Source organism: Bos mutus, chromosome 5 (genome assembly GCF_027580195.1).
Source record: "Bos mutus isolate GX-2022 chromosome 5, NWIPB_WYAK_1.1, whole genome shotgun sequence".
In the NCBI taxonomy this organism is placed as follows: Eukaryota; Metazoa; Chordata; class Mammalia; order Artiodactyla; family Bovidae; genus Bos; species Bos mutus.
Genome location: NC_091621.1, coordinates 104,536,320 through 104,606,440, shown reverse-complemented (window position 1 = coordinate 104,606,440; position 70,121 = coordinate 104,536,320). Strand labels below are relative to the sequence as shown.

The 70,121-nt window shown below is 53.2% G+C and overlaps 2 protein-coding genes across 2 annotated transcripts in view; one reads left to right on the top strand and one right to left on the bottom strand.

The window, feature by feature from the left end:
• NUP50 (nucleoporin 50) overlaps positions 1-13,364 on the top strand; it is a 21,881-nt gene extending 8,517 nt beyond the window's left edge. Inside the window, exons 4-8 of the mRNA XM_070371457.1 lie at positions 3,169-3,355; positions 4,621-5,274; positions 7,487-7,568; positions 8,990-9,108; positions 9,938-13,364. Coding sequence (XP_070227558.1) covers positions 3,169-3,355; positions 4,621-5,274; positions 7,487-7,568; positions 8,990-9,108; positions 9,938-10,140 — 1,245 coding nt within the window. The 3' untranslated portion in view covers positions 10,141-13,364. The remainder of the gene's footprint in view (positions 1-3,168; positions 3,356-4,620; positions 5,275-7,486; positions 7,569-8,989; positions 9,109-9,937) is intronic.
• Positions 13,365-16,379: 3,015 nt separating this feature from the next.
• KIAA0930 (KIAA0930 ortholog) lies at positions 16,380-58,590 on the bottom strand. The gene is made up of 10 exons (XM_070371456.1): positions 58,185-58,590; positions 30,494-30,645; positions 27,834-27,959; positions 27,655-27,732; positions 27,286-27,387; positions 25,903-26,043; positions 25,177-25,371; positions 22,349-22,511; positions 21,221-21,379; positions 16,380-20,805 (listed from the first exon to the last, which is right to left on the bottom strand). Exons 1-10 carry the CDS (start codon positions 58,396-58,398, stop codon positions 20,765-20,767), a joined length of 1,371 nt encoding a protein of 456 aa, XP_070227557.1. The 5' UTR covers positions 58,399-58,590; the 3' UTR covers positions 16,380-20,764.
• Between the last annotated feature and the right edge of the window lie 11,531 nt (positions 58,591-70,121).

The window sequence follows — 70,121 nt, the reverse complement described above, 5'->3', positions numbered from 1 at the left end:
TATTCTTGCCACCTCTTCTTAATATCTTCTGCTTCTGTTAGGTCCATACCATTTCTGTCCTTTATCGAGCCCATCTTTGCATGAAATGTTCCCTTGGTATCTCTAGTTGTCTTGAAGAGATCCCTAGTCTTTCCCATTCTGTTGTTTTCCTCTATTTCTTTGCATTGATCGCTGAAGAAGGCTTTCTTATCTCTCCTTGCTATTCTTTGGAACTCTGCATTCAGATGTTTATATCTTTCCTTTTCTCCTTTGCTTTTCGCTTCTCTTCTTTTCACAGCTATTTGTAAGGCCTCCCCAGACAGCCATTTTGCTTTTTTGCATGTCTTTTCCATGGGGATGGTCTTGATCCCTGTCTCCTGTACAATGTCACGAACCTCATTCCATAGTTCATCAGGCACTTTATCTATCAGATCTAGGCCCTTAAATCTATTTCTCACTTCCACTGTATAATCATAAGGGATTTGATTTAGGTCATACCTGAATGGTCTAGTGGTTTTCCCTACTTTCTTCAATTTAAGTCTGAATTTGGCAATAAGGAGTTCATGATCTGAGCCACAGTCAGCTCCTGGTCTTGTTTTTGCTGACTGTATAGAGCTTCTCCATCTTTGGCTGCAAAGAATATAATCAATCTGATTTTGGTGTTGACCATCTGGTGATGTCCATGTATAGAGTCTTCTCTTGTGTTGTTGGAAGAGGGTGTTTGTTATGACCAGTGCATTTTCTTGGCAAAACTCTATTAGTCTTTGCCCTGCTTCATTCCGTATTCCAAGGCCAAATTTGCCTGTTACTCCAGGTGTTTCTTGACTTCCTACTTTTGCATTCCAGTCCCCTATAATGAAAAGGACATCTGTTTTGGGTGTTAGTTCTAAAAGGTCTTGTAGGTCTTCATAGAACCGTTCAACTTCAGCTTTTTCAGCGTTACTGGTTGGGACATAGACTTGGATTACCGTGATATTGAATCATTCTAGGAATCAGCGAACTGAAATGGGCTGGAATGGGTGAATTTAACTCAGATGACCATTATATCTACTACTGCAGGCAGGAATCCCTCAGAAGAAATGGAGTAGCCATCATGGTCAACAAGAGAGTCCAAAATGCAGTACTTGGATGCAATCTTAAAAACGACAGAATGATCTCTGTTCATTTCCAAAGCAAACCATTCAATATCACAGTAATGGGAGATACAAAAGATAATAAATGACATCTGTATGTTAAAGGGAGCTTATCCAGTTGGGGGAATAAGAGATAGATGTAGACAAATTCAAGTTGTGTTATAGCATGAAGTGGAAAAATGAATATAGTAATTGGAAAGCAAGGGAAGTGGGTGTTGGGAATCAGACAGGAAAATGTAAGCTATTCTCAGTCTTATCTGCCTCCCAGGACTGAGGTGTGGGTGGGGTAACACCTTTGAGAATAACAGAAGCGCTTCCCATTCTGGTGTCCTTCTAGTGTGTGCTGTTGTTGGGTTGCTCAGTGGCGTCCGACTCTGTGACCCCATGGACTGCAGCACACCAGGCTTCCCTCTCCTTCCGCATCTTTCACAGCTTGCTCAAACTCATGTCCATTAAGTCGATGATGCCATCCAATCATCTCGTGTCATCCCCTTCTCCTCCTGCCTTCAGTCTTTCCCAGCATCAGGGTCTTCGCATCAGGTGGACAGAGTATTGGAGCTTCAACTTCAGCATCAGTCTTTCTAATGAATATTCAGGATTGATTTCCTTTACAGTTGACTGGTTTTATCTCTTTGCAGTTCAAGGGACTGTCAAGAGTCTTCTCTAACACCACAGTTCAGAAGCATCAATTCTTTGGCTTTCAGCTTTCTTTATGGTCCAACTCTCACATCTGTACATGATTACTGGAAAAACCATACCTTTGACTAGATGGACCTTTGTTGGCAAAGTAATGTCTCTGCTTTTTAATATGCTGTCTAGGTTTGCTATAGCTGTTTCCCAGCAAAATGTTTCATTCTTGTGTTCAAAAAGATAAAATATGAGTTATAATTCATGAACTGAAATCATGTCTCCATATTCAGCAATCACTCCATGTTTAACAGCTCTTCATCCCTCAAATACATCCCAGACCCGTGAGTGCTGTCTTGGTGATCTGGACGTCTCTTGTCAGTCAAGAGAGGCTTGTTTGAACAGCCTGGGTGGCATCCTTGGAATAAACCTGCTCAGCTGCATTTCTGTGGTGGCTTTGTTCAATTTTTCTTTCTTCTGAGTTATTTTCTGGCCTAATGTCATTCTTAAGACTGGTGACTGGTTGGATGTAGGTCTTGAGCCAAGTAGTATTTGATAGCTCTTTCATGGAAAAGATATAGGGGGGAAGGGACTTCATGAGGAAGTTACTGATTTTGTTTTAGGAAAGTATTTCAGGGCCTGTGGTACCTCCACATGGAGTTCTCTAGGAGACTGCTAGGTATACTGGTTGGTCACTCAACAGGAATTGGGAGATGCAGCTCTGGTAAGTTTCCCTTGGGGGCTGCTGGGAAGAGGCCTGAGAGCGGGAACTTGTGGCGAGGACAAGCTGCCTGGGAAGATAGGCTCGGGGAGGGGCGGGCCGGCTGTTGCTGCGAGTGACAGTGAAGAGGTAGAGACAGTGCAGACCGCAGTGCCGAGAGCAGCTTTCAGGTGTCATGAAGCGGGCCAGGCACCCCCAAAGCACCAGCGTTCTGTACGTTGAACACAGTTTGAAAGCTCCAGAAGTTCGTAGGAAATTGTAAGTAGTGGGTAAAATGCTTCTAGTGAACCTAACTTGATGTTTCTATAACTTCTTTAGGCACTTGGTCTTTGAATAGTGTATGAAAAGTCTTTCATTTGGAGTTTAGTTGTGTTGAGAATGTGTTGTATTTATAGTTCTGTAGCTGGTGGTAAGTCCATAAATTTATTTGAATTAGTCTTTTTAACCTTTTATATCATACATAGATCTTAAAAAATGATTTCACTCTAGATTCCATCTGTCCTTCCTGTTACATGAAGGCAGTTTCAGCTGGCAAAGCTACCATTATGAGTAAAATCTGTGTTCTGTCTCTGCTTGTGCTGGCAGTTTCCTTAAATGCTGGTTGCACAAGGGTTGTGGGTACTATTTAGCCAAGAGAATACTGCCTTTTGCTTGCTTGCTTGGAAACAAAAAGAGTTACCTAATGTGTGCTCTTTCTTTATTTTTCAGTCTGATGGTGGAGGGGCCTTTAAAGGTTTTAAAGGTTTGGTTGCATCTTCTGGAGGAGGAGGGTTTTCTGGATTTGGTAATGGTGCTGGAGGGAAGCCTCTGGAAGGACTGTCAAACGGAAACAGCGTAACGAGTGCCCCTCCCTTCTCCAGCACGAGGGCAGCAACTGAGACCAAGGCCACCTTCGGTGAGTAGGCTCTTGTTCCCCCGTCTTAACCTGTGTAAGGATAATCTATAAAAACTGATTTTGCAAAGGTTTTTTTTTTTTTTCTCTGGGTTCTGCAGCTGTAGGAGCAAGAACACGGTAATGATGAAAGGGACAAAAATTAGGGAGCTTCTGGCTAATTACAGAGTAAGTAGAGTACAGGCCAAAATAGTCTGGGTTCTGTTCTGTTCTGCCAGTTACCAGCTCTGTGTGACCTTGGTAAAGTTCCTTAACCTTTGAGCTTCCAAATCTTCTTCAACTATGAAATGAATATGACCTCAGAATTGACCTAAGGATCAAAAGAGAAACAGAAGCTCTTAGTGGCCCCTAGGTGAAGGCCTCCCATCCCTCCACCTCATTGATTATAATGTACCAAGGATTTCCTCTGTGCCACACACCTACATTCCCAGGCTTGGTTTATTTTGCTCAGGATATGTTGATTGCCTCATCCTGTTTTGAGGAAATTACTCAAGAATCTTGGAATTAGCGACAGAGAATGGGCTTGTGGGTTAAAATCTTTGATTCTTGGAAGTGATCCTGATTCATTGGATCATACTTAGCAAATTATTCTAAGAGTGTATACTGTTTCATTTAAATTAGGCAGAGTGTTTAGTGTATTAAAATAAGCACTTCCTGTTAAGATTTTAACTACATTAATAGATGTTCCTGCAACCTTGGGGGTTAAGTTTTGTACTATTTTGACAGTTTTAGGTGAAGTGGGCATCCTTTTGAAGGAAAAGATTATTTTAAAATGACAGGTTTAATGCAAGCATGTGAAAAATACATATATATATATATATACACATTCATACATATATGTAAAATGTTTGATTTGATTTTTGTAATTACTCTTGCCTGGAAAATCCCATGGACGGAGGAGCCTGGTGGGCTGCAGTCCATGGGGTCGCTAAGGGTTGGGGTCGCTAAGGGTCGGACACGACTGAGCGTCTTCACTTTCACTTTTCACTTTCATGCATTGGAGAAGGCAGTGGCAACCCACTCCAGTGTTCCTGCCTGGAAAATCCCAGGGACGAGGGAGCCTGGCGGGCTGCCGTCTATGGGGTCACACAGAGTCAAGACACGACTGAAGTGACTTAGCAGTTTTTGAATACTATATATACGCATCTTGAACTGTAACAAAAATGGGATACGATAAAAGAAAATGTGAAGGCAGAGCGGTATGAAAATGTGAATGGCTTAATTAAATCAGCTTCTGAATAAATTCTTAAACATGTAATTTCCTATAGGATCTACTGCTATAAATGGCCCTACCTCCTTGGTCGATAAAAAGATTTCAACTCCTAAAACTAACGGTGACAGTCAGCAGCCTTCCTCCTCTGGTGCTGCTTGCCACGGGAACGCCTATCACAAACAGCTGGCAGCTTTAAACTGCTCCGTCCGGGACTGGATCGTGAAGCACGTGAACACAAACCCGCTCTGCGACCTCACACCTATCTTTAAAGACTATGAGAAATACTTAGCAAGCATCGAACAGCAACACGGGAACAGTGGCAGCAGTAATTCTGAAAGTGAAGCCAACAAAATATCAGTTGAAGCACAGCCTCCTTCTCTATTTGGTTCAACAAAATTACAACCAGAGTCACCATTTTTGTTTCATGTCAACAAAACGGAGGATACGTCTGAAAAGAAGGTGGAAGCTGTGTCTGAAAAGAGCAAGGACCCATCACTAGGAGCCACAAGTGCCTCGTTTAACTTTGGCAAGAAAATTGAGAGTTCTGTTATGGGCTCCTTAAATTCGGGCCCCTTGACTGGATTTTCATTTTCTTCTGGAAACTCCAGTTTATTTGGCAAAGATACTACCCAGAGTAAACCAGTTTCTTCACCATTTTCCACTAAAACATTGGAGAGCCAAGCAGAAAGTGGCAGCAACGAATGCAAAGGTAAACACAGCTCAGCGCTCGAGGCCTGTTTAGGTTCATGGGAGGCCTGTGCTTAGTGGGAAAAGCATTGTCTTGTGAGTGAGATGGGTCTGGATTCACGTCCAGACTCCATCAGCGCCTAGACATGTGTGTGATCCTGGGCAGAGCTGGTTAACTTCTCTGATTCCTTATTCATAAAATAGAGTAAGACCTATTTTATAGGATTATTTTAAAGATTACGAATATAAAAATAATATAGAAACATCTGGCATGGGAACTTTGAAAACCCATCAAACACATGCCTTTCCATTAAGAAAAAAAAACTAAACATTTTTTGAAAATTTATTTTATTGAAAACTCATCATAGATGTTCACTGAAATGTTTTAAGAGATTTGCTTATAAATTCACATAGCTTATGACTGCAGTCGTCATCTACAGTGATTTTGGAGCCCAAGAAAATAAAATCTGTCACTCTTTCCACTGTTTCCCCATCTATTTCCCATGAAGTGATGGGACCGGATGCCATGATGTTCGTTTTCTGAATGTTGAGCTTTAAGCCAACTTTTTCACTCTCCTCTTTCACTTTCATCAAGAGGTTCTTTAGTTCTTCTTCACTTTCTGCCATAAGGATGGTGTCATCTGCATATCTGAGGTTATCGATATTTCTCCCGGCAATCCTGATTCCAGCTTGTGTTTCCTCCAGCCCAGCATTTCTCATGATGTACTCTGCATAGAAGTTAGATAAGCAGGGTGACAATATACAGCCTTGACATACTCCTTTCCCAGTTTGGGACCAGTCTTTTCTTCCGTGTCCAGTTCTAACTCTGGCTTCTTGACCTGCATGCAGATTTCTCAGGAGGTAAGGTCAAGTGGTCTAGTATTCCCATCTCTTTAAGAATGTTTCACAGTTTGTTGTGATCCACATGGTCAAAGGATTTGGCATAGTCAATGGAGCAGAAGTTGATGTTTTTCTGGAACTCTCTTGCTTTTTCAGTGATCCAACTGATTTTGGCAATTTGATCTCTGGTTCCTTTGCCTTTTCTAAATCCAGCTTGAACATCTCCAAATACGGGTTGTGTCATTATCCCTCTTCACCCCGTGGTGGTCATAAAACAAGTAGTGTATGTATAGAGACTTAAAAGCAGTTAAAAGTGCATTCCTCGGGTATTAGCATATTGATCTTTGAGAAAGAAAACTGCAGCTGCCAGTGGGCCATAAATACTATGTTTTTCTTCCTGGAGGGAATCTTCCTTCTGTTACTTTGCCCTGCCTTCAGCTATCCTCAGGCAAGAGCCCTCCAGGGCAAAGCAGAGAATAAAGAGCTTCCCTTTGTCTGTCTTAAATAAGACAACAGAGAGTGTGTCCCAGTCACAGGGACTTTGCTGTTTGTAGAAGGGATGCTGAATTGGAATAGTCTCCCCTCTCAGCAGGGCACCCCTATAAAGCACTTATTCCTCACCCTGTGGTTATCATGTGCATGGAAGGACTTGGAGAACTTGTTAGAATAACAAAATGCCCTAACTCCGGAGCACCTGCTTAAAATTTAAATCTTGTGATCTGAATTGTTGGAGCAGCAGAATTCTTTTTCTTAGTTACTCATCACTGAGTTTTATGCAGTTGCTTTCTCTTTAAGGGGATCATAATTTGTGTCCACCAGGGACTTACTCTCCCCTATGATTGGGGCACTGGGGTCAAGGATAGTGCTTTGGGCTCAGACCGAGAGAACGCCCACCGTACCAGCATGTCCAGAGGTGTGGCAATGCAGACACAGCTTCAGTTACTTACACTTGGCTTGGGACTCATTTCTCTGACAAACATGCCCTGTAAAATGCTTGTTTTCTCCATCTTTGGCCATTGTGCTCCTTGGTTCTTCTTTGGCATGATGCAGAAATGATGACAGGAATATTTGGGGGTGAAATTTCTTGTGCTAGAAGCCTGTCTGAGGTTTTTCTTCTTGTGGGCATCCTGAGTGTAAGTCAGTGTTGGCTTTTTCTGTGTAACTTTGCCTGCACTCTGCATACAAGCACGGACACTTTTGTTCTAAGACTTTCTACAAAAATCCAGCAAGTACCTCCTCACCTTGACTCCCCCACACACAGTTAGATGGTGCTTTCAGTTTCTGTATCCGCTTACATGTAATTTTTAGGTTCAGGTGAGGGGTGGGGGGCAAACTTCTTTTATCATATTTTCAGGCTCTTGATCAGAATCGTATTGGTGGTGTTTTTACAAAAGGTGGAGATGAAGAAGAGAATGACGAGCCACCGAAAGTAGTAGTTACTGAAGTAAAAGAAGACGATGCTTTTTACTCCAAAAAGTAAGTAGTAGTCACGGCAACCCACTTGATGAATTTATTTTCAGAGACGTGGAAACAGGCTTCTGGCTGGAGCGCATGGGCAACATCATCCCTGCAGAGTTTACCAGGTACCCCTCCTGGGGTCAGGCTGTGCCTGCTCCCAGAATTGGGACAAGGAAGAATTCTGGGCCTGTTTATTTAAAAATAATATGATCTTTAAATTTCCTGCTGGGCGAAGCCTGCTCTTTCATGTTAGTTTAGCTCTTTCTGCTTTTCAGGTGCTTTAGAAACTCCTTTCTTGTCCTCATCTCTTACCTCATTGTTCTCTCCCTTTTTCTCCTTCCTTTCTTCCCCTCCTTTCCCTGCAAAGATAGTCACCTAAGTCAGTGATTCTAGGTTTGGCTTTCCTTTACTCTGTCTTCCCCCAGCGGTGCAAGCTGGTTTGGCGTTTGGGGGGATTTTGTTTAATGAGAGTTGCTGCTTTCAGAAAAAGGCTGAAGGGAAATTTTTAGTTATCTCTCAGTGAAATGAAATTAGTGCTTTTTAACAAAGATTTTACTGAAAAACATTTGTGCCCTTAAAGCTTCCCTTGGATATGTTTTTCTAATACAAAAATTTCAGACGTAGTAAGTCAGCAGTTTTCATAGTATAAATCACCAAATCCTGTTCGATTTCAAATGTTTATTTTTGAGAACTTTAAAAAAGAGACCAATTCCTTTTGCCTGTTTTAAAATGTAATTACACAGATGGTGTAAGGGAATGACCCTGACTTAGGGCATTTTTTGCTTGTTTTGAATGAGGTTTCTTTGGGTTTTGTTTTGCCACTCCTCAAGGCTTGTGGGATCTTAATTTCCTGACCAGGGATTGCACTCTGGCCCCAGCAGTGAAAGTGCGAGTCCTAACCACTGGACCAGAGACTCTAACCCAAGATTTTTTTCTAATCATAGTGAATCAAAGGAACAGGCAGTGGTTCTGACTTGTTTAATAATGACCAACGGAGATGAAAGAGTCCTGAAGAAAATTCAAAAATAAGAAATAGGAAAAAGGTGAGGTTGAGGGGCAGAGCGTTTGTCCTGTATGTTCCTGTTCTTTAAGCACCAGGGGCAGCTCTTGAGCTCAGGACCAGTACATCCGGGAACTGTAAGGTGCTTGGTGGGGATTTTTGACTGACCTGAGAAAGGATGGTTTCAGAAACCACTGTGAAGAATTGTGTCAGGCCTGCTGTGTAATGGTTAGAAAAAGGAGGGACTGTAGCCTGTCTCAGCGGATTCTCTTACCTGCCTTGTGTGCAGACCTGATTTGCGTCAACAAAAGACTCTTCTAAGCTCCCTCTGCCGTATTTACTAACTGGCTTCCACGTAAGCATGAGCAGGGGCTGTTGGAGAATCGTGTGGCTTTCGTGACGTGTCACTGAGTGATCGTATCATTGTTTTTCTCCTTAGGTGTAAACTATTTTACAAGAAAGAAAATGAATTTAAGGAGAAGGGTGTGGGCACTCTGCATTTAAAACCTACAGCGAATCAGAAGACGCAGCTGTTAGTGCGGGCAGACACCAATTTAGGTGAGTGAGTACCTTTTTCTTCAGGTGGCACAAAATAATCATAATTACATGGTACATAGAAGCTCTGTACTTTGCTGATTTTAGTCTTCAAGGTTTTCAAGGATGTTGATGTGGTTTTTGGAATAGAAGAGATTGTTCAGGACAAATTCATCCTATACTGACTCATTACTTACCGATTTATTTGAATGATGGGGTAATAGTGCAGAAGAAAAACTCAATGTATTAAAAAGCTGCTGCCAGCAAGTGACAACGTGTTTTCATTTTCCTTTGTGCGAGAAATACGACTAAGAAACTGTAGGTAAATTGGACGGTTTAGTTAACTCTCAAGGAGAATTAACCTTGTAAAGGATCCTTTTTATGTAGCAAAGAATCATTAACTCGTTGTTGTCCACCCTCCAGCTTTACCATTAACAGTCCTCTGAAAGGAGGGGGTAGTGCCTGGGTCGGGGGTCTGAGGGGAGGGAAGTGGTCGGGGTGTCCCTGAAACAGACTCCCGTGAAGCTCTTTCTTTCACGTGGGCTCGGCTGACCCGTGGTGCAGTCACAGCGTGCTCACTCTTGCCCGTGAGCGTGCTGGCCCCTGTGACGGCCGTTTCCCAGCTGACCGCTCTTGGGGGAGAAGGCCTCCTCGGTGGGGCCTAGGCCACGTCCTGCCAGAGGCCCCACGGTCCTCTCTCGGGGACCCCATCCTGTCAGGGGGTCTGTCGGGGAACCAGGCCCTTTTTGTGACGTTCCTGTGGCTCCGTGTTGCATAATTGTTTAATGTTTAGCCTATTCAAGGTGTAGTTTCATGGGAAATATTTTGATGCATTTCCCTTTGTTCGATGCAGGCAACATACTGCTCAACATCCTGATTGTGCCCAGCATGCCCTGCACCCGCATGGGGAAGAACAATGTGCTCATCGTCTGCGTCCCCAACCCGCCCGTCGATGAGAAGAACGCCGCCACCCCCGTGACCATGTTGATTCGGGTGAAAACCAGCGAGGACGCGGACGAGCTGCACAAAATTCTGCTGGAGAAGAAGGATGCCTGAGCATGCCCGCTGCAGAGTTGTTGCCAAGCTGCTGCTTCCCCTGGCGCCCCTGAGCTTAGTCAGTTTTCTTCTCTTCTTACTTTGACGTTCTAGGACTTAGAGATAACTTAAAACTTTTGTGGGGAAGATTAATATTAAAAGGCCAATAAAACCTTCGATGTTAAGTGTTAAGAAACTGCATTCTCCCTTCTTAAGAACTGTCTAATGTGTAAAATACATTTGAAAGAAAAATTTTGGAAGATTTTTAACATTCATTTATTAAACTAACCACAAGTGATTTCTTAATGGACTGAAATCAGGGTATCGAGTAGATTTCCCAAAGGCTTTTCTGATCCAGGGCTTGGGGTCTGCTGCCAGCATCTGCACGGCTTCACGGCGTGCATCCTCTGGTGGGCGTGGCTGGCTGGTGTGGGGTGGACCTGCCGCCGCGCTGTGGCCGAGGGGCTCCCCGTGCTTTGTCACGTCGCTTTACAGCTGGGATGTTTGCCTTCAGCAAAGGAGTCCTCAGCTGCTTTCGTGTGGACGCTGGCCTTTAACCCCACAGGCTGCTTTACTAGGATTCCAGAGCTGCTTTTTCGTTTTAAGAGGAAATGAGTAGCTTGTTCTTTGGTTTTGTAGGTTCCTTCATGAGGTGCTCTTACTTCTCTATCCCCCTAGAGACAAAAGGGATGGGGGGCTTGCCAGGAAAGAGGTTTAAAAGCACAAATTTGGTAGTTTGTAGACCACAGACAGTGGTCACAACCCTTAGAGACTAAAGGGTTAAACCGTACAACAAAAGGGAAAGAATATGCTCTTAGTTAATTGTACCGTGATGAACTCTGGATCTAAACCCTAAACTTAAGTCATAGGAGCTTTTATTACACATGAGCCATGTGAACTCAGCAGGAAACACGCAATAAGGTGATGGAAGAGGAAGTTGTGTGTGTAAACGTTGCCTTTAACTTTTAGACGCCAGTGTATTCTGCATTTGATACTGAAATTTCCATTTACTTTTTAACGGTAAGACGTTCCGTATGTCCATGTGGAATGGAGCCGTGGCTGCACCCGAGGTAGCCACGTCACTTCTCCATAGCTTTTGGGTAACTAGCACTAGCGTTCTTTGAAGACTCTGGTCACGCAAACTAGATATCAGGTTTAATGTTCTAAATGTCCACTCATTCCTCACGAGTCATTTAATGCTGGTACCAGATAGGCTCAGGGTCTGTGCCTGAGGGCTCACACTTGTATATTCTGCTCTTCAGAACATAATGTCTTCTGACTTTAAAAAAAATAGTCAAAATTACTGTAGATAGTACAGTTGCTTTTATTAAAAAAAATACAATTTTTAGATGTAAAGGGAGCAGGGAAACCATTTTATGATACGTTGCTCTTTAATACTTGAGATAAAGTAGTTGGGCCAACAATGATCATGAAATTCTTATACTACTGCATTCTCGCCTCTGATTCCGTGGGAGACTTTGGCCCCATGTGTGACTTTGGGTAGATAACGTGCACTACTAGGGAATGGGATCGAATTTGGCTGTATCATGAGGCCTGGGGAGGAAGTGGCAATTGTTTCTTTTACTTTTTAGAAATGAGAAGTTCATGAGTGTTCGTTGTAGATGAGTTTTAGTTAACAAGTGGCTGATTACTTAATACTGGCCCTTCCCTGTTCACACTAGGTTTATCCGGCTGTTACAGGGACGAGGAAATTAGGGAACAAACCTCATCAGCATGTCCTAGCTTAGCCGCACATGCTCCTTGTCCCACCAGAAGGTCAGGCTCGCAGACTTCTGTATCTCTAGGAACTCTGGTGCATTATTTGTTTGCCTTTGCATGTGATGTGGAATGTTCACCAAAAATGGCATGAAAGTCCTGATTGGATTCACTCTTCCCCACCACCATCCTAAAAAGTTTGTCTTTTTAAATTACTGGGTGTGTGTGGCTTTCTTTTTTTCTAACATTCCCAACAAATTCTTGCTAAGACTGTACTGTTAGAGTGGAAATTACAGGGGGGACAGTGGTATGTATACCATAAATCAAAATGTGGTATTGTCTTAAAATCACTCTTGTCCTTTAGGAACTCGCCGGTCTCCACTTTAATTATGTCTGAGTGTAAAAGAGCCTAATAAGTGTATGTGGATTTCTCTGTAAAATCTTAAGTCCATGTGTGTTACTGGGGGAGGGGCGCCTTGGCCCCTGGAGGGCTGGGGGCTGGCCTTTTTGTCCCCACTGTTTAACAGCTCAATTCTACCCCTTGGGTTTAGATTTATTTTTTAACAAGTTATTAGAAATTAGGCTTTAAAATGTTGAATGTGGATGAAGTTTTTATCTTTGGTTTGAGAATCTACAAAGAGAGTGTCGTAAATGTGTCCTAAAGGGTGTATATATCTTTAAATCAGATTGTGTTGTATCTTGACAAATACCGAATATCCCAGTGGCCTTTTTTTTAACTGCTGTGTGTTCATCTCTTCCTTTTGAGCATTCCCATTAAGCAAAAAATAGAGTATGATGCTGTTTTCATTATTAGAATTACAGGCTGAAAATGTGTGTCCAGTTTTTAAACTTTAGATTGTGTTTTTCATGAAAGAACAGGTTTATGGACTGGTTTTCTTTTAAAAGGATTATTGTTTTACAGTTTGAATTCTAAATCATATTTTTGATATGCTGCATGCCAAAAAATATCTACCTGTTCTGGGGTAGAGGGAAAAAAACTAATATTCTACCTTAGAGTTTAGAGAAGGCTTTTTTGGTTTAAAGGTCAGCGAATTACCTGTTTCTGAGCATTTGTCAGTTATTCTGTTTCAGAACAGTTCAGAACAATCCAAATGCAAGTGCAGTGCATTTTTACAAACTGAGCGACTCACTCCCAAACCCCTGGTAGTCATCCTTATTCTGGAAGTGAAGTCTCTGAGTACAAACTGCTTTGTCCTGTAGCACCAGTAGGCGACAGGGAGGGACCTGTCACAACTTCCTTCCCGTGTGGTGCTCTGAGCACAGGCCTGTGTGTGTGTGTGTGTGTGTGGCTGGTGTGGCAGACCCAGTTGTAGCAGAGACGGGAAACTTGGTAGCATATATCAAATGGATCAATTGTTTGCTTTCTATTTTACATAGGAAACTGTTTTCTAAAGCTAAAATACTTGAATTGTCAGACAATGTAATCTCGGTGTGTATTAGTTTTTGAATGATCCCGTTGAGCAAGTGTATCAATCCATGAAATGTGAATAAATGGAAAGTAAACAGAATCAGTGTCTGACACTTTATGTTCCTCTGCTGCACCTGGTGTTGGTGCAAGTCAAGCCCGCCGGAGGGGGAGGAGCCGTGTGCAAGTGTGCCCGGAAGCCCTGGCAGCAGGAGGGTCGGCTGGGAGGTGAGAGACCCAGACCCCCAGTAACGGGATCCCTAGGTGCCTTGGGCCCTTGTGCCGGATGAGACCCACTCCAGGCCATTCAGGACTTTCTGGTGGGTCCTTGTTTTACAGGGAATAACGGACTGGTTATAACTGGGAATAACGGTTATAGACTGGGAATAGCGGACCTTTCATTGGCTATTGTGAGAAGCATTGTGCCAGCAGCTTTTCATATGTTCTCTTGTTTAATGCTTGCAGCAAACCTTCCAGACATGGGCTCCTGGGTGCACTTTCCAAAGAAACGGGTTTGGGCAGGCGAGGTTTCTTCCAGCAAGTAAGTAGAGTTGGGACTCTGTGTCCAGGAGGACATTGTGAAACTTAAGGATCAAAATGATCGAGGATAAAAATGTATTTTGCGTCTGTGTAACCTTGTTTTCAGTGATTTAGGAAATCACTGCTAAGGCATTAACACAGTAAACTGTAATTTAGAGTAAGGTTCATATTTTTAAAACGTTCCTGAGTTACTCACTTAGCTTATTTATAAGAGGTGTCTGGTAAAGAAAACTATTACAGAGACTAAGTTATCCATCAAAATATTTTTCCTGAGCTGGCACCGTCTCGTGGAGACTACTGAAGACGCCGAGTGTGCAGGTGCTGCCTAGAGGGAGAGCGCTGCAGCCGCGCGGGCCCTGCTTGAGGCGCTCAGCCGGACGGCTGGGCTGGAGCAGTGGTTCTGCAGGCTGGTCCCAAGAGCAGCGAGCAACACCCAGGGCCCGACAGAATCACACTCGGGGCCCACCCTGCGCCTGCCGAAGCAGAGGCAGACGTCGCTCACGTACTATAGAATTCTCCTTTTTAACGTGTACAGCCCAGCTGTTTCTAGTCTGTGCACTGAGCTGCACACCCATGACCACTGTTAGCAGTAATTCCAGAATATTTTATCACCAGCCATCTGGATTTTAACCGCTGTTTTGGACTCACGTCAAATTTGAGGACCAGTGGGCTACATCTGTTTTCCCTTATGACTCTTGTTTCAAGATAACCTATAAAATGCCCCTTTGGCACAATGATCATCATAATTTCCTGGAACTACACCAGCCTTTGTACACGTCTCAGTCCTGCTTCACCACGCCTGGGAAGGTAGGTGGCGGTCCTTCACAGTTCAGAAAACCCCAAGATGGAGCTTGTTGGCGGAACAGCCACACGGGGCTCCCTGCAGTGTGTCTTGAAGGTATGTGTGTGCCCATTAAAGGACCAAGCTTCACTGATTTCTGAAACTGTCTAAAATCTCTTTAACAAAGTGGTTTATTGAAAATATAATCAACATATAAAATTGGTAACTAAGAGAACCTACTGTTTAGCATAGGGAACCCTACAATGATGGGTGGTGACCTAAATGGGAAAGAAAATCTATAGAGTGGAAATGTGTACATGTGTTAACTGATTCTCTTTACAGCAATAACATTGTAATATAACATTGTAAAGCAAGTATACTCCAATAAAAATTAATTTTAAAAATATATAATCACTAGTTTACTAAAAACCATGATGTTTCAAATGGAGCGGTCTCATTGTTTTATTAAAGTCAGGTTCCTTAACCCACAAACAGGAAAAAAGTGTCTTGTTAAGCCTTTTGGCTTACGTGGAGGCCAAGTCAGGAGAGAACTGAATAAAGCTGTAAGCAAAGGAAAAGACATCTTTTGTCTGATCATGCCCAAAACAAAACAAATATTTTCCTTCCTCATACAAGTCTTCCAACTGTGCTGTCCTTTTAACAATCGAGCGCAGAGTACAGGGCGTTTACACACTCAACAGGTGTATATACAATGGGCCGTGGTACTGCATGGATTATTACACGTTTACCCCTCCTCCCGGTAGAAAGTTCCCCAAGGTTTTCCCTTCCAGTCAACTTTTTTTTTCTAAGCTAGGGCATGACAGTGGTTCCTCAAGTGCATCTCTGTCAGAGTGAGAGAATGGACACAGGCAGCCTTTGAGAGCAGGCCGTTGGTAGGGGCGCAGCTACGGCAGGTAGCTTCCGGGGTAGAGACTTTCAAGAAAGTCAGCAAGAAAGGGGGTTGACTGGGTGAAAAGGAAGTCCTCTCTGACCTACTGAGCTGCCTCCTCTCTAAGCACTGTCTGTACATCTTCCTAGGTACAGGCTGCCCTTGCTGACGCCAGTTCTGAGGCTCCTGGCTTGTGTTTCTAATGCAGTGACTTTCTACGAGATGTCATTTGAAGTGATGACCCTATTTCCTGATTGTATGTGTTCCTCCCAACTCCCCCCCCAACACCCCACCTTTTGTTGTAACTTTCTGTGGTGTCTTAGGCCTTTTGCCCATCACCTCATGACATCAGAGATCACCTAACCAAGGAAACAAAGAGCCCGCTGCCTGAGCAGCTTCCTTCCACAGAACCCGCGGGGGGTGGCGCGGGCGGAGTTGGCCTGCGGGCGCTGTGACCATTCTCAGTGTCGACCTGACAGCTACAGTGCTAGGCGGCAACAGGGCCACAGTCCAAAGACCACCTTCCAGAAGACCCGTGGCTTGTTGGGAGCCTGCCGGCACTTGAACCTGGGACTCCTGACTTTTATTCTAGTCTTTCTCCCACTTCTCTGAGGGCCTTTTAAGAGGTTCTTTAGCAGAAGCTTGGGAAATTTTATAGTATAGCTCAAAGGGTATATACTGCTTTATAGGGGCCGAAAGCCGAACCTAAAGCGTATCTGTGATTTCATTCTGCAAATACAGCATCTGAGCACATTCCGGCTGCTGGCCTCCAGACCTCCCTGCTAACTCCCAGGCCCGCCAAAGCCGGGGCGTGCCTTCTGTCATTCAATAGAGTAACTTGTATGAAGGCTCCAAAGGTTAAGATATCTCTGGGGGAAAAATTAAGATTCAATCAGCAAGTTAACACGTTGAAGTAGTATCCATATTTAATCCGAAACACCCGTTAGAGAAAAAAATAGTGGTACAGATTCAATAGAGAAGAAATAAATAATACCCAACATGCAAATCAACTTTCAAAAGAAATGCAGAGTCATAAAGCACGGCTAACAGCCAACCACAATTACTGCTTAGAAATTATTCCTATTGTATGTGGAAGACGGTTAATCCTGAAGCCGTTGACAGTGCTTACGGAAACACCACCAACAGATCCTAATACAGTCAAAGTACGCCGTCGTGGTGTTTCTGCTAAAATATACTTTGTAGAAATCATTTTAATTGAGCCTCAAAGTCGTGAAAAACCTCCACAGGTTTTCTTTTCAGGTTTACATATCGTCACACGTAGAGTCCGTTTGGAGACCATGAAAGATTACTATTTACACCTAAATCGCCCAACCTTCAAGAAGTGGGGAAACGAGGGACTGGATACCCTCAGCGGAGCTGGAGCATCGCTGTGGGCTTTGATCTGCTGAGCTAGGGTCTGGAGCTGCAGCCGCAAAGATGCCCGCCCGCCTCGGGTAGGGTAGAGAACTGTAAACAAACACCTCCACGAGGCCGGCTGCCTCTGCTCCCGAGGCTCTACCCGCTGTGGACTCTGAACCCAACCCCAGGCCACTCGGTGTTCAACTGATTTGGCTTCCGTGTGCTGCCCTGGGGCTCAGACGAAGGAAGGGCTGCAGGGCTCCTTTTCATCCATGGCATGTCAGTGCCCAGTCAGTCCGTGAGCAGGGACAAGGGAAAGAAGCCACGGTGCCCCCAGCACCCAGCTCCTGGGAGGATGGGGCGGGACTCTGGCCAGAGAGGAGCCCTGTCCAAAGGACGGCTGATGCCGCCAGACGCTGCTTCATCCCGGCTCTGGGGCCCGACCTGGGCCTGCATCGCATCCCTGCTGGAGTCTGTCCCACTAGGGCGGATACCTTTCAAAGAGAAACAGCTCTGCTTTCTGATACTCAGGAAAGAAAAGGCCTGAACAGGAATAATCCATGAACTGTCAAAAGACACTTGGCTTTTGAAACTAAATTCTAGCTACACTGGAAAACTGAACAGAATTATCAGAGTGGAACCTATTACCACGGTGTAAGTTGACAGTTTTATCTGTAAATCTTAAAAATTTGGCCAGCAATTTAAAATGCCTGTATTATGATAATGTCAAATATGTTTTTCAAATGTCGGTCATTAGACAATAGTAACTGCATAGGGACTTTCTCTGGAATGTCTTTTAACAGAAAAAAGATGATGTTTTCACATCATTCTTCGAAAATGTTTACTGACTAGTTTATGTGATTAAAATAGCAAAAAGAAATCCTGGTTTGATTCTAGCTAGATTCTTTGAAAAAAAAAATCACATCAGGAACATGCCTTCCTGTTATTAGCATCTTTGGTAGACACCTGGTTGATTTCTGATGCTTTGCTCACAGTCCTTGAAAAGCCCAAATGTTAGCAAGGCTCTGACTCACCAGAAAACCCACGCTATCTCCAAGCTGACTGGCTATAGAATACTTTGTCTTTGACAACTTCTCTGTTACCGAATGTTTCAAATGATATTTGTTTTAAACAATATTCTTTTGAAGTAACAAGGCTCAGTTGTTTTCACAGACAACTGAACATTCCTTCTATCAGACACTGAATGGAGGCTAAATGCTGCCTGAACCCTCAGGCGCTGGGAGATGCGAACAGACAGCAGGCCTGGCCTGGCTGCAGGACAGAGACGTTTCACTGTAAAGCAGGGAACGGCCTCACTAATGTCCTTAAAAAGCTTAAAGGTTACAGGTTTCTTCAAAGGAACCCCGGACTTGAATCCAGTTCCCACTTAAGACATGTCCACAGCTCTGGCCACCTCCATGTTACAGAAGTCAGGCATGTTCCTGCAAAATGAAAGATGGCCATACAGGAAGTGAGGTATGGCAACACTGAGACGCCCCGGGACGCTGGAGGCCTGGTTCCTGCTGTCACGTGCCTCTCTGTGACTCTGTTACTGAAGTCATTTGGGACTGAAAAACGCAAAACTCAGAATAAGGGCTTCCTGCCTAGTGACCAAACGCCTCTATGCTTGTTTAAATCGAGTGTCAGAAGTGCCCCGGGGAGCGTTTAAGACTGAGCAAGCTCGGCTCCTGTGTCCATCCTGGGGCGGCAGGGGGTCGCGGCTCAGTGTCCATGGGGGCCGGACGCCTGGGCTGTGCTCCTGTCGCCCCGCTCACTGTTCAGTCTCGGGCAGTTCACCTAACCTCTCTGTGGCGGCCTCCTCGTCTCTAAGACAGGGGTGATGACGGTACCTAAATGTCTAGCGCAGCGCCTGTATACGCCAGGGACTCCTCAACGCTGGATACGAAACAGCCAAACCATGTTGTGCGTCTGTTCACGCGCTTTACGAGTGAGCTGTGATCGCTAACCCCAGGCCCTCATTTCTAAGATCTGCAAAGCACGCATACAACCTTCCTGCAGTTGGCCCTCAGTTACCCTACGAGGCTCTTAACAGGGGAGCCTATTCCCTCCTCCGGCTCCTCACCGCTGACGACGGGGAAGGCCCTGCACTTCCCCGTGTGCTGAACGACCTCGCCGCCGGGAGACGAGTCAGGACTGCATTTCTCCCGAGGTCGGGGCCCAGAGCCTTCAGACCCCAGAAAACCAGGAAGGAAAGGAGCCCAGGGAGCACTCAACCCCCGTCTCAGGACCCTGGGCCGGGCTCCCAGGTCCATGAAGCTCTGCTCCAGCGCTCTGGGGCTGGAAGACGCAGCTTTGGGACGTCAGACGGTCAAATCATGTGAGGAGCTGAGATGCGGCCGAACGTGGGTGAGCCGGGCGCTGTCAGAGAAGGCGAGAACGTTCGCCCCGATCCCACCACTCGCCTTCTTGGCCCGGGTGGCAGGGTTGGGGTGGGCAGGGAGGGGGAGGAAAGCATTCCTATGACCCGACACCTGAGCTGAGCTATGCGGAATGACTGGCCATCTCACCCTGACCTGGTCGTGCGCTGGAACCCTGGAGACTTCAGTGAGGTAGGTGGTATCAGCCCCATTCACAGGTGGGCAAACTGAGGCAGAATGAAATGCAGTAGCTCGCTTTTAATAACAGCATACAAAATCTGGAGAAGCCCCAAAGGAGTCCCCATTTCCCGGAGCTCGAAGCAAACCCTTGGAGCACGAAGGACAGAAACGGACGGGAACACGAGTCCCTCCTCCTTCCCCCTCTCCTCCCCCAGGGGGGGTCGCTACCCGCACACCAGAGACCCTTCAGATACCCCTGAGGGTGCGCACAGAGCAGCAGAGACCCAGCTGACAGCTTATCCCACGGGAAGCGGCAGGAGCGACGTTTCTGCTCCCGGGGAGGCTCGCGGTTCTGAGAGGAGCACGGTGTGTCCCCACACACAGAAACCTTCCATCCAAGCTGGAAGGAGGCCTGACCAGCCCCGGGCCATGGGGAAGCCAATGCCTCTTTGCCTCACTGATTGGCCTAAGAGGTGGGACCCGCACACCCAGTCAAAGAAAATGAGCTCCAGGAAAGCAGGGAAGACTAGACGCTCCAGCCCCTGCCCTGGCCGCGGAGGATGGAGGCTCGGCCTGGAACTTCCTGGGAGGACGTCGACCCCACAGCGCACCGTCCGCCCTTCCAGCAGGACCCCACCCTTCTCCTGTTTGGGTACGACCCCTCCCTCCTGCCCTCAGGACCCCAGTACTGCAGGTCACGTCCGCCGAGGTGCAGACAGGTCGTCTCCAGGTTGGAGGTGCGTGTATGTGGCTGATGCTCTTTGGCTGGAAGCAAAGGCCATTCTGGCGGGACGAGGGCCGGTCTGGAGCTGGGCGCGGGGTGAGGTATTCCCAGCCCAGGGTACAGCCAGCAGACGGCGTGCTCCCTGTGGAAACCCATCTAAAGACGACTGTGGGGAAGCCGGGGGACAGACGATCGGGACTAACTCATCGGATCAGCATCAACACATCTTAAACCGGTTTTCCGTGAGCGCTGGACACGTGGCGCGGCGCCAGCCAGGTGGTCTCCCTGCTGTCTGCTGGGAGGTGAGTGTCGGGTCAGCGGGCTGGCCGTTGGCCACTCCCTTGCTCTCTTGCGGCCTACTGGCAGGTCTGCTCCTCGGGGTGCAGAGGATTCCCCCAAAGACAGGCTGAGGGTGGTGGGTGGGCGGGCGCAGGGGCCGGAGCAGGGCCAGCAGGGACGAGGAAGAGGCACTTCAGTTTGGGCTGGTGTTCGTGGAGTCGGCCCTGGCCCCAGGAGTCGAGCGGCCCCGCCTGGCTCCGGCTCCAGCGCTGGGTGGTCCTGGAAGACCCCAGTGGCGGTGGGCAGGTAGGCACTTGGCAGCACTCCCAGGACTGGGCAGGGCTGGGGGGCTCCGCGCAGGCTCCGCACACGGCTAGGTCATCAGGATGGGCTTCTGCCGAACTTCCAGGATGTCTAGGGTGGCAGGAGGGGGCGTGGAGGAGACAGGGAAGGGTGACCCTCCTTGTGCTCGCAGAGGGAGCATGGGGACCTTCCCAGTGCTCCATCTGTGAGGGAAGCCCTCAAGGCGCTCTTCCAGCCCTTGGGGACCTGCGGGGCTGGGCTCACCCTCCTTCCGGACAGGAACGGGGCAATGAGCGCGCCTGGAACGGCTGCACCACGGGGCAAGGGCTCGGGGCGCAGGGCTCACACAGGCAGCCTGACTCTGGAGCCACGGCCCCCGTGGGGCCGCCTACCCCTCGAGTAGCACGCACGTGCTGAGGGTCTTAAGCCCCTCCAGGGGGACGGCGTGGTGCCCCAGTACTGCCCACAGGAGTACTTTTTAGGGGTCGTGGTTCCCCCAGAGGTCCCACCCCAAAGTCAGAGTTACCTGTTAAAATCCGATGCAGCGGCAAAGTGACGTAGGTTAGGTGTGCATAGAGAAGGAAGTTCCCGTCTGCTCTGTTCAGCTTCAGCCAGGACCCGACCAGGGAGCGCCCCGTGCCCGACAGGGAGCGAGATCGCAGGTTGGTGGCGTTGTGCAGGTCAGCTGCAGCGGAGACGGCGTGTCAGGCCCGGGCTGCGGAGCGGAGCACACCTCCCACCCAGGTGACCCCTCCCCGGCCCAGCTCGACCTCCGACCTGACCGGACCTCCTCCTGACTGCCCTCCAGCCCCCTCTGCCTTCTAGCCTGACACCCCCGCCCCGGTCCTGGAGCGCCTCCCCTGTAGGCCCGGGCCTGTTGCTGTGCCGGGCCCCACGGCTGCCCCGCTCTGGTCCTCTCCCCGGAGGGGTATGGGGGTACAGCTGGGACGACCCGGCACCATCACCCGGCCGGTGGGCCACCCGGGGAGGCAGGTGGGCACTGTGGACACTTTCCCGCTGGTCTGGAAGGAACCCAGGAGGGCGGCACTGCCCAAGCCCACTCGAGAGCAGGTCAAGGCCTGGGCTGGGGTCTGCAGCCCCGGCCAGGGTCTCGTCCAGCAGGCCCTCTGCCTCGGTCCTGCCGATCAGGAGCCTCTAAGCTCCTCCAACAGCCTCCTGCCGCCCCTCTGATAAACACGGCCCTGCCCTCCCGCGGTACTGCTCCCACGGCAGGGCGCCGCAGGGCGGAGAGGGGAGCAGGGAGGCCTGAGGACCGAGTAGGTGTGATTGAGGACCGCGGAGACACCCGGGCAGAGACGACCAGGAGGCCGCCGGACAGACGGCCCAGGCTCAGGGAGGAGGGCAGGTGAGCCCCGAGGGACACCCTGCTGAAGGCGGCAGGGCCACAGGGCACCTCGCAGAGGGAGGGAACGGCACGCGCGCCAGAGCCCTCCCCTCGGAGCCCCTGAAATCAGGTGCCAGCTGCCGGCCACACTGAGCCGGGGCTGGGGGCTCCCTTCGGTGGCTGTCTGCTGTCTGTCCACAGCTCCACCCCCGCCCAGGATGGGCTGGCACATGGCCCCCTGGCTCTCTGAATGTGCAGAAGGGAGTGAGGAGGCCCCGCAGGCCGGGGGGCGGGGGAGCAGCAGGTCACCTCCCCCGTCGTCCTCCCGGAAAAACTCCTCGCTGTCGTTGGCCGAGTGAGACTTCTTCATCTCCGTGATCCGGTTCCGGGGCCCCTTCCTCTTGAGGGATGGGGAGAAGAAGGCGGGCCGGTTGTTCCGCTCAGGGGTTGGGGGTGTGCTGAAGGAGGTTACCTGGGAACAAGGAGCATGTCACCAGGGCAGCCCGCCGACCTGGGGGGGCCCTGGCGCCCACCCGTCTCCCGCCTGCAGAGCGTAGCCAGCCTGGGGCTCGGTGGGCGCTGGCCCCCAGCTCTGCCCGGGAAGAACCCAGCCGCCCGCCTGGGGCCTCAACCGCCCGCCAGGGGTCATCGGAGCACAGAGCAAGCCTGGCTGCTCACGCGGGACGAGCACCCTCCAGGCACCAAATCCGCGGAACCTTCCCAACCACCCCTGACGTGAGAACCGGCTGAGGCGGGACAGCCACCCTGGCGGGGCCAAGGTCACCCAGCAGACGGCGGCCACGCTGGGCTGCACCCCAGGTCTGCTGCCCCTAAGGCCCTGCTCTTCCCTCTAATTTCTTCTCCTGGCTTTTATCTCCTGTCCCCTCTCTCCCCCAGCGTCCTTCCACAGAAATGCAGTGGTCAAACAGTTCACCCCTCCATCTCCTGCTCTCCTCTCTTCTAACCACACTGCCCATCACCAACCATTCTCCACACCCACTCAGGGGAGCACATGACCGGGTCCCTGCCCTCAAGGAGCTCACAGTCTGCCGGGGGTGGTGAGAGACCCAAAAGTTGACAACCACAGACTGAATGTTGGTTGTTAAAGACAGAAAAAAAAAAAGGAAGCACAGGATACAGGCGAGCACACAGGCAAAAGGAATCAAAAGCCTGGGAAATCACGAAAGGCTTCCCGGAGGAGACGCCGCTTGAGCTGGGTCTTGAAGGACGAGTAGGAGTTCGCTAGGTGAAGAAGGGGGGGAAGGGCGTTCCAGGCAGAGGGAACGTGGCCCATCTCCTCCCTCCTCCCCATGCAAACAAGAATCTGAGGAACAAGGTGAGCTGGGACTGAAACTTCGGGAGCCCCGTCAGCCTCCTCGTCATGGCTCCGACGTCCACCAGAGTCCCGGCGGCCGCTGGGCTCCAGACGGTCCTCCCACAAGCCAGGGAAGGTTTTTAGAAGATAGAAAAGCAAACACCAGAAACCACAACACACAGAGTCTGCATTTGTCATGCGCTGGTTACAAACGACCCCTCTGGGAAAGGAAGGCAGGGAGCACAGAGGCGGGGCGCCCGAGCAGCGCTGGGACGACCCTGGCAGGCCCCGCCCCTTGACCCTAGGCCCCCCTGCTGCTGGGGGCCAGGGGCTTTCCCAGGCACTGTCTCCTTCCCCGCCACGGCCACCCTGGGAGAGAAAGACCAGCACCCCCATTTGACAGATGGGAAGATGAAGGCCCGGACTGGTCCAGTAACCTCTCTGTGGTCACTGGGCAAACACGCGGCCAGAACTGGCACCCAGGCTTATCCGGCCTGAGCCCAGGCCACATCTTCACGAGGGCTGTCACGCACACATTTGTTAGCCTCAGTGGGCACCTGAGAACCGAGGGGGATAAGGGTCCTTATCGCAGAGACAAACCATCTCTGTTCCCAAGACAACAGACGCCTCTGCTCAGAATTCTCACCCATCATCACAGAAAGAGAGCGTTTGTCGTTTCTGCTCTGCTTACAAAACACATTCACTGCAGGAAACTCAAAGCGAACAAAAAAAGACACAACAAGAGAAAGAAAAGTGCCCCCTGACTGCCGGGAGGACGCGTGACGGTGAGCTTAGAGTGAAAGGCAGGGTGCGCACAGCTCCCTGACCTCGGGCGCGCCAGCGGGGACTTGGACTGACACGCTCGGGGGCCATTTCTCCAGGCAGATGCCCCAGCCGGCCCCACCCCCAGAGGGGCCCCTGATGCCCTGGCTCCTGAGTCCCCAACACCGCGGGAGGCGGGTGTGTGTTCACCCCATTTCCGGGTGAGCAAACTGAGGCTCAGAGAGGAGAGACTGTCCCAGCTCATGCAGCAGCAGTGCCCGGACTGCAGCCCACCCTGCAGCCCCTCCTGGAGACGCCCGGGGGGGACGCACTCCTCCTTCAAGACCCCCGGTTTCCTCTGGAGCCCCCAACACGGGCAACGTGGCCGATGGGCTGGGTATTTTCTCCTGCCTGAGCCCTGGGCTTGCCCCCCGCCCACCACCCCAGAGGCTCTGGGAATAAGGCTGCCACTGAGGTCAGCTTCCCGGCCCCCGGGGAAGGACAGCAGCCTAGAAAGGGCTCAGAGGCTCAGTGCTGTTGCATGAGCCACATGGCAGGGAGCAGAGCAAGGAACTCCCGCAGGCCTGGAGCTGCCCAGCTCTGCAGACAGGAAGGCTCGGACCCGTCCATGGCTGCGGCAGTCGCCAGCAGTTCCGGGGCCCAGCGTCTGGTTGGCAAGCGGCCCCGGCAGAGACCAGCTGGGGGGCCCCAGGGTCTCGAGGCTCTGGCCAACCCTCCTGGAGCTCATCCGTCATCGTCCCCATCTCGCCCCTGGAAAGGCCGCTTGGGTGCCCGCCCCCACCCAGCAGGTCCACCAGGGCGGGTGCTGGGACCCCGCTGGCTGAGCCCTGCCACCGTGGCAGCTCGGGGCCCAGGTACTAACCTTCTGTGTGACCCCGGGCCAGTCACCTGCCCTCTCTGAACCTCGGCCTCCTCCCCAGAGGGGTGGGGACCATGACACCTACCTCTCGGGGGGCTGGGGGGCGGGAAGGACCAGGGAGGTGGTGGGAGGCAGGCCTCAGGGAAGGGCAGAGGCCCTCCCTGAGCTGCGCAGCCTTACCCGCTCATGCATGGGCGAAGCCGGGCTAGAGTCCTCCTCGGTCCCGCAGGGGGACGTGTCGCCGGTGGACACGCGGCTGACGGCCATCTCAGCGTGGCCCTTGCCCTGGGGCCCCTTCATGCGTACAAACTCCATGTTGCTGTACTTGTAGAAGCCGAACGACATCTTCTGGGCCATGCGGGCCGCCACGCTCACCTGCGGGCGGGCAGGCGGGGGCACGGAGTCAGGCAGGCGGGGTGCCTGCTCCCTGGGGGCTCCAGCAGCTGGGGGACCCTCCCTCAAGAAGCCCCCGAGGGCCGCCAGCCCCGCTCTGGGGAGACCCAGCCCCAGCTGACCCGGGCTCGCCCACAAGGCGGGGCAGTGCCGGCACCCTCGCATCCCTGTCTGACGCCCTTTCGCCCCAACGACCACACCCCGTCTGGGGACAGAGACCACCTCCTCGTCCCCTGCCCCGGGGTCCAGAGAGAGGACACCCGGGGCGGAGCCCAGCGGCAGGAGGGCACCCATCCACCTGGACTCCTCTCCCTTCGGTCCCATCTGTCGGGGACCAATAATCCCAGGAGGGTTTCCCTGGGAAGAGCCCCACGTGACCCAGGCCCCAGCCGCCTAGGAGGGGCATTGGGGGCGCTGCAGGAGCTCTGGGGTGGGCCAGGCACAGCAGAGCTGGGCGAGGGCAGGGGCGCTGCGGGGTGATCGCCCCCTGGACCCAGCCCACCCTGCACTCACGCGGTTGTCATACACCTTCTTGAGCGCCTCGTAGCGGATGGAGCCCTGAAAGATGACTCCCTGGAACGTGTTGGTCTTGTCACTGGCCACCAGCTCCACGCAGACCATCTCCCCTTCCCCAACGGTCATGTCACTGAACACCTGGGGGGGGCGCGAGGCAGACGCAGGGATGGCACCGGTTGGCTGCCCCCGGCCCCCAGCACAGCCCGGCTCCCAGCCCCCTGCCCGGCTCCTTGACCCAGGGAGGGCTGCTTGGAAACTCCCCCTTTACAGGGGAGAACGCTGAGCCACAGACGTGAAGGCTTTTGCCCAAGGCCCCCAGGCCTGCCACCACTCCACGGGGACCCGCGCAGCAAGGGGGACAGGCGACCCGTGGGCAGGGGCAGCGTCTACAAGGGGCTAAGGTCATAAGTGACTCTGGAACAGGAAGAGGATGTGCCACCCTCTCACTGTCCACCGGAGTGACACCAGGAAGTAGAACAGTTCACGGGGACTGTCTGGCCACTTTCAAGTGTCTTCTCCACCCCCAGCTATGGGTGCACAGCCCACCCGCCCCAGCCCTGCCCCAGCCATCAGGGCGTGTATGTGGGCACCAGTTGAGAAGCCTCACAGACTGCCTGCCTGGGGGGGGTGACCGTCTGCAGGGGACTGGACAGCCTGCCCCCACGAGAGTCACTGCCCATGGGGCAGGGCGGGGGGCTGTGTGCAGGCTGAGCTCTGAGGTCCAGACTCTGGCTTCAATCTCAGCTCTGTTGTGGACAAGCTGTGTGAGTCTGGAGAGGGCGCTCAGCCCCCTGAACTGAAATGCTCAAGACACCAACCAAATCGAGAAGCGACTTGCAGCCCACGCCCCATTCTTCGTGAGTGCTCCAGGGCCCCCCCACCCCCTGCCCTCACTGTGGGTGGTGGGGGGAACAGCTCCACTGCCCAGACCTCGACAGGAGGGTGGCTTGACAGGAGCCGGCAGGGTCGCCAGGGGGCGCAGCTGGCTTCCCAGCACCCCGCGTTTCCCAGTTGAGTGAGCTGCCCCAGGCCCCAGTTTTGTAACTTCCGGAGCCCCACCCATCGCAGACATCCTAGGATCCCAAGGTGGGGAGGCCTCATTTAGGGTTCGAGGGTGGTAATAACCGTCCCTCCTGCCCGGGCAGCGCTCTGCAGGACTTGATGATGCCTCCTCCCACGCGTGAGCTCTCTGATCTTTCAACCCTGACGCCCATTTTACAGATGAGAACACTAAGGCTCGGAGCCCAGTGAACTCATTTGCCCTGAGTCAAGGAAGCAGCAGGGAGAGCGGGAGCCCAGCCCTGCCCCCACCTCCTTCCTGAAGGCATGTGAGGCCTGGGGGGTGGCTGGGGGGGAGCCAGACCAAGACAGAGCTCCCACCTCCTCGAAGCTGTCGATCATGAAGAAGATGTTGGGGTAGCTGATCTTGGACTCCTCCCCTTTGCTGTCCATGGGGTGCTTACTGGGGGACGCGAACACTTGCTGGAAAGAAAAAGATTGGAAGGGGCTGAGTGAAACCCCCACTGAGCCCTGCACCCGGGCCCGGAGCCACGCGCTGGGGTGGGGTGTGCTGTAAGGCATGGGTCGCCAGGGCCCCAGGAGCCGCTGGGGAAGGAGCCGTTGGGAGGGAGGACCTGCTTCAGGGCTCCTGAGCTGGACCCAGGCCCCCAGGCCGCAGGGAAATTCTGGGGTCAGCCTCCCCTCAGGGCAGGGCAGCGGGTGGGGCACCCCTGGGCGCCGCGGGCTCACCTGGGACCTCTTCCTGTGGATGTGGATGTCCCCGCCGTCGGCTCGCGTGCACACAGCACAGGTTACCATGTAGTCCAGCTGGAAGGGGTGCGGGACAGGGGAGTTCAGGGGTCCGCTGTGCCCGGGGCCTTCGAGCACCCCGCCCCCACGCCGGGAGCCCTGCCCATCGCGCCAGGCACCTTCTGCAGGATGAGGTTCAGGCAGACGCTCTCCTCCCAGTCGATGTCCGGGTCTCCGAGGCCCGGCAGCTTCTTGGAGTCCCTCCGGTACACCTCCACCTCCACCTCGGGCTCGGCCTCCGCCAGCTGTGAGGCCCAGGGCAGAGGTGAGTCCCAGCACCCCCGCCCCCCCGCCCCGGGGGCATCCTCTCCTCCCTGGCCCCTCCCACGCGGGGCGTGGGCTCCAATCTCCCTCCTGGGTTCTCTGGCTTCGCGACCCCGGGGTCTCATCAAGAAGCCAGCCTCCCACCGAGGTCGTCCCTTGGCCCCCCCAGCAGGGCGGGGGATCCCAGCATCCTGGCCCAGCCCACAGGCAGCCAGTCCAGCCAGCCACCCTCTACACCAGCGGAGCGCGCAGGAGGCCCTCGGGTTGCTACGGCAACTGGGTACCGGCTCCGCGGCCGGATGAGGAGGGGGCGGGAGGCAGCCGGGCTTGCCGCAGAGAGCCCGCAGTGCGCAGGCCCTGCAGCAGCGCCCACAGCGCGCCGGCCAGGGGCTTTCCTTTCTGCTCTTCGCAGCAGAGGCGGGCAGGGAGGCTGCGCGGGAGCAGCTGTGTGGTCTCCCTCCTCCCCCGCCCCGTCCACCTCGCACCTCCAGACCCGTGGGTTCTCCCCCGCCGCGCCGCCCGCCTGCTGCCTTTCAGATACCGCAGACCCACCCCGGCAGGGCCTGTCGTGCGTGTGCTGGCTCGCCCCTCCCCACAAATGTCCTCCGTCCACCGTCATCCCCTCGCTCTGACCTACAACATTCCGGCAGATGCTGCCTCCTCCTCTCTGTGGGTCCCCAGCCACCCCATTCCTCACCCCATCACAGCACCAACCGTTCCACGTGCCACTGGCCACGCCGTCGGTCCCAGCAGACCGGGCCGGGGGCAGGGGTGTGGGGGAGTGCTCCCTGAGGCCCGGCCAAGACTCAGTCATCTTGTCCTCCCAGTGCTGGGAGAGAAGGGCCTGCAGAGCGCTCTGGGCAGGGGTGCGATGGAACGTTCCAGCATGCGCATAGCTAGCTGCCACACGCTCCCAAACTCGGGGTCCCCTCATTGCCCTTGTCAACACGGCCCCAGCCCAGCCTTCAGGGGACCTCACACACAGCCTCAGGCCTCCGGCTCCAAAACTGCTCAGGCCTGAGTCCAGGGTTCTCTCCCAGAGAGAAGGAGCCAGCACTTGCAGCTTCCTTTCACCTCCCTGCCTGGCCACTCTGGGAGCCCACAAAGCGGACCCCTCCTGAGCCCTGCCTGCCCACTGGAGCAGTCAAGGCCAGATCGGCTAAGAAAACCCTCCCTGACCAGAGCTGGGGCCTCTCCAGGCACCAACATTCAAGGCACAACCGCGTCTCAGGTACACTCAGCCCTTACTGTCGCCTCTGGTCTCAACATGCTTCCTCTAAACAACCACCAAGATTTTGCAAAAAAAAAAAAAAATCTGAAACTTAAACCTCAGCAGACGGTCAGGCCCACTGCTCGGCCACCGGCCCCTCCGCTGGGACCATATCTGCCCTTCCTTCAAGACCCACCTCACTCAGGTGGCCTCCGCTGACCACTCCCCTCCCTTCTGGTCACTATAGTGACCCAGACTGTGTTGGCTCTGCGTGATGCACTTCAGGGTCCCAGTGTCCACTGGCCCCAGTGACAACCCGGTCACACGGCCAGCTGCTGCAGACTCCAGATGGTCACCAGAGCACCCTGGCCCACCCCCAGGTCTTCCCGCCTGTCACGCAGCCGGATCGGACCAGCCATTTGGCTGCAGGCACGCAGGCCACCATGTCTCCTTTGCAGCAGGCACCAGGCTATCTGTTTGCAGAAAGCCCGTCCTGCACAATCAGGCTCAAAGAGCAGGCACAAGGCAGGGAAGGCATGAGCCCCGGCCACCAAGCCCCAGCCCGGGGTCACAAGCGCTGGGCAGGCAGGCTGCAAAAACCCGTCTCCACTTCCCGAGGCACTTTTGTGTTTAAATGAAAACAACGCCTTTGTATGTTTGGCATACAGGTTGCTTCGATATTTTACAAAACACTAAATAAAGCTTCTGAAAGACATGCAAAGCTTGTTCTATTAACTTGTCGACTGAAACTTTAGTGGATTAAACACCGGAGGTGACTCAAGTCACCTGCGAGCCTTTGGTCTCTTCTTGTAAAAAAGGGATAACAACCCTTGTCCTGTCCAGTTGCTGGGAAGACATGGGAGATGGGAGAGGCAGAGAGCTGAGCCCCTGTCGGGGGTGAGGTGAGGGCTCGGGGGCTGGCAGGCATCACCACCATCACCAAGCCAGGTCACCTGCCCACGGTCAGGCTGGACCCAGCCTCTGGAGTCAACGTCTTTGCTTTTCTGTTTACTTACTAAGGATGAGATGCCCGCCAGACCACCCAGCCTCTGGACGTGTCTCCTCCAAGGCACTGTAGTGATACTCATCGCCGCCTTCCGGGCTCGTGGGGAAGCTCAGTAATAATACCCACATGAGGCCCGCGCGTCCCACCACGGGACACATGTGTGACTGTCCCCGCCCAGCTCCTGGCACCTGGCGGGCACTGAATGAACACCGCGTTCCCCTCCTAACACGCGCGAGGAGGACTGCAGACCCCCGGCCCACAAGCCTGCAGACCCAGTTGGGGCGGTCCAGGGCGCTCACCTTCCGCCCGTCCAGGGCGCCCTCGCTGCCCACGAACGCCAGCTTCCGGCGCACGTAGAAGAGCATGTCGTCCTGGCGTGGGGCCCACTTCTCCATGAAGTAGGTGGAGAACATCCACGTCCAGAAGACGATGCGGTCGTCCTTGAAGCACCCTGCGCAGGGAGGCCAGAGGGGATGGGGGGGTACTGTGAGGGGCCTGGGCCGAGCCCCGGCCCCCCGCCCTGCCCCCCGCAGACCTCCACGATGTGCAGAGCCCCAGCCCCCACGGGCGCCCGCAGAGGCCCAAGGGCACCTCCGCGGGAGGCCCCGAGCCCCGCAGCACCGCGGACTCCAGCCCCAGGATGAATCAGCAGCATCGCACGGGAAGGGAAGCCTGGATCTGAGGGAAGGCTCGGCAGGCTGTCTGGCAGGCTGTCTGGCGGGGAGCCCCAAGGGCTCAGGAGGGGAGATCCATCCATCTCCTGCCGGTACCTCCCTCCCCACCCCCACCCCGGGAATCTGACTTAAAGGGACAGCTGCCCCTCTGCCTGCCGGGCTCAGCTGCAGGCAGGAGGGAGGCAGCCTTCCAGCACGCCGGCTGACTCTGCTTCTTATTACCGACAGTATTTCTTCCTGATACCTAGATCGTTATGGTCCTCTTTCCCACACAAGGAGAAAAAAAGCTCAACAGGCTCCAGTAGGAAGGCTGAGAGGTTCCGCTCCAGCTCTGCACTAGCTGTGTGACCACGGGCCAGCCCAGGGACCGCTCTGATCCCCAGCTTCCTGGGGGTGAAGGCAGACACCGCAGACGTGGCTGGCCCACGGGACCTAGACAAGGTGGGCGTCTGCACAGACCTGATGGAACCACAAGATGTGCTGCAGAGTTATCGCTTAGAAACCCAAGATACTACATTGTTGCTGGTTTCTTTCCCTCTTCTCCCCAAGCGACTTCATCACCCAAGTCCTTGCATTTCTCTTCTGGAACCCGTGGAGGCGGGACCCTCGGGGCCTCACAAGTGGTCAGACCCCCTGGCCTGCAGCCCACACCCACTCCTCCAGGGCGTTGTGGGGATGGGGGGTGAGGGGGGGCTCAGCCCTCAGGCCCTGGAGTTCTGAACACCCCGGCCCTGTTTACATCAGCTCTCCGACACAGGCTCCCGCCCTCTGCACCCAGGGGGGTCCGCAGCCCACCCAGGCCCACACCCTAGCTGGCTCCCACGGAAGGAAAACAGAAAGGGGTCTCATCAGTCAGGGGCCCAGGCCGGTGAGCCTTATCAAGACAAAGGTCACCCATCAGCTTCAGGGGCAAAGGCCAGGACCCCCAGACTGACCCCTGTGACAACAGGCAGTGCCCAACTCACACCCCTAAAGCCCTCTGCACAAAATCAAGGGTGGCGGGGGTGGTGGGTGCATTCTTCCTAACAAAGCAAGAACTCTCCGGGGACAGTTTATCTCAGCTCCTTCTGAGCCCCCAGCCCAGCAGAAGGCCTTCTAGACTCAACGCTCCAAGACTGCCCACACCCACTGCTTCCTGGTCCCTCAGAGGGGCTACGGCAGCCGCTGTGGTCTCCACACGCAGTGGGTCAGGGCTCTGAACCCCACCACCTGCCACAGTGAGTCAAGTTCACCATCCACATCACTCAGGCTCAAGAGCATACGCCCTCTGGCGATCTCTTTATTCTGCAAGCAGAAGGAGCCTGGTGGTACCCACGGCACCAGGTAGGCGGCCACGGTTCTTCCTGCATTTGCCATATTGAGCCCCTGCCAGAGCCGTGTGGGCCGTCTCACTGAACTTTGCCCACAGCCTGTTACAGCTGCTGCCTGATTTCACAAGAGAAGAGACTGACTTTCAGGAGTCAGAAAAAGAGGCCCAAGATCCCAGAGCTAGAAACTGCTGAGTCCTCAGACCTGTCAGACCAGACACACGCACACACACAGGCTCTGGAAAATGCAATGTGATGGACCCAGATAATGAACGCAAAGCGCTCGGCAGGCAGCTGGCAGCCCCAGGTTCTGACAAGGGAAGGTCCTTGAGTTTGGGGGTGGGGCGGGGGGGGTCCTGCGTGCAGGACTGGCGTGCTGGAGACGGCACAAAATACATGCCAACGTGCCCTCCAGGGTTCCACGTGCCGCCAGGCCTGTCCCAGCAGGTCCGCACAAGGGGTCCCATTTCCCTGCTGTAAATGCTGAGCGATCGCTTTCTTCACAGCCCATCCGGCCCAGTTAGTGAGGGAGCCGCAGCACACCGCCTGCCCGTGTTCCCCCCGACACAGGGGCTCGTGGGGTTCAGCCGGAAGGTCACCCTGTGCCGGTGCCCCCATCCTCGACGGGCCGCTCCCGAACCACCAGCCCACCGCCTGGATGCTTCTCCCAGAAACTGCCGGCAGCCCCTCAGCCATCAGAGAGCATGGCGGGCACCACACCCAGGTCCTTCCCCTCCCGGGGTGGCGGGGGCCAGCTCCCCTGGACTGCATCCACAGCCCCATCCACTCTCACCCCCGAGTCCGCCCCCCACACCACAGCTACAGGGTCTGTATTTAAAGTCAGCTTCTGTCCCCCTTCAAACCTTCCCATGGAATTCAGAATGAAAGCCAAAGTTCTAAGAAAACTCCCTGTGACAGCCCCTCCCCTCGCCACTCACCAGCCCTGCTGGCCTCCTGGGGTTGCCCGCCCCTCTACCCTGGAGCCTTTACACAGGGGGTTCCTTCCTGCCACTCCCGCTGCAGCTCAGATGGCTCTCCTGTCTTCAGGGAACCACTTCAGACCCCACATTAAACGTGCTGGAGGTGCTCCTTCCTCCTCACCTTGTTTTGCCGCCATCACTATGGGGTTTCACGACTGTCCCCCGCTGCACAAATGCCTCCCAGGAGTAGGGACCTGCCTGGATGACCATCTGAGTGTAGTGCCCAGAACAGAGCCAGGCACACAACAGGTACTCAATAAATGCTGCGTGAATAAACGGATTGGCCCAACTTAACAGGAGACGAACTCAGGGAGGTGGGTGCCTTGCCCAGGTGCCCACAGCACAGATGTGGCCCAGCCACTGTCCACCAGAGGCCTAGGTGCCCCACGCAGGACACAGGGTGCGAACATGCCCTTTTCTTTCAGTCAAAAGGGCTCTGATCCAAGAAAAACCTTCAAAGAAGCCCCAAGACCACACGCAACACAAGGGCCGAAGCGCCTCTGACTCAGATCGCCCAGGGCTCAAAGCGGTGACTCCACAGGCAGGTGGCCCAGCCACCCGCTGAGAAGGCACCTGGGCACCCAGACAGGGCCCTCCCCACCCGTCTTCCCGAGCATCTGCAGCCCCTGGCTGCCCCGCAGGTATGGGTGGGGAGACCCAGCGCTAACCTCTGAAAGGAACAAGGGGCTGGGAGTTCGCTGCAGACATCACACAGATGTTATCACTAGCGTATCACTATTTAGTACCAATGACAAACTCAGGAGGAAGAAAGCTACTCTGTCGGGGAGCCCCCTCGTACCCTGCCTCTCACCAGTGAGACGCCAGAACCATTGCCAAGAGTGGCTGTGGGCGCCACACCCAGAGACGCAGCAGGACAGACAGGTGGGACAGTCAGGCAGAGGCCAGACCAGGGACACTCAGGATAAAGCAAGAAGAGAGACTGCGAAAGTCAAGACCCGCCCGCCACCCTGAACACTCAAAATTCCCTTTATGCCCAAGAGAGGCACAGCTGAAATCAAAGGGAACATGAAAACCAGGGCAGCGCAAGTCACAATAAATAACTGTATGTAAAGAATTCACAGCATAACAAGTTACGAAAGAAAATGCGCAAGACCGCAACAGATAAATGAGTGAAATACCCAAACAGGTAACTGCCGAGAAGGAAACAGACCCACTCGGTAAAATGTGGGAAAATATCAATCTCACTAGCGATTAAAAAAATCACACTGAAAGAACAAGCTGTCATTTTTAAGAAGGCAAATTTGCCTTTTATAAAAATAACCAGGGGACTTCCCTGGTTGTCCAGTGGTTAAAAATCCACCTGTGAATGCAGGTGACATGGGGTCAGTCCCCAGTCCGGGAACTAAGACCCCCACCTGCTGCGAGGCAAGCAAGCCCGCGTGCCACAGCTGCTGAGGCTCGGGGCCACAGCCCGTGTCTGCAACAGGAGAAACCTGGGCCCTGCAACTGCGGACTAACCCCCGCCCACCGCAGCAGGAAAAGCTCTCACACAGCAACGAAGACCCAGCGCGGCCAAAAAACTAGAAAGAAAAGAAGAAACAATCACTTAGGAAAACTGGCAGATTTTATAAAGCTAAACGTGTTTACCGGCGATTCAGTCACTTCCAGGTTCTTGCCCAAGAGATACAAAGCACGTGTCTGCAGACACCGGTACACAAACGTTCGCAGATGCTGTGTTCCTAAATAAACCCAAACTGGGAACCAGGAGGAGACACTTACGGAACGTGGCGTAGCCACTGAGTGGCCTGTTACTGGCGATGAGAACAGACTACCGATCGACACAGCACCGAGGATAAATCTCGGAACCATCACGCTGAGTGAAGAAGTCAGACGTAGGAAAACAGCTACATACGGAAAGGCCACATTCACAGGATGCTTCAGAAAAGGCGAAACCAGAGGCACAGACAGCAGACTGGTGGTCGCCCCGAACGTTCTGTGCATCGATGCTGGTGCCTTCACAGCCATCAAAACTCATCCAGTTACTTACTTGACGTCGACACAGTTTATTTGACATAAACCATACTCCGGCAAAGTAGATAAAAAGCTATGACGACCAAAGCTGGCGAGAACACTTTGAACTGGGAGCTCTTGTGAGAGAAGAAAAATTACTGTGTCCTTTGTGGAAGCCAAACAAGCACCTTCCTGCTTATGTGACTCTATCTTATGGCAAAGAAAAAAACGGGAATAAGGAAGTGCCTTATGCACAAAGACATTCCATATGTATTAATGACAGCAAATAATATAGCAGTAGTCATAACATTAGGAGAAAAAGAAAATAATATTCAGTAATCACTCACGTTTAATCTCGGTAGATTGTGCTGTGTGTACTAAATCGAATCGCCATCACACTTTTAAAGGATGCTGTGAAGATGAGCAGACAAGACACTCATGACACGAAAGGCATGTGACACAGCACCTGCCCAAAGAGCAGAGGCTCACACCCTGACCACAGCTGCCACACCACATGGAGCCCTGGATACACACACGGGCGGAGACACATACGCCTGACGGAAACAGGCACCCCCGACAGAGACATGTACCCCCGATGGAGACACATACGCCTGATGGAGGCACGCACCCCCGATGGAGACACGCACCCCCGACGGGGACACATACCCCCGAGAGACACAGGCACCCCTGATGGAGACACGCACCCCCGACGGAGACACGCACCCCTGATGGAACATGTCTCCCTGATGGAGACACGCACCCTCGACGGAGACAGAACACGAAACGTGTACACGTGATGGAAACACGTACACCTGAATGGCAGGAGCTGCTGAACCTCACAGGACACAGGCTTGATTTTTTTTTTTCACCTTTAATACTTTTAATAGGAAGATGATACCACTTTTGCCCATGAATGTATGACTTCTGATGAGTGTCATAAAGCTAATTAAAGAGAGAGAGGGAGACGGGGGTGGAGAAGGGGCTCCCTGTCTTCAGAGAGAGCAGAAGAGGGAGGGAGAGGAGACAGTCCAAGTCCAAACTAGGAGGGGTCAAGGTCAGGGTGAGGGCTCAGACTGGCGGAGGCGCAGCGCAGCGTTAGGCTTTGCAACCAGACGACCTGAGCTCAGGTCCTGGCTCTCTGCTCCTCCCCATCTGGGTGATGGGTTCACTGAACCCCTGGGGACCCCAGAGAGTCCCTCTGTCAGAGGGGTCTAACCTGCCACTCTCCCGGAACCAGTGGTGAGGTTGGGGGTGGGGAGAGGGGCCACTGTGGAAAGTCCTCTGCACACTGTAAAGCTCTGTCCACGTGTGTATTTGTGGGGGCCTCCACACTGCTGCCCTGCACATCTGGCTTGCTCAGATGAGGTGATGACTCCCCAGCCAGCAGTGTCCCTGAACCACGCGATGTGCTAATTGGATGAACAGACAGACACAGGGTGGCTGGCCTCGCCGTGTGGCCGGCCTCGCCGTGTGGCCAGTGCTGTGGAATCAGTGCCAGCTCTTTCTCTCAGAGGTGAGCCCCTTTCTCGCTGCATCCTGTCCCAAAGCCTGTTCACCAAGACGTGCCCTGGGTCAGAAGCCCCGGGAGCCGCCAGGCCAGCAGAGCTCCCTCAACTCCAGGGCTCTGTCCAGCCCAAGGTCAGCAGGCTTCCAGCCCCAGACGTGGAGCAGCACCATGGACAGCTCCGCACCCACCGCCGCCTCCCCTGTGGGGCCGGCGTCCTCCGGCCTGTTCTAATCCATGGTGACTGTAGTGGTAGCTCTCGTCTATCAAGTGGCCACAGACGCTGACTTGGCAAATATGGAGTCACTGCTCCTACAGAAAGACAAGGTTGGGCTCCTGCAAGCCTCTGGTTGCGTTTTCATCAGATGATCTATACATTATCTTGCGTTATGTGTGTGTATACAGTTGGGTCATTAACACTCAACTCCAGGCCACCAGCACTCTAACTCGTGCCTGGATGAAGCTTATCTAACATGTATATTCTCCATAAGGCCCATCTCAGCCTTCTTTTGCTCAGGACTAGACACTTCAGCGTTACACTTGGGGGCCACTCCAAATGGCAAAATCACCACCAAAAAAGCACGACATGCAAATACGTGGCACTAAATAGACCCCAAGGATGAGACAATTGGATGGCGTCACCAACTCAATGGACATGAGTGTGAGCAAACTCCGGGAGATAGTGAAGGACAGGAAGGCCTGCTGTGCTGCAGTCCATGGGGGCACAAAGAATCAGCCATGACTGAGCGACTGAACAACAACCAAGGAGACCACAGAAAGGATGAGCTGAGACAAGGAGGCAGGCGAATCCTTGTTGAACCTCAGCTGTGACCATGCACCCCGGGTGACTCAAAGTTTCCCACCACTTTGCACACATCTGCAATTAACCACAAAAGCACCCAAGGTACTGACTGTGTTGGTGATGGATAAATTTCAGTGAGTAGCTAAATCCGTAAATACAGAATCCGTGAATAAGGAGCAAGGGCCGTATCACAAAGTGGGATCTGCCAGCTCCAAATGGGACTATGGGATCCAGCCTCCCCCGCTGCCTGCAGTGAGTGACCTGCTTTCATAAGTCACCGTCTTTGAACTTCAGGTCTGGAGAGTCCTTCATAGACTAGTGGCTCTGGGGAAGCGTGGAGGAGGGCACGCCGCTGTGCAAGGACTGAACCTGAGCCACCCGTGCCCAGCTCCATGCTCTCCCGCCACCCCACCACAGATTGTCCACTTCATTCTGCAAGACACTGAATGGGGTACGTAACCATGCCAACAGCTCAACAGTACTGACAATGATGATGGCTCATGCTTGCCCTGTACTCTACAGCTTATGGGGCTTCCCAGCTGGTGCTAGTGGTAAAGAACCCACCTGCCAATGCAGGAGACCTAACAGATGCGGGTTCGATCCTTGGGTCAGGAAGATCCCCTAGAGGAGGGAATGGCAAACCACTCCAGTACTCTTGCCTGGAGAATCCCATGGACAGAGGAGCATGGTGGGCTATAGCCCATGGGGTTGCAAGGAGCTGGGTACGACTGAAGCGACTTAGCATGCACTACAGTTTATAAAGTCCATTCCCCTGTGACCTCTCCAGATCGCCATGGCAACTTGATAAGGTGGGATCAGTTCAGTTCAGTCGCTCAGTTGTGTCTGACTCTTTGCGACCCCATGGACCACAGCACGCCAGGCCTCCCTGTCCATCACCAACTCCTGGAGTTCACTCAAACTCGTGTCCATTGAGTCGGTGATACCATCTCATCCTCTGTCATCCCCTTCTCCTCCTGCCTTCAATCTTTCCCAGCAACAGGGTCTTTTCAAATGAGTCAGCTCTTCGCATCAGGTGGCCAAAGTATTGGAGTTTCAACTTCAGCATCCGTCCTTCCAATGAACACCCAGGATTGATCTTCTTTAGCATGGACTGGTTGGATCTCCTTGCAGACCAAGGGACTCTTGAGAGTCTTCAACACCACAGTTCACAAGCATCAATTCTTCAGCACTCAGCTTTCTTTATAGTCATGACCACTGGAAAAACCATAGCCTTGACTAGATGGATCTTTGTTGACAGTGTAATGTCTCTGCTTTTTAATATACTGTCTAGATCAGTCATAACTTTCCTTCCAAGGAATAAGCATCTTTTAATTTCATGGCTGCAGTCACCATCTGCAGTGATTTTGGAGCTCCCCAAAATAAAGTCTGTCACTGTTTCCACTGTTTCCCCATCTATTTCCCATGAAGTGATGGGGCCAGATGCCATGATGAATGTTGAGCTTTAAGCCAACTTTTTCACTCTGCTCTTTCACTTTCATCAGGAGGCTCTTTAATTCTTCACTTTCTGCCATCAGGGCCGTGTCATCTGCATAGCTGAGATTATTGATATTTCTCCCGGCAATCTTGATTCCAGCTTGTGCTTCATCCAGCCCAGCATTTCTCATGATGTACTCTGCATAGAAGTTAAATAAGCAGGGTGACAATATACAGCCTAGATGTACTCCTTTTCCTATTTGGAACTAGTCTGTTGTTCCATGTCCAGTTCTAACTGTTGCTTCTAACTGATAAGGTGGGATAACCTGAGCTTAAAAAATCCTCAGGCTTCAGTTTAAAGATAAGGCCACAGAAGCTTGGGAATCCAGTAGCTCAAGAGCTTCTGAGGCTCAAACCCAGCCCCTCCTACTCTTTCCAAGACCCCGGGCCTGGGGTCTTCCAGCCACTGTATAATGAGGACACTGAAGGGTCGCTGGTGAGCAACCAAGAAATCAACTCAGGCTTCCAAACCTTCCCACTGCACATCTGAGACCCCAGTAGCTCTATCCTACAGCCTCCCTCGAGATTAGAGCTAACCCCAGGTGCTCAGAATGCTAACAGGCGCCTCCTCAACACTCAGTGGATGAACATGCTGTTGCTCCTGTTGATAACTTGGAATTATCTCTCACTAACCAGAGCTCCGGAACAGTCATGAACTGGACTTCAGGAGGCATTCCTTGAAAACCACCCCAGTCCTTCTCCAGACCAGTAAACCACACAGGTGAAACAAGCTATGGTACCTCAGTACTTAAAACAGTTTACAGCCATTAAAAATGATGGTCATGGTGGTCCAGTGGTTAGGACTCTTCGCTTCCACTGCAGGGAAGCGCAGGTTCAATCCCTGGTCGGGGAACTAAGATCCTGCAAGCGGCACGGCAAGGCCAAAAAAGAAAGAAACCATGGGCATGTATTACAATACAGAAAACTGCCCCAGAGCTACTCCCTAAGCAAGCGCGCTGCAGCCAAGAGACGTTTTTGAGAGGATGTTACCAGATCTTCTACTTCTGTCTTGGGTTTTCCTTTGGAAAAGTTGTATGGATTCATTACATATTCTAATGTATTGTCTATAGATTATAAAATAAAGTCAAGCATGTATCTGCTGATACTTTTTAAGTTGACCTGTCTTTTTTACTTACAAATGTCTCTTAATAGTAGGCTTCCTTGGTGGCTCAGATGGTAAAGACTCTCCTGCAATGCAGGATCCCTGGGTCGGGAAGATCCCCTGGAGAAGGAAATGGCAACCCACTCTAGTAATCTTCCCTGGAGAATTCCACGGACAGAGGAACCTGGCAGGCTACCGTCCATGGGGTTGCAAAGAGTCAGGCATGACTGGGCAACTATCAGTCACTCACTACCAGATCTTCAAGAAACAGATAGCTCAAATGCTATGCACAAGTTTTTAAGAGCCTGAGAAACTTGCAAATTCTTTTTAACAAGAAGGTACAGCCTTGACCCCCCAAAACAACACAGAGAAAATTATGGGCTAACTGCACTCATCACAAACATAAAAATCTTAAATGATATATTTAATAGAATCCAGCCATCTGTTAAAAGTATGCCAAGTAGAATTTAACTCAGAAATATAAGAATGGCCCCATATTAGGAAATCTAGTTATATATTCATGATAAAGTTATAGTTCAAATGAGAAGTAACACATGATCGTATTCACAGATACTGGGAGAACATTCAGTAAGATTAAATACTCATTCTTGATTTTTTAAAAATTCCCTATAAAATAGAAATAAACAAATACTTCCTTAAACACGATATGTATCTCAACTAGAAAAAACTAGAAATGGGGACTTCGCTGGTGGTCCAGTGGCTAAGACTCCGAACTCCCAATGCAGGAGGCCCAGGTTCAATCCTTGGTCAGGGGAGTGCTAACAGACCCCACATGCTACAACTAAAGATCCCACGTGCTGCAACTAAGACCCCACACAGCCAAAGAAGTAAATATTTAAAAAAGAGACGGAGGGCTCGGCGGCGAGGGTGACTGGGCGGCGGCACGGGGCCGGGCCCTGGGCAGGGAGGCTCGGCGGCCGCCCAGAAAGTTAAAAAAAAAAAAAAAAAAAAAAGACGAAGTGAGTATCATCACAACCCACTATTACAGGCAGACCTTGGAGATGTTGGGAGTTTGGTTCCAGACCAGGGCAATAAAAGCAAATATCACAATAAAGTGAATCACATGTACTGGTTTCCCAGTGAATTAAAAGTTCAATTCAGTCACTCAGTCGTGTCCGACTCTTCGACCCCATGAATTGCAGCATGCCAGGCCTCCCTGTCCATCATCAACTCCCGGAGTCTACCCAAACTCTTGTCCATTGAGTCGGTGATGCCATCCAGTCATCTCATCCTCTGTCATCCCCTTCTCCTCCTGCCCTCAATCCCTCCCAACATCAGGGTCTTTTCCAATGAGTCAACTCTTTGCATGAGGTGGCCAAAGTACTGGAGTTTCAGCTTCAGCATCATTCCTTCCAAAGAAATCCCAGGGCTGATCTCCTTCAGAATGGACTGGTTGGATCTCCTTGCAGTCCAAGGGACTCTCAAGAGTCTTCTCCAACACTACAGTTCAAAAGCATCAATTCTTCGGTGCTCAGCTTTCTTCACAACCCAACTCTCACATCCATACATGACCACTGGAAAAACCATAGCCTTGACTAGACCTGCATATAGGTTTCTCAAGAGGCAGGTCAGGTGGTCTGGTATTCCCATCTCTTTCAGAATTTTCCACAGTTTACTGTGATCCACACAATCAAAGGCTTTGGCATAGTCAATAAAGCAGAAATAGATGTTTTTCTGGAACTCTCTTGCTTTTTCGATGATCCAGCAGATTTGGCAATTTGGTCTCTGGTTCCTCTGCCTTTTCTAAAACCAGCTTGAACATCTGGAAGTTCACGGTCCACGTATTGCTGAAGCCTGGCTTGCTGAATTAAAAGTTACGAGTATACAGTTCTGTAGTCTAGCAAGTGCACAACTGAGCAACTTCACTTTCCCTTTTCACTTTCATGCACTGGAGAAGGAAATGGCAACCCACTCCAGTGTTCTTGCCTGGAGAATCCCAGGGACGGGGGAGCCTGGTGGGAGGCCGTCTATGGGGTCACACTGAGTCGGACACGGCTGAAGCGACTTAGCAGCAGCAGAAGCAAGTGCACAATAGCATTATGTCTGAGAAATCGAAAACATACCTCCATTTAAAAATCCTTTATTTCTGAAAAATTCTAACCGTCATCTGAGTCTGCAGGAAGTCACAATCTTTTTGCAGTGTTGACATCGAAGCTCACTGATCACAGAGCACCACAACAAACATAATCATAGTAGAATATTCAGATCACGGAGGCAGCAATTCTAATTTAACATGACCCAAGAGAAAATGCCAAGAATGTTTCAAAATAAAAACAGCCAGGAAAATGCAGAAAGAGTGACGCGGGGCCATGAATCCTCTCAGATATGGAAACACACTCGGAAAGCTAAGCCCTTGTGTCACCATCAACCCAAATCGTACAGCGCCTGTCCTGCCACGTGGAGGAGGAGGACTTGCGAGAGGAGACAGCCAGAGACAAGAGGTCACAGACAGAGAGAGGAGATCCACTCAAGTTCTTAGTGTTGGGCTTCCCCAGTCTTCCGGAGGCTTAGATTTCAATCTTCTAGATTGTTAGCCAATACATTTCTCTTTTTACTTTTTTAAATTGAAGTATAGTGTTGTTGGGGTTTTTTTAATATTTGGCTGTGTGCATGCGTGCTAAGTCACTTGAGTCATGTCCAACTCCTTGCAACCCTATGGACTGTAGCCCGCTTGGCTTCTTGTCAGCGGGATTCTCTAGGCAACAATACTGGAGTGGGCTGCCATGCCCTCCTCCAGGGGATCTTCGGGACCCAGGGATCAAACCTGCATCTCTGTACCCCCTGCGCCGGCAGGCAGGTTCTTTACCACTAGCGCCAGCCCTTATTGGCCGCATGGGATCTCAGTTGCAGCGTGTGAACCTTTAGTTGCGACCCCTGGGATCTAGTTCTCTGACCAGGGACGAAGCCCAGGGCCCCCTGCATCGGAAGGGCAGAGTCTCAGTCACTGGACCCCCAGGAAAGTCCCCACTGAAGACAGCTGATTTACAATGTAGAGTTTCAGGTCCACAGCAAAGTGATTCAGTTACGTAAATACATATAATTCAGATACCTATATATAATATATTCTTTTTCAGATTTATTTTCCCTTTCTAAGCTGCCATGGATAAGTTTCTTCACTTCTAACCAAAAGACTCCCCCCCAAAAAAAATACTCAAGAACTACCCAAGTTAAAGAAAAACCGCAAACCCTCTCTTAACCCCACGACACCTCTAGCTATTGTCTCACCAGATGTTGATTCCAACAGAAACTTTTCAGTCCTCTCTTACTTGGACAGACAAGTGAACTGACAAATTTGTTCAATTCTACCATTGTTCGGTGGGTTTGTCTTTTGTTTTCCTGCAGAACTCTCTGACTTCATCTCTGCATCATTTCATTGATTCTATCTTTAAATGTATCTGGAATCCAACTGCTTCCCACAAACCACTCTTCCAGCCCGGGGCCAAGCACCACCATTTCCTGCCGGTGTGAACTGTCCCAGCTTCCTAAACGGCCCCCAGACTTGAAACAGTTCTTGTCACTTTCCTGCTCCAAATCCTCCATGAGGCTTCCTTCCTCGCCTCCCTGGTTCTTACCTGCAGCAGGCAGGATCTTTGAGGCATGTCAGTTCAGTTCAGTTCAGTCGCTCAGTCATGTCTGACTCTTTGTGACCCCATGGACTGCAGCACGCCAGGCCTCCCTGTCCATCACCAACTCCCGGAGTCCACCCAAACTCATGTCCATTGAGTCGGTGATACCATCCAGCCATCTCATCCTCTGTCGTCCCCTTCTCCTCCCGCCTTCAATCCTTCCCAGCATCAGGGTCTTTTCAAATGACCTTTTAACTGAAGCAGGCAAACTCAGTTGTGGCATGTGGGATCTAGTTCCCTGACCAGGGAGGGCACTGGGAGCACGGACTCTTAGCCACTGGACCACCAGGGAAGCCGCTCCCTTAGCTCTTTACTCAAACGCCCACCTTCTCGGGGGGGCCTTCCCAAAGCACCTGTACCACTGCTACCACTGGATAGCATCGTATCTATTTTATCTGTTTTCTTTGCCTTCAGTCTTTCCCAAGTACAGCAGCCAGAAACCTTTTTCTATTAAGGTCCAGACAGAAAATACTCTGCAGACCATATGGTCCTGTCTCAACTACAAGATCACCCACAGCACTACATAAAGAAATGGGCATGGCGATGTGCCAAGAAGTTCATTTACAACAACGGGCAGCAGGCTGGAGCTGGCCTGGGGCCCTCAAGTGCCAGGACCTGCCTCACTAGAACCCATCTGTCCTAACAGAGCACCTTCCCTCCTTGTTTTGTTCACTGCTGTACACAGCTCCTAGAACAGTATTTGACTTGTAGGAAACAATAAATATTGGCTAATTAAGTGAGGGAGATGAACTGAGTGATTAAGGAAAGCGAGGTGGTGCTGGTACACAATTAGACTGATCAATAGAACAGAAGAGAAAGCACAAAACCAGAATGAAAACACACGGTAATTTAGTTCACATAAAGATTTGTCCTTTATGTCAGTAGGATAAAGCTGGTTCTTCAACAGATGGTCTTGGACAGACTGGCCAGCAGAGAAAAGAGAATGAGGCGGGGCCCCTGCTCAGACCAAAATCAATTTTGGAAAGAGAAACACTTCTGATGCTAAAAGTAAAATCATAAGAAAATGAAATAAACCATGCATGAGTTTTTTTGATTCTTTCGGAAAGAGGAGGCTGTCAAAGAAAAGAATGATAGTAAAAAGAAAAGAATGATAGTAAAAAAAAAAAAAGGATGATAGATAAATCAAAGTACATAAAAAATTTCTATAGAAAACAAAAAGCCCTACACACCATAAATAAAGGCAAAAACAAACACCACGCTGGAAAAATTACCAGAGCTCTTAAATGAGGGTTAATTTTCTTAACAAGTAAGTTTCATACGAGAGCAGAATAAAATGCAGCAGAATGGAAAGGCAAAGGGAGATATAAATGGCTTTTTAAAAATACATTTATTTATGTGGCTGAGCCGGGTCTCAGCTGCAGTGCGCGGGATCTTCAGTCCTCATAGGGCGTGGGGTCGCTGGTCCTCGCTGTGGCACGTGGGATCTTTAGTTGCGGCACAGGGGACCTAGCTCCCTGACCAGGGGTCGACAGGGCACTGACCTCAGGCACCAGCGAGTGAGGGGCCCCTCGGTCACTGCCAGCTTCACAGTCAGAAGACTGACGGGGCCCAAAGCCAGAGGTGGCTCCACCTCGAGGTGGCGTCTGTGCAACAGGCTGAGCCTCGGTGCTCACTGAAACGGGGCCGCTTGACGGGATTTCTCATACACACTGGCGCAGCCTCCTGGGTTTCAACCCAAATGACTGAAAACCTTGACAACTGTAGGGAATGTGTAACGGGAGTGGCAGGAAGGAGGCGGGGCACACTTTCCCGGGACCCCTTTTCTGTGACATCAACACCTGTTGCTTCTACTCTGCTTTCTGTTTGTGCCTGATTGTCCTATTTCTTTAAGAAAAGAAACTTACTCGTTAACTAAATTAGGGGCCACCCTCTCTCTCAAGGGACAAGAAAGCTACCCTCATCACCAAATGTTATTAACAGAAAAAAAGAAGAAAAAAAGGTACAGATTAAACCCATAACTGAAATAAAAGACTCAACAGACCCTGAAATATAAAACACTGAGATTCTGGGCCTAACTCAAAACAAATTGAGGCCTTAAGTGACCCCCTTCCGGATTTGGAAACTGTCGGGGTTAAAAAATGGTTTGGATCTTCAAAATCGTGATTGTAATCTCTTTGAATGACTTTTCTGATGTTTACTGCTGTATTTCTTTTCATACACATCTTTTTGGAGACTCGTTCTCCAACGCTTAACTTCTGAGAGAGAGAAAAGGGTGATGTTAACCAGAATGACAATGACTGGCAGTTCTCCCAGCAGAGACGGGCAATAAGCCGGCTGTTTGCTCCTTCCCCAGGCAGGCCTCTGCCCATCTCAGCTGGAAGGAGCTAATGACTGAAGGACCATCACCCTCACCCCCTTTTATGCATAAAAGGATAAACACCTGGAGGGGGGAATCACAGGGACAGATAGTGATTAAATAGTCGGTCCCACCATGGGACTGTGAGTAGAAAAATACGGGAGACCTCTGGAAGTTAATCATTGCTCGAGAAAGCACGCTCGCTTAACCACGCAACCAAGCAGGCTTGCCTAGCAACCAAACCACACGGCAGAAGCACGAGACGTGACCCAGAGCAATAAAACAGAGGCGGCCTGAGACCTCTATCCTGTCCAGCGAGCCTGGTGAGCTAGCGATCACAAGGACATGCTCTCTGCACCCGCGAAAAACCATCTGTGGAAGGAAACTCCCCTGCCCAGCCTGGAGGAGGAGCTGGTAATGGAAGCATGACGTCCAGGCAAGAAAGACAAAGAAGGTCTTCTCCCCCTCCCCACTTTTCCTTTGACTATAAAACTGTGGGGCTTCCCTAGTGGTTCAGATGGTAAAGAATCCACCTGCAATGCGGGAGACCTGGGTTCCATCCCTGGGTCAGGAAGATCCCCTGGAGAAGGGTACGGCAACCCACTCCAGTACTCCTGCCTGGAGAACTCCATGGACGGAGGAGCCTGGCGGGCTGCAGTCCACGGGGTCACAGAGAGTGACACACGACTGAGAGACTAACACTTTCACAGGAAACTGCAGCCCACTGAGTTCTCGGGGTGTGGCTTTCTCACCCGCCCGCTAGCAAGCCTCACAAGTGTCCTCGTCTAGCAAACCAGTTCTCATCAGCCACTCCGCTCTCGCTGAATTCTCCTCTGCACTGAGACACAAAAGACCACGGTCCGGGAGTGCTTGGAGCTCCCGTGAAGGGACACCTATCGGTCTCAGGACAGCTGCGTCGGGAGGGTGGGGAGGGCAGGCACCACAGCGCTGCACCCGGCCAGGACGTCAGGGAGCGCACCCCGAAGGGGGGAGGTTCAGGGGGCTGGGGACCAGCACTCAAGGCCTCCTGGAGAGGGGGTGGGAGAGGGGAAGGGGCCACGGCTGGGGGGCCGGGACCGCACGTGGCCTCTGGCAGGGTGGGGCTTTGTACGGACCCTCAGAGGACTGGGGCCCTGAAGGGGCTGAGATGGAGCCTCTCTGCTGTGGAGACGAGGAAGGGGCGGAGGCGTGACCCGCGCCTGTGGATGCTGGGTGTCCAGCCTGCCCAAGGGCCCCGCGGGAGGCCTCCTGAGAGCTGCCTGGCCTGGGGGTGCCCAGCTCAGCCCGGCCCCTCCCGAAGGCTGGGGGGTCAACTGGCCTCTTTGGGGAGAGGCCGGGCAGCACTCGGCCACTTCCGCCCCCGGGCAGCCAGGGCAGCATGAATAGGCTTCTGTGGCCCCTCAATAGGCCTTTCATCAACTCGTGGCTCTCCGTGCTCCCGCCCCCGGGGCACAGAGGACAAAGAAGCTGCCCGGGAGGCCCAGGGCTGCCCCAATGAGGCATTTGGATGGAGAGCTGGTCAGACGGGCCCCACGTGAGCCACCCCACGGGCCAGGCCGGTCCTCTGCTGCAGCCCCAGGGAAGCTCGGGGTTTCAGTGATGCTCAGGGGCCTGACCAGGAGAGCCATCACCTGCCTGGCTCCTTTCTTCTTCAGGCAAAGTCCAGCCTTCCTCCCCAGAGGAGCCAGGCCCTCCAGAGAACCCGTTCCAGAGGGCAGTGTGGTCCCCCACACTCCAGCCACCCCCCACACCTTCTTCCCTGACTGAACACCCTACGCATCCTCAGCCACCCCTCCCCTCACCGTGGAGTCTCTTCCGGGGCTCAGCCCAATCTGGCTTATGCAGGTCAGCTCGCCATCACCTCCGGGGGGCCCGTCCCCACCATCCGCATCCCCCACCAAGCACCTCCCCGACCCAACGAGCCACTTGACCGCACGTGATCTTCTAAAGATCAAAAAATGTGTTCACTGTTACAAGTATTTATTAAAAAGTGCAATTCAAGGGTTAGCTGGGTAAGCGCATCATTGCAAATCACATACAAAAGAAAGGGATAACAAATGCCCCCGCACCAACGAAAAAAACAAGATGCCAACAAAACAAGGGGGAAAACTTAGCGTGCTGAGGAATGGACCCCAGAAGACGAGGAGTGGAAGTCAGAGCCAGATTTCTACCCACATGTTGTGCAAAAGGAGACGGTGAGGAAAGACGGGCAGCCACCACCAAGTGCTGGCTCTGGGTTCAGCTGCGGCTTCAGTATTAGGTTTTCACCAGGGGGGTGATAGGAGGTTTGCCCCAGGGAGGTGATGGGAGGTTTGCCCCAGGGAGGTGATGGGAGATTTGCCCCAGGGAGGTGATGGGAGTATCCTATATACATGTACACTGGAGGCTTGTGAAGTCATCAGAAGCTTGAAGCGTGTGCATCTTGACGGGTTCAGCTGCTAACACTCAATTAAAGCACCTGTTAGTGTCTTCACTCCGCTGAGGAGGAGGTGGAGGCTGCAGGTGTGACTCACCTGTCTGAGGTCACCCTGCTGGCAGGGGGCAGGCCCAACCGCCACCCAGCGCTCAGCCCTGGGTGGGGCCTCGTCACACTAACCACCTGTGTGTGTCCCCCCACCGTGAGCAGGCAGCTCGCTGGCAGAGTGGCGGAGCACCCAGCACAGGGCAGGGCCCAAAAAGGAATTAACCCCGCTGAACCAACGACCGTGTGACTGTGACACACTCCGGTTTCCGGTTCACTCGGAGAACACGTCGGCTTTAAACCCAGCCCAAAGCCACCGTCCCTTCTCACAATGTGTGCAGTGTTGCAAAATCCTTCAAGGGCTCCTACACCCTTGGGTTCCCCCGCAGGGAGGCCTTGATCCCCATTGGCCAGCTCCAGGTCGGGTTCAGCCCCCACCCTGACCTGCCCCATGCTGGGCATCACCTGAGGCCTGGGTGCAGTGAGGAAGAAACCCGGACCCGACCTCAAGGTCACTTTCACGGGTGGGACTCGAGTTCCCACGGCCCCACAGTTCCCAAAAGCGATCCTTTGGATTCTCCAAAGCAGCACTGCGTGCAAACCCCACAGTCCTGCGGCCACCGTCACGGGACTGTGGCCAGCCCGCTCCCTACTAACCGCTCCCAGATGGCTTCGAGCCTGCCTGCCCACTCATCAGGCCAAAACAGTAGCTCCCCGTTCAAACCCCACATCGCCAGCACCAACGTGGCCTTAAGCCAACTCCCGACTCACTGCTTTGTCCAGCACATCAACCAGCCTCCAGGACGAGGAGGGGCCGTTCTCCTGAGTGACCTTCCAGGAACACCCACGCAAGGTGCCCAGCCCAGACAGGGGCCATGGCCTGGCCGCCCCAGTTCCCGCCCACCTGCCCCGGCTGGAGGTCACCTGGTCCCTGCCCTGGTCACTATCCCGCTTCCTCCCGCGGAGTCACACAGCACGAGGCACACGGTGGGAGCCTAGAAGCCCAGGCCAGCCCTGCAAGAGGCTCACAGCTGTGCCCGAGCAGGGTGCCACCCAGCAACCCTAGGCCGTGTGGGTGCCCACCCCCGCCCACAAACCAGGCTCGGGGCTGGGGACCCAGGTCAGCTGGGCCAGCCCACCCAGGGAGCCCAGGCAGAAGGACTGCCCTGCTCATGGTCGCACCCCAGCAGCCGCTCCTGCGGGCTTCAGGGTGCAGGCTGAGGTTTACTAAGCGCTTCCAACGTGTGACCCGCTGTGGGAAGCTAGGACTCGAGGCCTGCCCGCCTCCCCCGACCAGGCCCTGGGCAGTCAACAGACACGGGCGCTTCAGGTGTCGCCCACTGAGTTCCCCCCAAACACACCGCCCCCTCCCCCAGGGGCGGCTCCTCTCATTTCTCCTCCTTCCCAGGGTCTGGGGGGTGGGGGCGGCCTTGTGCAATTCCAGCCCTCAGCCCCGCGGCTTCCTGCCCCGGAATGCCCCTCCCAGGCAGTCCTCCTCTTTCATTTCCCTCCTTCACTCTCGCTTCTTCTAAGAGGTCCTTCCCTGTGAAGAGCAGCAGCCGGGGTTCCTCTTGATACACTAGGCCAGGGTGAGGCCACGGGGAAGAAAAGGCACACATGCCTCTGGGGAAATGGATGTCCGCGTGAGGCAGGCACAGACACAGCCTCGAGCCCAGGAGGCCTGGGTACAGAACCCGCACAGACTACTTGGGACCCTGACCAGGGGCCCTCGTGTCTCTGAGGCCCATCACCTCGGTCCACCAGCAGAGGTGACGTCCCCTTCGCCGCGGCTGCGAGGGGGTGAGCAGGGCTGGGCTCGCAGTGACGGAACAGTGGCTGCTCGGGGAGGGAAGCGGCTTCGCCACGGCTGCTAGGGGGTGACCAGGGCTGGGCTCGCAGTGACGGAACAGTGGCTGCTCTGGGGAGGGAAGCGGCCTCCCCAGACTTGGAGAGGGGCTCCTGACACAGACTGGGATGGCCCCTGCTCCCTGCACAACCTCTCCCCTAGGCTGACCCCCTGACTCCTCAGGGTCTGCTGCAGGGAGCGGGGGTGGGATAAGGACTCCCAGGAGCTGACCAGCTCCACTTGGGGGGCAGCTCCCTCCTCCACAGATCAGGGGGGAGCCTGAAACCCAGGGCCCCCCTCCTGGAAGGGGTCACAGCCTTGGGGACCACCCGAGGCAGCACCAGTTCCCACAAGCTGGGGATCAGAAGGACGGACCTGCAGACCGAGCTGGGGGGCTCGTCGGGTGAGAAGCCTACTGTCCCAAGCATGACGCGGCAGCTCTGGGTGGTGGATGGCCCGGTTCTTATGTCCACCCTGGGGTGGGCTGCATGGTTCCTCCTGCGTCTGCTTCTCCCAATTTCATTTCCCTTGTCCTGAACCACAGCAGCACGGTCCTCCCCGAAGCTTGGTGGCTCGGTGTTAGAGGCGTGTGCACTGGTGACCAAGTGTCCCAGAACCACGGGCTGTGAACAGTGGGCCAGTCAACCTCCCCTCCCCGTTTTACCCAAAAGGAAACCGAGGGCTGGGCGGGGGAAGGGCCCTGCCTGCAGCAACTCCCACGGGATCCCCAGGACTTGACCCAGGGCCGAAACCTGTCCTGGGGAGGCTCGGTGACCCTCCCTGGGCTCCAGGTCTGCAGGCCGACTTCTGCCTGAGGTGGACGCAGGGCAGAAGCAGTCCCACTCCTCCAGGGGATCGGAGAACAGCAGTAACGTCCCCAAAGTGACACGGCATTCAACCTCTGAACCTTCTCTGCTCTGTCTCTGCCAGGCAGGACCCCCCACACCCTGATGACTGCCCTACACAAGGGCTGCTTCCTAAGAATGACCACTGTCTTCACTCAACAGACACCAAGCCCTCCCCCCGCACCCCCTCCCCCACCCCGACCCCTCCCCCTCACTGCCCCCAGCCCTGGCCCTGGGCCTGCTCTGCCATGAGCTGGCACAGGCGACCCGGAGCCAGCCCAGTGGCCCTGCAGGGGAGGTGAGGGAGAGGAGGCCACACACAGGAGACTGCCTCACAGGCCTGCCGGCGGACATCCCTACAGGTGCCAAGAACAGGGTGGGGAGAGGGGCAGCAGAGCCCCTCCAGAGGTCAGGAAAGGGCAGGAAGTGAGAGGTGAGGCTCCCCATGGAGGAGCACCACCCCCCCAGAAGACTCACACGGCCGGGGGAGCAGCTGTGAGCGGGGCCAGGTCACAAAGGGTCTTGCAAGCTGACTTGGCTGCCTCGAGGAGTCTTGCAGGGCGTGAGCGGCAGAGTATGACAAGGTCGAGTACGACACGGTCGGGGGTGGCAGCTGCGGGGATGCAGTGCAGCCCAAGGGGGACCCGAGGTGGGGGTGAGGGATGGCCCGGGGCAGGTAGAACTCGGCCACGGGAGAGAGGGGTGCCAGGAAGGGCTGACCTCTGCCCAGGCCTGGCCAGGTTGAGGGGCAGGTACCTGCGACGCGTCCCTGGAGGGAAGATGGTGTCCAATGGCCGAGGGCAGTCGGGACTGGGGGCTGAGGACCCAGCGAGGGTCTGGGCTGGTCTGGGAAGGGGCTGGGCGGGACGCGGGGGCAGCACGAACCGTCACCCTCTGCCCACCTGACTCTACCATCTGTCCCGGAAGCGCTCCGCCCCGGCAATTCAGAAAGTCCTCCGTGAGTTTGGTAAACATCTGCCTGCCACCTGCCATATCCACTCATGGTCTCAGTCCGGCCCTGGGGGCACAGATAGCAACCTCTAAGAAACAGCCTCCTGGGCTGGGGGCCCAAAGAAATCCTCCGCTTGCAGAAAGCTCCGCACAGATGAAGAGGCTTGTGGCAAGCTGTTTATAGAAGCAAAAAACTGGATCCAAACTAAGTTTCCCACAAGACAAGACCAATTAAGTAAATTATGGCACATCCAACTCAACTACCCTGCAGACATTTAAATAATGCTTCGAGTCTGAACAACATGGAGAATGTTTTAGGAATTTTAAGTGAGAAAGCATGATGAAGAAACTTCATGTGTAGAATGTCAAGTATCTGTTAAGGGGCTTCAGAAAGCTTGGAAATGGAGACTTTGCAAAGTTAAAAGTGTCAGCCCTGTCCATCACCAGCTCCCAGAGTTTGCTCAAACTCGTGTCCATTGAGTCGGTGATGCCATGTGTGTCTGTGTAACTGGAACTATGAGTGATTTTTTTTCCATTCTCTTAATATTTTCCAGTTTCTATATTGTGCATGTAACATTTTTTAATTGGAAAAACAAATTTTTGTTCGGGGTTTTTGAGGCTGTTTTTGTTGTTTTTTTTAAACAAGTGTCCCACCCGGGGCTTCTCTTCAGGGGCCTGGTAGCTTGGCTGGTATTCGAGGCGGATGTAAATAAGGAGCCACTGCCTCAAGGAGGGGGTGCACCTTGTGCAAGGCCTCAGGGCAGGGGCACAGCAGGCACTCCAGCCCAGGGCAGGGGAGGGCGGTGAGTGCCAACACAGCTGACCGCCCTCTGGCTCTGCCAAGAATCTCTGCAGCCCAGAGCCTCAGTCTCCCTAGTGAAGGCCCGCGTCCTCAGCATTCTCTGAAAGAACGCAGGGCCCCGACCTTGAGAGAGGACCCACCGGCAGCCCCAGAAATGGTGGAGGCCGGAACCCACAGGCCTTAAAAATAGGCGCAGGAACCGAGAGAGGCCCCCCTGCCATTCCAACGGCCACACTTCCTCCCTGTGCACTGGCCCACGGCCAACTCAGCCAGCCCTGGCGCTGGGGGGGGCCCCAGGGACCCCCGGGAAACCAGCCACAGCCACGGCGAAGCCATCATCTGCGGAGCTCGGGTCCCGCCCCAACTCCACAGACAGAGGTCTGTGCCCGTTATCATGATGACGGCACCGAGGGCCAGCCCGTGCTGGGGCGGGGTGGGGCCTGGTCCTGCCGCGGCTCCTGTGGCCCTATGCCGCCTCGTGAGGCTGCGCCTGCCCTTTCCTTGATGATTCCCTCGACCCTCCAGACCCTGACGTCCCCACTTCACGGATGAGGACACAGGCCCCAAGGGATGGCAGGCACAGGCCCCACAGTCTTCCCCTCCAGCCAGACCTCCCACAGACATCTCCCGCCCGACATGACGCCCCAGCTACACAGCGCTGAGCCAGACAGAGGCCCAGCGGAGCGTGCAAGGACCTTCCCAACGCAGTGGCGGTGGTGTGTGCAGGTGTGCCGCGCAGAGGCGAGGCCCGCGGGAGAGGGCTAACTGCCCCCTTAGCCCTCTGTAGGCCTCATTCCATCAACTCTCTGCAGGATGGCTCCTGGCGCCTGACTGGCCTTGGCTGGAACCCCGAGAACCCCAGCTCTGCTAGCTCCCAGCTGTGTGACCCTGGGGGAGTCACTTTCCTCTCTGAAGCCTGGTTTCCTCCTCTGGGGTAACAGCAGAAGCTGCCTCCACAGGAGACAGAAGTGAAGGCCCAGTGGGGCTGGCACACGGCAGACGGGCTGAGCCCCCCACCCCCAGGACTAACAGCTTATCTAAGTGCCAGCTGGTCCTCAAGTCAAACACCCACAGAGTAGCCTGAGGGCGGGCCCCGGGAGCACCGAAGTCCCAGCCGGGCACCCAGAGCCCCAAACGCCGCTCCGGCCTCAACTCCCGCAGCCACCCTTCAAGCCTCCCTGCTCCAGCCTGGCAAGTTCTGCCCACCTCAGCCCCCCTCTCAAAGGCATGACCCCGCCCCGTCCCAGTCAGCGGACGGGGTCCCCTCTTTGTGCCCCTCACCACCTCTCCCACCTCGACCTGGCCCGCAACCAGGCCACCTGGCGGCAGGTAGCTACGCAGGCCCACATCGGGTCACCTGAGGACAGATGCGGGCCTTCACCTCTGCTAAGAGCTGGGGTTCAGGCAGATTCTTCCGCCACTTACTAGCCACGGGACTGGGGTACGTTACTTCACCGTCGAACCTGTGTTTCTCCACCAGGACAAAGAGAAGAGTTTAATAATCCTTACCTTAAGAGAATTAGTTTGAGGATAAAAGGACATGGTGAAAGGGAAATACCCCGTTTGGTCCCGCAGCACTCCAGAGAAAGTTCCCTAAGCTACCTAAACAGGGGCGAGAGCCCAGGAACTTCAAAATGCTTCAAACGCTCAGCCCTGGGAACTTCCTGGTGCTCCAGGGGTTAGGACTCTGTACTTTGCCTGCAGAGGGTGCGGGTTCAATTCCTGGTTGGGGATTAAGATTCCACAGGCTGGCTTCAGCCATAAAAAAAAAAAAAAAAAAGCCAATAAAATAAAATGTAAAAAATACATAACGCTCAGCCTAGGCAGGGCACCAAAAAAAGCATTGTGAGGAGGCCCCTCCCCTCACAGAGCCCTTCCGCAACTCACACCCAGGTTGTGTCCATATGACCTGACTACACGCCAGTGGCATGACGCCCGTGTTAAAGGGGGCCTGTCCACACAGCGTGCGTGGGCTGACGTCCAAGAACCATCAGAAGGCCCAAGCCCCGAGAGGAAGCCTCAGGCTATCTCCACCTTTGGTTCAGATGTCAGCATCACACAAAACCTGGGCACTGGACCACCTCACTCTTCCCAGCTCAGAGATTCTTGGTCCCTGAACAAGCTAACCCAGCCGCCAGCTTGGCCCACAAGTTCTCTGGAAGCACAGGCAGGTTCCTGTGGATAAAACACCAAAACCCCGCTCAGAATGACCTGGCTGATTCCACAGAGTTCACCTGAGTACCTGGCTCTCTCTCCCCACTCACCGGTCCCCCGCCCCATGCGGTAGGGATCCAAGCTGATCCCCCATCTGGCATGGAGCGAGTGTTCAGACAAATGCTTCCGCTGCAGAGGATACAGTGGACAAGATTCAGAAATCAGGTTTGGGTCTCCAAGGTGCCTTTCATCATAGCAGCCAAGCAATGATGTGGGGAGTGGCCAGGGTGGGGGTTAGGTGTGGGGCAATGGTAGTCAATTTCTCCCATCTCATAGACAGACACTGACTCATCCAGGTTCAAGGGTCTCCCCTAGAGGCTCCTGCATACCTTCAAAACAACCTCAGAGAGCATGGCACAGTTCTGAATAGCCTAAGGGTTGAGTCAACAACAATCTGGGAGATTTAAGTTAATTCATAACTGTAACAGGTTGTCCCAGCTGCAAAGTGGAGATGAGAGGATGACGGGAGCAACTGGATGTACAAAGTGCTTTGGGGAGGGCATTCTGGCTCACACCCAGGTGCTCAGGCCAGTCGCTCCTAACTCTGCTTGGGCATGAAGTCACTGTTTAGCTTGCCCCTCTCTGAACATCACATCTCTCGTCTGAAAACTGAAAGAGATGGGCAACATGAGCCCTTCTATGAGTTGAAGATCCTAACTTCCTTGCCATCCACGCCCTTTACTCCCCAGTCCAGAAAGTAATCCTCTCCTTCTTTTGCTGAATGAGCACCGGGCACCTGCTCTGCACGTGCTGCGTGCTGGGCATTGGGTGGGGGATGGGGGGGACCCAGATGTGGGCAAGGCCCTGGAGGGGTCACCTGCTAACTGAGGAGACAGCATCACAGAGCCACAGCAGTCCAATGACCCACTGGACATGAGTTGCCCAGACAGCAGGACAGGGGGCGGAGGAAGGGTCCCTGGGTGGCTGCATCAGCGCTGACGCCCGAAGGCAGACCTGCAGCTGTCTGCAGGGCCGGTGAATGTGCGGGACAGGTGGCCTCCCGGGAGCAGAAAACAGCAGGGATAAAAGCGCAGCGCACCGGAGCACGACAGGGACAGTTCTGAGGGGCTGGGGGTGGTAGGATGGGAGACCTTGTGTGTAAAGGGCAAGTAGAGGTGAGGAGGAGGGACGCAGCACCAGTGTGACCCTCGGCCTGCGTCCCCAGCCTAGCAGGCGCAGTTCTCCTCCCCAGATGCAGCAGAACAGCAGGCGCAACGCAGCCTGGCTGGGATTATCCGGGGCGGCCAGGCCCCGGGGTCGCCCCGACCACGGTCAACCCCAGCGGTATGACGTCCTCGCAGGCTGTCCCTGGGCCCCTCTGGACCTCAGGCTCCTCGTCGGTCAAACAGAGATCACACTCCTCTCGGGCAAAGTCAGCATCAGATGGAGGGCGCCCGCACAAAGCACCTGGCACACAGCGAGTGCTCGGGGAGCGCCAGGTGCCAGGGCAATGAGTACTGTGCTTACGGGGTGGCGCTGCAGGCCCTTCGGGGCAGGGACTGTCTAACAGGGCAGAGGATGCTCAGAGGACATAGGAATGGGCTGACAGGGGAGTGGGGAGGGGTGCCAGGGAGGCTGAGTAAACAGGGCAGAGGGCCTGGAGCAGATGGTCGCTCCGACCCCTCGCATTTCAGACACTCTGTGCCAGGTGACAGGCAGCCTGCCGGGCGGGCATGCAGCCGGGCACAGAGTAGGTGCTCAACCAACGTTTGCTGAATGGAGGAATGAGGATCCTTCAGTTTTTGCTCAGAACTCATTAGTGACACCTTTTCAGAAGAGACCAGAGAAACCTATGTCCCTGTCCAGCTCTGTGTTGTAGACACCCTCACCTTCATGCCCACCACCCTCATCCCCACTTGTGAGGAAAGCTTCATTCCAGGGCAGCCTGCCCCCCACAAAAAAGAGGATGCAAATTGATCCCCGCCCTCATCCCGGCCTCCAGGGTGTGGCCTGCTGAGGGGGTCTGGAAGCCTTGTGACCTCAGGTGGGTTGGGGGTGGGGGATATATCGGCTCTTTGGGACCCAATTTCCCCAACGGTGAATGAAGGCGGGGCCGTAGAATCTCCAAGGTGGACATTCCCTTCTCCAAAAGCTGCCGTCGCCCCCTCAGAAGTCCCCAGCCCAGACTCGGGGGGTGGGGGGTGGGTGGGAGGTGACAACGTGGTAATGAAGTCATTCCCGCAGGAGGAAGGGAGGGGTCTTTGCAGAGAGAAAACCGCAAAACCCACCCTACGGGGTGGGGTGTGGTGGGGGTGGGGGGCTCCTAGCGCTTCAGTCCAAACACGATCCACCAGGAGCCGTTACCTCACATCCAGCCGCGCCGGGAGACCCCATCCCCGCCTGCAGCCCCCCACCCCCGGTTCCCTGTAGACAATACTGGACACCGCTGCCCCCACTCACCGGCCGATCTAGGACCCGGGGCCTCCGTAGAGCGGAAATCACAGCCTGAGGGGCGGCCGCCCCGCTCCCTCTGCCCAGTGGGTGGGTTCGGGGCCCAGGGTCCAACAGGTCCCCAGTCAGAGCGAAGGCGCAGAGCCGCGCGGGGAGACAAAGGCTTCTGGCGCCGGGGACCTGACCTGTCTACACTGCCGGCCGCGGCACGGAAGCCCCAGGAAGGGCTTCTGGGGCCGGGGACCTGCCCTGTCTACACTGCCGGCCGCCGCACGGAGGCCCCGGGGAGGGCTTCGGGCGCCGGGGACCTGCCCTGTCCACACTGCCGGCCGCGGCACGGAGGCCCCAGGGAGGGCTTCCCAGAGACGGAAGAGACCCGGCGGAGCCAAGGAGGGGAGAGGGAGGGAGAAGACGGGCAGACCCCCGGATGGGCGGACAGGGGGACAGACACGCAGGGACGCGAGCGTGCCAGACCCCTCCAGGGACCAGGATCAGAGACGGAGACGCGGGGGCGCGGGAACGACCAGGACGCGAGGACCTGGAGCGACACGCGGGGGTCCCCCTCGAGATGCACTCGGGGACAGACGTGCGGAGACTCAGAGACACGCGTAGAAACGGAGACGCGCGCTGACACTCCGGCGCCACCACGGCTCCGGCCTCGCCCCCGCCCGGCCCCACTCACCGAGGCCGCAGACCTCGCGGCGCAGGCTGACGCGGCCGCGCTCCTCGGCTATGGCGCGCAGCATGTGCTGCAGCGAGCGCTCCTCGGCCTCCGCGCCGCCCGCAGGCTCGGGGGAGGCGGCGGCGGCGGCCGGGAGGGCGGGCGGCCCGGCCCGGAGCCCCGCGGGCGCGGGCACAGCGGCGCAGGCCCGGCCCGGCGGCCGCGCGGAGGCCATGCCGGGCCCCGACTCATCGCCCGCGCCGCGGTGCCCGCGGGGGCCCCGGGCGCGCCCCGCCGACCCCGCCCCGGCGCCGCCCGCCGCCAGCACCAGAGAAGCCACAATCCGCCTTTGTGCGCGTCGCCGCCGCCGTCGCCGCCCGCCGAGCCCGGCGAAACCAGCGCACCTCCGCGTCGCTGACACACCGCCTGCGCGCTTCCAGGCCGCCGCCGGCCCCGCCCGGCCCCTCCCCCAAGCCGCCCAGGTCCCGCCCCAGCCCCGCCTCTGCCCGCCCTCAGACCACATCCCACCCATCCAGATCCTGCCACCATCCTCCAGGCCCCGCCCCATGATCACCGAGGCCCCGCCCCTGGCGCCCAGGTCCCACCCCGGACACGCCCAGATCACGCCCCCGTCTCAGGCCACGCCCCAGGTCACCCGCCTGTGACCTGCCGCGGGGGACCAACCCGGCCGGCTCCACACCCTACGCGCTGCCCCGTGAGGGACTGAATTTGTCACTTGCCCTCCCTGTTGTCACCCTTCTCTCCTCAATCAAATTGTCAGTACCGGTTTCCACTGCGAACTTCCTCTTCAGAACCCAGAAAGGGGTCACCCATCCCCCAGAAACAGGTCTCACGTTGGGGGGTGGGGGACAGTGGAAAAGCCCTTCCTTCCTGCCACCGCAGCCTCCTTCGCCTGCCACAGTGCAGGGTACTGAGAAAGCCTGCTTCCTCAGCCGTGTGATGGGGTCTCTCTCTGAGTGTTAACTAGGTACGAGGGGGTTGGAGAAGACTTGAGAGTGCCTTGGACTGCAAGGAGATCCAACCAGTCCATCCTAAAGGAGATCAGTCCTGAGTGTTCATTGGAAGGACTGATGCTGAAGCTGAAACTCCAATATTTTGGCCACCTGATGCGAAGAGCTGACTCATTTGAAAAGACCTTGATGCTGGGAAAGATTGAAGGCAGGAGGAGAAGGGGACAACAGAGGATGAGATGGTTGGATGGTGTCACCTACTCAATGGACATGAGTTTGGGTAAACTCCAGGAGTTGGTGATGGACAGGGAGGCCTGGCGTGCTGCGGTCCATGGGGTTGCAAAGAGTCGGACATGACTGAGCGACCAAACTGAACTGAACTGAGGGGGTTGGGGGCAGGGAGTTGAGATCAGCTGGACTTGTGATTCTGATAAAGACCAAGGTCCAGTGGGACCATCGGTCCCCGTGCTGGCCTCCACTGAGAGGAAGATCTGGGAGGGAAGTAGCTAGAGGCCCTTCCCTGATCTCATCCCTGGTAACCCATTTCTGCGGACTAGGGAGATGGACATGGAAAGGGAGAAACTGGCATTCCCCACTCACTAAATCTCCAAGGACATCCCCCTATGGTCATGCCAATCTCTGTCCACAGACCATCCTTGTAACTGTCCCCCAGCCTTGTAACTCAAGCTTCTTCATCTTATTTGGGTCCCATGTCACCTCCTCAAAGAGATTCCCCAACCACCTAACTTCAAAGACCACCTTCCCTCCCCTCAACCCCTTTATCCTGTTTGTTTCTTATTGATTTATTTATTTGGCTCCCCTGGATCCTAGTTGCAGCACGTGGGATCTTCAGTCTTTGCTGCAGCATGTAGTATCTTTAGTTGGGGCATTTGAACTCTTAGTTGCGGCATGTGGGATCTAGTTCCCTAACCAGAGATCGAACCCAGGTCCCCTGCATTGGGAGCTGAGAGTCTCAGCCACTGGACGACCAGGGAAGTCCCTATCCTGCTTTGTTTTTCTTCATACACGTCACTTCCCTCCGCTGACACTACATTATAGAGCTCTGTGTTCTCTTTATTGTCTGACGTCCCCACTGAGGGAGGGGCCTGTCTTCTGCACCACTGTATTCCCTGTGCCTGGCACGTGGCCCGCCACCAAGTAGATGCCTGTGAATTGAGCACATGAAGAATGACTGAGAGGCCTGGTAGGAAGCAGGGCGTGGAGGAGGCAGTGGGGGACCTCGGGGTACAGCACTCGAGGAAGAAGTGGGTGGTCTGGGTCCTGCTTCAGGCCTCACGGCTACTTTTGTGCCACCCTGAGCACCTCGTGGCAGGGCGGGGGTCTGACCCCTGTGTGCCCACACCAGGCATGGGGAGGGTGGGGTTTGGGAGGCTCTGTAGAGGCATGTGGAGGAAGAGAATTGATGAAGCCAATGACCTGCCGTGTGTGTGTGTGTGTGTGTGTGTGTGTGTGTGTGTGTAATCTCTTCTCCCCGGGACTGCTTCCCCATCTTTGAAAGGAAGACGCTGGCCTGAGGGCTACGGTTCTGGTTCTGAGTCCAGACTGCTGGGATTTGGGGCTGGTAAAATGGGAAATGGGGGGACTTCCCTGGTCAGGGAGCTAAGAGCTCACACGCCACGGGGCAACTATGCCCACGTGTTGCAAATACTGATCCCGTGTTCTAGGGCCCGTGTTCTGCAACAGGAAAAGCCCCCCCAGCACCATGACCAAGACCCAGCGCAGCCAAAATAATAAATAAATAAAATGTTTGTGAGAAAGATTTTAAAAAATGAAATGGGACACAGGAATGACTGAGCAAGGACTCACAGGCTGCAAAGTCCAGTGGTCATCTCTTTCTTTGTTTCCCCTAACTCCACCTGACTCCACCCGACCCCACTGACGCTCCTTCTTTTGTGCCTCCACTTGCTGGAAATCCTTTCTTTTCCTCTGCGTGATCACCTTCAGGGCCTACATTCTATGGGAAGCCTTCTGATTAGGCCTGGCCAATGCATTTGTATTTTTATCTATTTCTCAAACTTCCTTCCCACCCCCTCACCCCCCACCACACACACACACACACACACACACACACACACACACACTAGCTGCCTCTATTGCTTCTGTGCCATAGGACCCTTGTCCAATCAGCTCATCCCATTTTCCCTGGCATCCAGCCCAGGAGAGGTGCCAGAAAATACTCATCGAATGAAGAAATGAACAGCCCTTGGGTTCTTTCTTTTTTATTCAATCATACTCCAAGTATTGCCCACATAGGAAATTGTTTAATGTCAACAAATGTTGACTAATACCTTGGACTTGAAGCGGGCATGAGCCGGGTTTCTGGGGTCCCAGGGCATGTTCTGCTTCTTGATGTGGGTGATGCTTACATTGGTGCGGTCGATTTATAAAACTCATACTGTAACTTGATGAGTTATACACTTTTCTGTATACATGCAGAATGTTAAATAGATTTAAAGATAAAAAGATTTAAAGTCTTTGAAAGAATTTTGGTGTAGCCGTATTTTCCATGACAATGAAAATGTTCTTTTCTGCAAAGAACTGGGTGTATTTTTAGAGACACCACTGAGGGGGGAAAAGAACATCTGAGCAGAACATTGGTCCCCAAAGATGCCCAACCCTAATCCCTGGAATTTGTAAATATATATTACCTTACATGGTAAAAAAAACTCTTCCCAAATGCGATTAGGTTAAGGATCTTGAGATGGAGAAAGTATCCCGAATTACCCATGTTTACCCAATGCAATCACACACATTCTTTTTCTATTATTGTTACTATTATGTATTTATTCGGCTGTGCGGGGTCTTACTTGTGGCACATGGGAGCTTTTAGCCATGGCAGTTGAACTCTTACTTGCAGCGTGAGAGATCTAGTTCCCTGACCAGGGATTGAGCCCAGGTCTCCTGCATTAAGAGTCTTAGCCAGACTCCCCACATATGTTCTTAAAATTGGAGGTTTCCTGGCTGTAGTCAGAGAGGGGACAACAGAAAAGTGAGCAGATAAATGCAGTGCTGCTGGTGTTGAAGATTAAGGAAGAGACCACGAGTCAAGGGATGCAGGCAGCTTCTAGAAGATGGAAAAGGCCAGGAAACAGATGCTCTCCCAGAGATTCCAGAAAAGAGCACAGCCTTCCCTGCACCTTGCTTTTAACCCATCTCCTCCCCACTGCCCCCAGTCTTACTTCTAACCTGTAGTTTGTTGTTAGCCACTTAACCAATGCGGTGGGCAAAGCTGAGATGAAGGGCATCATATAAACTTTGTACTTGAGCACTTCTTTCCCCAAGGTTTACTTTGCAAACAACATTAGAGCAGCAATCAAGCAAAGTGCAGAGGAAAATCAAGCACAAGCGGTCTGCTTTCATAGGTCAGTTGCTTCGTTCCCTGACATCTGTGCCCATAGATCCGAACGCCATCCTTGTGTATACAAGGACAATGGCATTGGCGGTTCATGTTTTCCTCTCTCAATATTTGGGGCTGATCTGATTCAAAGAGCCTCTCAGTGTTGGGAACAAATGCTCCCAGAGAACTCTTCTCGAAGGGACTGGTCATCAGAGAAGCCAGCAGTCCTGATGCTGGCCCCTGGCCACCAACCTTCTATTCTCTGAGCATCATTTATTTTCCATATAGTGGCCATGGGACCGGACGATCTCTAAGCACTTTCCTGGGTTTCCAATGTTCTGTGAGTCTACCAGTTCAGTCCAGTTCAGTCACTCAGTCGTGTCCAGCTCTTTGTGACCCCATGAACCGCAGCACGCCAGGCCTCCCTGTCCATCACCAACTCCCGGAGTCCACTCAAACCCATGTCCATCGAGTCGGTGATGCCATCCAGCCATCTCATCCTCTGTCGTCCCCTTCTCCTCCTGTCCTCAATCTTTCCCAGCATCAGGGTCTTTTCCAATGAGTCAGCTCTTCGCATGAGGTGGCCAAAGTACTGGAGTTTCAGCTTCAACATCAGTCCTTCCAATGAATATTCAGGACTGATCTCCTTTAGGATGGACTGGTTGGATCTCCTTGCAGTCCAAGGGACTCTTAAGAGTCTTCTCCAACACCACAGTTCAAAAGCATCAATTCTTCGGCACTCAGCTTTCTTTATAGTCCAACTCTCACATCCATACATGACTACTGGAAAAAGCATAGCCTTGACTAGATGGACCTTTGTTGACAAAGTGATGTCTGCTTTTTAACATGCTGTCTAGGTTGGTCATAACTTGCCTTCCAAGGAGTAAACGTCTTTTAATTTCATGGCTTCAATCACCATCTGCAGTGATTTTGGAGGCCAGAAAAATAAAGTCAGCCACTGTTTCCCCATCTATTTGCCATGAAGTGATGGGACCTGATGCCATGATCTTAGTTTTCTGAATGTTGAGCTTTAAGCCAACTTTTTCACTCTCCTCTTTCACTTTCATCAAGAGGCTCTTTAGTTCTTTTTCACTTTCTGCCATAAGGGGTTATGCATATCTGAGGTTATTGATATTTCTCCCGGCAATCTTGATTCCAGCTTGTGCTTCTTCCAGCCCAGCGTTTCTCATGATGTACTCTGCATAGAAGTTAAATAAGCAGGGGGACAATATACAGCCTTGACATACTCCTTTTCCTATTTGGAACCAGTCTGTTGTTCCATGTCCAGTTCTAACTGTTGCTTCATAGTTGGAACCAATTGCTCGTCTTTTCTGCTTAGTCCCCAAGAAGAAGAGACAATATTTCTGGAGGTAGATCGGGAATAAATAACCTCTCCTCGGGTGGATGAGCAGAAGGCCCAGGGGGCAGGTTCAAAGGCTCTCTTAGTCACCCTTGAGAGCCTGTTAAATTTTGTTCAGTCATGTGCGTGTGTTGTCAGCAGCTTCCTAGCCTGACTTCTCCCTTCTTGTGACTCAGGTTCTTGAAACTCCGGTTCCTCAGCCTTTTTTTTTTTTTTCATCAGGAAATTTAAACCCAACCGTCCCCAGATCAAGACTGCAACAGCTCCTCCAATGCTGGGCACTTCTCACCTGCTAACAAGACAGAGGAGCGACCTGGAAAGGTCCAGCCACCTCCTCTCCCATCCTCTGGCCCCCTTTCTACCACCCGCCTCACACATGAAATAGTTTCTCATCCTCATCTGTTGGCAGAAACTCCAACTTTAGCACTCCACTTTTTAAAAATAGATCACTGTTAAAATTCCCCCAGAAGGAATAACCTTAAAATTATTATTAGGCACCGACACGTTGGAGAAAAGAAAGGAATTCAGCGATTTTGAAAGAGGATGTGCTGGAGACGGTTGGGGGTTGGGGAGATACCTAACTAACATTTCTTGAGAAGCCGCCTGATGTCAGAAGCTTCATGAATGTGGACAAGGATTATCCTCAGCCCTGAAAGGCAACTGGTGTTCTCTTCCATGTTAAGTGAGACACGTGAAGAAGCCCAGAGAGGCTGAGTCACGCTTAAAATCACACAGCAGGTTGGACCTGGAGTCTGGACTGGAACCCTGGAGCCAGGAAGGGAGAGACAGCAACCCACACACCATCTGGCTTTAGTGAGTCCTTTTTTTCTGGTTTGGGGCGGGAAGGCCTCTTGGAGAATGCACGTTTGATGTCAAGTTTGCAAAGGAGAAACCTTTCTTCATGGAACTGCCAGGCAGTGGGTTGTTCCTGGGAAGAACAATTGTACCTGGGATAGGGATGTGGGAGGTGTCGTGGGCTGTGCTGGATGTGGAAGGGGTTGAAATAGGGAAAGAAATTTGTTCATCGGGAGGGAGACCTGGGAGCACACACTTTGTACCTGCGCAAGTCCCTTCTGCTCCAAAGCCCCGGGCTCCTGTCCGTCAATGGAGGCTGGACTATATGTCCCCTGGGGCCTGTCCAGCCCAGACCGGATAGGAGGACAGGTTTGGTGAGCCCGGCAGAGAGCTAGAGAGCCTGCCCTCCTTTCCCCTGCTCTTCTAGGCTCTCAGAGCTCCTGCCTAGAGGTCACTTCCCTTGTCTGTGAATGCAGCTTTTGTCCCTTGGGGTGATAGAACTTGTATTAACAACCAACACTGTGTACTACTGCAAACAGAAAAAAAAAAAAAAAATTTAAAAGATGCTTTACTGGGACTTCCCTGGTGGTCCACTGGTGAAGAATCTGCCTTCCAATGCAGGGGACACAGGTTTGATGCCCAATCAGGGAACTAAGATCCCCCATGCCTGAGGGCAACCAGCCCCAGGCACGGCAACAAAGACCCAACACAGCCAAATAAATGAATAATGCTTCATTAAATACCTACAGGCAAAGAGCCGACTCATTGGAAAAGATCCTGATGCTGGGAAAGATTGAGGGAAGGAGGAGAAGGGAGTGACAGAGGATGAGATGGTGGATGGCATCACTGACTCAATGGACACGAGTTTGAGCAAGCTCTGGGAGTTGGTGATGGACAGGGAGGCCTGGTGTGCTACAGTCCATGGGGTCACAAAGAGTCGGACACGACTGAACAACTGAACAACAACAACAAATCCTATAGGATGTGACAATATGTCATCATTATTTTTGATTTGATAATTATGAAAGTTTCTCTAGTTTCACTACATCGAGAACTCTCAAGTAACAAGAATCCTGAGAATTCAGAGTCATTGATGAGAAATCAGATGAAAAATTGCTGGTATTTTATCTTAAATAGCTGACGTGCCTGCGGGTCTGCTATGTGCGGGGCACTGTTTCATGACTTTACAAATGCTGACATTCGACCCCGTGACTCGGGAACACCATTATCGCTCTTTCACGGAGGAGCCAGGAGGTCCAGAGAGGTTAAGCATCTGCTCCAAGGTCATCAAAGGCAGGGTCAAGGAACCAAGTCAATTCAAGTGAAAAATTATTTTAAAATCCTTTCAGAGTCTGTTTTTGAAAAAACATTACATTTTGTAAGGCTGCCTTAATGTTTGGGACCGTGTGGACAGAGCCTCCAAGAGCAAGAATTACACGGAGGCCAACAGACGCCTGCAAACGGCCCGTCCTCCCCGGTGACCCACAGCGTGGGCCGCGGTCCACGGGGGTGGAGACTGGGGTGGAGGAAGCAGAACGACACTGTGTGTCAGCACCCAAATCAGATTGATTGTATTCTTTGCAGCCAAAGTTGGAGAAGCTCTATCAGCAAAAACAAGACCGGGAGCTGACTGTGGCTCAGATCATGAACTCCTTATTGCCAAATTCAGGCTTAAATGGAAGAAAATAGGGGAAACCACTAGACCATTCAGGTATGACCTAAATCAGATCTCTTATGATTATGCAGTGGAAGTGAGAAATACATTCAAGGCTTTAGATCTCATAGAGTGCCTGTAGAACTATGGACAGAGATTCATGACATTGTACAGGAGGCAGTGATCAAGACCATCCCCCAAAAAAAGAAATGCAAAAAGGCAAAATGGTTGTCTGAGGAGGCCTTACAAATAGCCGAGAAAAGAAGAGAAGCAAAGGGCAAAGGAGAAAAGATATACCCATTTGAATGCAGAGTTCCAAAGAATAGCAAGGAGAGATAAGAAAGCCTTCCTCAGTGACCAATGCAAAGAAATAGAGGAAAACAATAGAATGGGAAAGACTAGAGATCTCTTCAAGAAAATTAGATATACCAAGTGAATATTGCATAAAAAGATGGGCACAATAAAGGACAGAAATGGTATGGATCTAACAGAAGCAGAAGAGATTAAGAATAGGTGGCAAGAATACACCGAAGAACTGCACAAAAAAGATCTTCACAACCCAGATAACCACAATGATATGATCACTCACCTAGAGCCAGACATCCTGGAATGCGAAGTCAAGTGGGCCTTAAGAAGCATCACTATGAACAAAGCTAGTGGAGGTGATGGAATTCCAGTTGAGCTATTTCAAGTCCTGAAAGATGATGCTGTGAAAGTGCTGTACTCAATATGCCAGCAAATTTGGAAAACTCAGCAGCGGCCACAGGACTGGAAAAGGTCAGTTTTCATACCAATCCCAAAGAAAGGCAATGCCAAAGAATGTTCAAACTACCACACAATTGCACTCATCTCACATGCTAGTAAAGTAATGCTCAAAATTCTTCAAGCCAGGCTTCAACAATATGTGAACCATGAACTTCCAGATGTTCAAGCTGGATTTAGAAAAGGCAGAGGAACCAGAGATCAAATTGCCAATATCCATTGGATCATCGAAAAAGCAAGAGAGTTCCAGAAAAACATCTGCTTTAGTAACTTTGCCAAAGCCTTTGACTGTGTGGATCACAATAAACTGTGGCAAATTCTTCAAGAGATGGGAATACCAGACCACCTAATCTGCCTCCTGAGAAATCTGTATGCAGGTCAAGAAGCAACAGTTAAAACGGGACATGGAACAACAGACTAGTTCCAAATGGGAAGAGGAGTACATCAAGGCTGTATATTGTCACCCTTCTTCTTTAACTTATATGCAGAGTACATCATGAGAAACGCTGGGCTGGATGATGCACAAGCTGGAATCAAGATCACCTGGAGAAACATCAATAACCTCAGATATGCAGATGACACCACCCTTAAGGCAGAAAGTGAAGAAGAACTAAAGAGCCTCTTGATGAAAGTGAAAGAGGGGAGTAAAAAAAGTTGGCTTAAAGCTCAATATTCAGAAAGCTAAGATCATGGCATCTGGTCCCATCACTTCATGGCAAATAGATGGGGAAACAGTGAGAGACTTTATTTTCTTGGGCTCCAAAATCACTGCAGATGGTGACTGCAGCCATGAAATTAAAAGACACTGGCTCCTTGAAAGAAAATCTTTGACCATCTAAGACAGCATATTAAAGCAGAGACATTATTTTGTGGACAAAGGTCCATCTTGTCAAAGCTATGGTTTTTCTGGTAGTCATGTATGGATGTAAGAGTTGGACTATAAAGAAAGCTGAGCGCAGAAGAATTGATGCTTTTGAACTGTGGTGTTGGAGAAGACTCTTGAGAGTCCCTTGGACTGCAAGGAGATCCAACCAGTCGGTCCTAAAGGAGATCAGTCCTGGGTGTTCACTGGAAGGACTGATGCTGAAGCTGAAGCTCCAATCCTTTGGCTCTTCCAGGCCGGCTGGCTGTCAGTGAACTGTCTTCCTGGTCCAGTCTGTCCTCCCGCCCTCCAGGTGGCCCTGCTGAATGTGTGGCCACGGCTCCCTTTTCTCCTTTCTTGGTGAGGCTGCCCTGCTTCAAGCGAACCGATTTACGCCTTATTACGGACGGAGCTCCAGCCCTTCACCCTGGGGTTGGTAGATAGAATTCAGGAGATTGGTGGACTTGAGTGGGGAAAAAAAAATCACCTCTTTACTGTCACAAGCATCTATCTTAAATGATCGTTTCTCTCAGTATGGTTGCAGGCTTCAGATCACAGAAACGTCGCAAACCATGGTAGTATCTGCAACTTTGTCCCCAGTGCTCTCCGAGGACCCAGGAACGGGTGGGTTGCACGTGGTTCCTGCCCTCCCAGAGCTGCCCCGAGAGCCCAGGGAGTCCCAGGTAAGGGCGTGATCTCAGCTGTGAGCATGCAAGAAGGGCCACTGAGAACCGGTGGGGACCGGAGTCAGGGAGGCCGGTGAGGGGAAGGAGGCTGCTGCGGGGGTCAGGGGAGGGGCCGGGAGCCCTGGGCTGGGGCTGTCCAGTGGAATGAGGAAGGAGAGAGGACAGAGTCCAAAGGTCACCAAGAGGTCTCGGTGCAGGGCTTGGTGGCCCGGGTAACGTGCAGCTGGAGCCCTTGCCTTCACCCCGAGGCCTCTCCCTTCCCCAGCTCTCGGGACCCCACCCTTGCCTCCCCCATCAGCCCTTCAGAGCCGCCCATGAGCCCTCCTCCTTCCCTCCGTGGGACCTACTGGTCTGCCTTTTCCTCCTCCATGCAGTCCAGCCTTCAGTCCCCGGGGAAGCCCCCAGGAATCCCCGAAGCAGGTCCAAGTCTTGTCTCATCTGATCTCTGGGACCCCTGTGTCTGCCCTGCCCCAGTCCTGTCCTTCGGAGCACCGCCCCCTCAGTTCACAGCGACCCATTCAGGGGGTGCCTCCTTGACTGCTCTCTCACTCTCCCAACAGCCTGGGACCCCAAGAGCAGGGACGTCTGCCCTCTGTCAGGTGCTGGGATCGCCCCACCACCTAGCCCCGAGCCGGCACTTTGTAGGTGCTCAATAAGCACACGCGGAGTCGGTGGATGCAGGAGTGGACCAGGCTGTGGACGAGCCACTGTGCCACCATCAGAGGAGTTTGCGAGCCCCTGCTGGCCAGAGGGGAGTTGATGGCCAAAGGGTCTGACCCCAGGGGAGCGCCACAGGGGTGCTGCTACTCCAGCAGGCATCAGGGGTCACTAGCCACCCACCGCCCCTCCTCAGGACACCCAGCTCCTACCTTCCCCGATTCTCACCACCCGAGAGCCAGGAGGGAGGGGACCAGAGCTCCCTTCCTCCTGCGGGCGCTGCTGTCAAAGGGAGGGATGGCTCTGATGGCGGGACCACGGCTGGCGGGGTCCACGTGCTAGCCAGGGTCTCCACGCTGCTCCCTTCAGACCACCTCCACGAAGCACCCCAAGCGACGTTCCCAAAACTGAGTTCTGATTGCTCCACTCCTGCTTCCATCTCACAAGGAACAAAACCCCAAGTCTTCATCACTGTCTGCACAGCCTGTGTGACCTGATGCCTGCAGACCTCACCGAAAGTGAAAGTGAAAGTCGCTCAGCCGTGTCCGACTCTTTGCGAACCCCTGGACTATACAGTCCATGGAATTCTCCAAGCCAGAATACTGGAATGGGTAGCCTTTCCCTACTCCAGGGCATCTTCCCAACCCAGGGATCGAACCCAGGTCTCCTGCACTGTAGGCGGATTCTTTACCAACTGAGCTACCAGGGAAGTCTGCAGACTTCACTGAGCTTTCCTAAAACCAAACCAACAGCGTGATGCCATGGAGAGGGGCCAGGGCTGCCTGTGAGCAGGGGCCTCCCTCTCAGAGAAGGAGACACGGACCAGGCGGTCATCTCAGGGTAGAGGGTGTGG

What these genes read in the sequence shown, in the direction of transcription:
- KIAA0930 (XM_070371456.1), bottom strand. Translation starts at nt 58,398, where the DNA reads ATGGCCTCCGCGCGGCCGCCGGGCCGGGCCTGCGCCGCTGTGCCCGCG. An exon ending in CTTCGCCCATGCATGAGCGG is followed by an intron (nt 22,512 to 25,176) that starts GTAAGGCTGCGC and finishes CCTTGTTCCCAG; the next exon opens with GTAACCTCCTTCAGCACACC. An exon ending in CCGGGAGGACGACGGGGGAG is followed by an intron (nt 21,380 to 22,348) that starts GTGACCTGCTGC and finishes TCTCCGCTGCAG; the next exon opens with CTGACCTGCACAACGCCACC.